The 72,089-nt window shown below is 37.9% G+C and overlaps 1 protein-coding gene across 1 annotated transcript; it reads left to right on the top strand.

The window, feature by feature from the left end:
- Positions 1-26,604: 26,604 nt before the first annotated feature.
- On the top strand, positions 26,605-46,779 carry LOC148193676 (uncharacterized). The gene is made up of 5 exons (XM_088099485.1): positions 26,605-26,775; positions 26,833-27,594; positions 28,938-30,188; positions 40,705-40,792; positions 45,674-46,779. Exons 1-5 carry the CDS (start codon positions 26,605-26,607, stop codon positions 46,777-46,779), a joined length of 3,378 nt encoding a protein of 1,125 aa, XP_087955611.1.
- The last annotated feature ends 25,310 nt before the right edge of the window (positions 46,780-72,089 follow it).

Here is a 72,089-nt window from a genome sequence, read left to right as displayed (position 1 = left end):
TTACGAATGGTATTTAAGCTTTAGGGTTTCCTAGGGTTAGGTATCTTTGGCAGAAACGAAGCAAACACTCTCTCTTCCACCCCTTTGAAGGAGGATCTTGGATGCTGAGGCTTCCTCTTCACCTTTTTAGGGTTTATTCTTTCATTCTTTCATTGTAATTCATCTAGGTTCACCATGAATATGGTGAACTAAACTCTGTATGTTTGTTGGGGAATCAATGTAATCTTTTGAAGCTCTCATATATGGAATCTGTTTGTACATCTTTTAATTAAGACTTATGCTTTCTTTCATCATTAGTTAGGGTTTTTCCTCTTTGCTTAATGCTTGCATTGTTTAACTCATTCGATGCATGATTATTGGTTTTGTCGATACGGGCACGTACGGGGAAGTCTAGATCCGGGGAATTTCTCCCAATATGATATTGGTTGTCGTTAAGCTCCTGCACTTATGAACTGATCATTAGGAATGCTAGGAATTGTATGAACTCGTGATTAGGGAGAAGCCTTCTAGAAAGGTACTTTAGAGAGTGGCATTAACAATGATGATTTGAATGTTGAATTCCTAAAATATATGAGAGTGGATAAGATGAAATTGACCCCCAACAACATATTCATACATATATTTCATTGAAAGTGTTTATCTTTTGCTTTTTGCCATTGATCAAAAACTTCATGCATACATATTTAATTTTCGTCTTTTGCATATATAAAAATCCAAATATTTTGTCTTTAAGTCTTAACTAATCAGTAACCCACACAACTAAACTAGGCCGTGAGTCCTTTGGGAAGAACGATACTTGGTCTTACCAAGCTTATTACTTGAACGATTCGGTCATACTTGCCGATTGAAAAACAAGTTTGTGACATCATAATTTGGTGTTCATAAATTTGTCCATCAACATGCACCACACACACACAAAACATCACATCACATCACAACACAAGACAAAACACAACACACACTAACATAACAAAAAGACCTAAGACTGAACCGGTTGTCCCCGGCAACGGCGCCATTTTGATTAGAGGGTCGCACCTCCCACAAAAGTTGTGCATTAAAGAATGCAGTATAAACTAGGAAGTGACTCCTAGGTCGTCTCTCAAGGACCAAATGTGGTTCGGGTCTCAGATCAAACACGTAGTGGGGGGGGGGGGGGTTGTGAAAGATTTGGTGAATGCAAATCGCGAAATTAAAAATAAGAATTAAACACAACTGAATACAATTGGAAACATTAAAGTGAATGAAAACATTAAACTTAAAACTAAAACAAATAAGTGTCCAAACAGAGTTCAAGCTATAAAAAAAACAACGCTTAAGCTAAAACATTAAAAGACTTGCGAGAATTTAAAAGAAAATATACCAAAAAAAATGCTTGAACCAAATTAAAGTAGCGAGAACTAACTTCAAGAAAACTCATTAGGTTTCAACTTTTGAGCTGGAAGTAAAATGTCATTTTGCAGCAATCCACAATGTCACATTCGGCAACTATGCAAAGACAAGAAACATAAGAAAGTTGTGAACAGTAAAGGAACCAGAACGTGGCAGCAAATAAAAAAAAATAACTAAGCACCTAAGCTACTCTAAGCTGGAATAAAAAAATTAAAGCATCCAAAGCAAAATGAAAGTGTGCTTCTCTTCCAAGCCATGACCAAGCTGCCTGCTCTATCAAAATCATCCGTAACCTTCCATATCTCAATCTCCGTTACTTCCTTTATTTCCAAACCAAAATCCTACTTCTTAGGTGGCATTCATTCTCCTCATACGCGTGTTTTTAAAATGAAAGATCTTCCTCACACTTCTCGGTGGCAGCCCTCTTACCATGCTTCCAAAATGAAATATACTTCTATTACTCTAAGCAAACATTAAGCAAATATTCAATGCAACAGTGAACTTCTGTGATGATGAGCTTTGAAAGACGAAAATGAAGAATCAACAAAGATAAAAAAAATGCTTCTAAGTGGGTGGCAGCTGTGAACGTTCTTCAGATTAAAAAGTGCATGAACCAAAGAAATAAAAAAAAAAAACATGTGTAATCAGCAAAATAGAAAGTGAAGCTTTTTATCCATCTCAGTAACAACGTTCCACCAAACAAAAACGTTCCTAGCTAAGAGAAAAGAAAACTGAATGAGTGTGGTGGCTGGTTCCAGGCCGTGTGTCTCCCGCGTGCTCTTCAGCTCTAGGCCGAGACACCTCCTTCCAGCACACTCTTCCTCTAGCCGTAACCCTCCATGTGCGTGGCTTTTTCTAAGTGAAAGATGATGATGCTTTCAAGGGTGGCGGCTGCTCTTTTTAATTAAGAACGATTGCCCTGCTGGATGCCTTATTCACATGGTTGAATGTGCTGGAAGCCAAACCCAATTCAAATTGCTGGAGCTGCTGGATGCACCCCCCAAACTGCTTCCCATTTCTCCATCCCGTGACAACTGGACCGTGAATGCCATCCGTGTACACCCATCTTTGCTGGATTAGGTGTGGGTCGTGTCTCTCTTCTCAAGGTGCTGCTGCTCACGTGTGAAGGTGCGGAATGTGCTGGAGTGTTGCCCTTGTTGGAGCTGGGACGTGACGTTCCTGGACGCTACTGGACCGTTTCCGTGTGCACCTCCCGTGACTCCACGTTTCCAAGCTGGAATGCTGGATGCACCCCCCTGCTTCCCATGTGGCTGCTTTCTTGTGGGCCGCCTGCACACTACTGGACGTGGATGTTGTTTGCTGGATGCCGTGTGCCAAGCTGCTTTTGCTTCTTTTCAGAATGTATTGCTTTGCAATATATTTAGGCAAAAGGAATAAAAGAGTGGTCACGTATGTGCGGTATTCCAGCTATGGTAAGCACAATGCCGTAGATACTTTGCATTCAAAAACAACAAACTGAAACTTCCTCCATGAGCCAAACATCTTCATTTTTTTTCACTTCTAACACACGGAAATAAATCAATGGAACTAGCTTCTCCCAGTTAAATAGCACCGTGTACAAAAGAATGCTCTTTCAAAATGTCCCAAATTGTATTTCCAACATTTTCCCTGCAATTAATAATGCAAATAATTTGCTCAAATAATCCAAATTAATTAGAATAAAAATTTTCGATCAAATTGAGCACAATTGGTGAAAACGGGAAAATACCAGACATTTAAGCACAATTCCCTGATTAATTCTAGCACACTAAACTAAGTGAAGTGAATAAAATATCGACTCATCAGTCGTCTCTCAAGGACCAAATTTTGTTCAAGTCTCAGGTCAAACACGCAGTGGGGGGGGGGGGTTTGTGAATGCGGATGAACTAAATTAAAACTTGAAAATCGAACACAACCGAATATAATTGAAAACACTAAAATAATCGAACAAAGCATGAAGAACAAACGATCCTACAAATGACCGAACGGTTTTACATTGAGACCGAAAGGTTTCTAAACTTGGAAATGCAAGAAGATAAAGAAGTCGAACAAAACAGAATAGACAGTATAGTGAGTGGAAGCAATAAACCGAACATGATATTCAACATTAAAGTGAAAAGTGCTTGAACCAAATTAAAATGCAACATTGAGTTTAAAAGTGAAAAGCAAAAAAGGCAAATCCATCACATATAATATAAAAATAACTTTTGTTCAAGTGTGAAGACAATAAAAATAAAACCTATTGGACTTTATCTTGACCGTGTGCCAGCTTCCAACAAAATGAATCAGCCCTCCTTTTGAATCACCGTGCAACACTTCATCCAAACCGTGACACCAATTCCATTTTTCCAATTAAAAATGAAAACCGAGAGTTGCTGGACGGGACACCACTTAAAAGAAATGCAACTAATAAGCTAATAAATGAAAGAAACATGAATCAATTGAGCGGGAATAAAGCTTGGAAGAAAATTGCATTTCACTTTTTTTAATGCAATGAGTCAGCAAATTTAAGCACCGTGCAACTGGAATAAATTAGAAAAATGCTTGAGCTAAACAATTAATATAATAGAGAAATGATGCAGAAATTGCAAAGCTGAATACGGCAACTACAAAACAAAGTTGACTGCAAAGCATAAAATGTTGGACGTGGCCTCTCCCTAGGCTGGACATCACTCCACACATCTCCAAATAAAATCAGCGCTGGCTAAAATAAGAAATCACCTTCATTTCTAATAAAATAAAATGCATTCCAGGACTTAAACCTTGCTGAAATAAATTGTGTGCATCACCCAAAATCCATCACCGTGTGAGCCTTTTCTCCAAGCAAAAATAAGACAATAAACCAAAAGGGTGTAGCAGCGTTCAAAGCAAAAACAAGAAAAATGAGTGTCGGCTGTATTCCCCTAAACCAAAAAAAATATAAGCTTCCCCAAGATGTCACCGTACAGCCTTCCAAGTGCAGATCAAGTAGCGTGCGTGGTGCTCCCTTGTTGTGACAGCACCTTCTTCCAGCACCATTCTTTTCTTCAACCGTAGCCCTCCATCTCTGTGGCTGTCTCCTCTGCTCGTTGCCCTCCAAAAACACACAAGCCTCCAAACCAAAAGCCTGGACCGAGAGTTTTTGAGAGAGTGGCGGCTGTCCTTCTTCTAAGGCCGTGTGTCCCTTTTTTAGGGTAGGGTCCACACAATAAAACCCTAGGGTGCCAAGTCATTAACTTCTAATTTTTGGGTCTAATCTAATTTACCAAAAATTGACCCAAAATATAAGAGTTATTCAAAAATTCTAAACTACTGAATTACAATTTAATTAATTCAAAAATGTCTGTGTGGAGAGTCTTGAATTTATTTGGCATTCTTCCTGATGTCCCAAAATGTATTTCCGAAATTTTCCTGCACTTCAAAAAAAATGCACTTAATCAGCTCAGAAAACCCAAATTAGCACAATTACAAATTTCCGACCAAATTAAGCAGAATTCGGAAAACGGGGAAATAACAAACAATTAAACACAATTCCCTGGTTTATTTAAGTGCATTAAACTAAATATAATTCAAGAAATAACGACTCATCAAAATAGACCACACTTAGTCTTTTGCACTCCTGGGCAAAACCAAGACGCAAACCAGGGAACTACTCAAACATCAGGGAGCTGACACAGACTCGACAGACAGACAACAAAGACTCAACAAGGATAGAAACAGAATTACACAGTTCTCCAGGAATCTGGACCAAGAAAAGAAGTAGACAATATCCAACACAGAATCAATCAGAGAAAGCAGATACTCATGAAATTATCCAAGCAATTCAAGACATGGCAAAATGATCAATCAGTTCAAGAGGTGAATCAAAAGTAACAAAACCTCACAGATGCACTATTAGTGTTTCTCTCAAGTGTCTAAGGTAAAGAATATCAACTCAATGCACTCAAGAAAGCAAACAACAAGAGACTTGACAAACCTCTAATATCATCACTCAAAACATATGCATGTTCAAATCAAAAGGTCTTTTATGGATGTAATGGGGCCAAGGACAAGGGGGAATATATCTGGATAAGAAGCTACAAACCATAAGGAACAGAGGAGCAATGGGGAACAAGTGTAAACACATTCAAACACACCCACAACCTCTAATTCAATCCTCTTCTTGACTCCATTATTCACAAATTTTTTTTATTTTTCTCATTTTTTTGCACTTTTTTTTTTCATCCTATCTCTTTTCTTTTCTCTCTTTAGCACACAACTATAAGAGACAAGATATAAATCATATTTCTAAAAACAAAACAAGAAGAGGAACCAACTAGCCAATTTATCAGAATCCCCAAGGAGACCACACTTGTTCCCAAGACACTTCCAAAGCTCCAAAATTCCCTAAGGTTAAGGTAATCATGGTTTTTCACTTAGGGCTAGTGTATGAGCTTCAAAACAGAGAAATGAGGAAAGTATAGGCTCAAAAGGGGTTATCAAAGGATTAGAACAAGGTAAGCTTATTTGGCTAGAGAGGCTCAAGAACAAAACTGCCTTTATCACTTCCAAACATGCATATCAATCAAGAATTATCAACAAGAGTCAAGCCAAGGCATATGTGCAAGCAATCAAGAGACATATCACACACAAGAAAGAACATAAAGTGGCTCAAATTCTCACACAGGGCATTTGTGTCACAATCAATTCAACTCTCAAACATCATGATCATCTTCCAAGCAAAGAAAAGCAAGGAATCCAACATCTCAGAGTATCAATGAAGTGAAGGAAAACTGACAACCTAACCACAATCTAGAATTCACGAAAAGCATGCAAAACTGTACACAAGACACAACAAAACTACCTAGAAAAGAAAAAAAAAATTTAACACGGAAAACAAAAATTAACAAAGAAAAATCAGAATCTCCCCCAATAAACCACACTTAAACTACACAGTGTCCTTAATGTGTCATAAGCATAAGATCAGAAATCAAAACAGTCAACAGATCATGGACAAGTGCAATAAAAGTAGGGAAAGGGGGAGAAGAGAGAAAGAAAACTCCCCTGATCATGGTGGCAGTTGCCAATTTTGGACTTTCAGGGAGATGTCTTCCACCACCGGATCCAGCAAGGAAGTTTTGAGGAAGAATTGCTTCATCCTCCATATTTGATCTAGCAGGGAGATATCATCCACAGCTGGATCTAAGAAGCAAAGATTGTTGATGAGCAGGTTCAGCTGGTGCCTATTGATCTTGAAGCTTTTGTCAGTGTTAGCACCTTTATTTACCACTGTGGGTGCATGTTGGTCAAATTCATGTGTACCTCCTACAACATGGTGATAACAGTTGAAAAACTGTTATTTTTATGATTAAAATTGACACTAAAAGCAACCTTTACACTTAGAAACTAGCTTGAAATCATGCTTTTCTTTATATTTTTGGAAATAAGAGAGCTGGACAGGTTTATGCTTGATTTCAGTGTTTTTGTGCAGGTTTTAAGGTGAATTTGGTGAAAGAAGTGAAGAAGGAGAGAATTGAAATCAGAAAAGACAACAAAAAGGGCAAAAAGGAGAAGCCGAAGTCACCGCTCAGTGATAACAGTTGAAAAACTGTTATTTTCATGCTTAAAGTTGATACTAAAAGCAACCTTTAGACTTAGAAACTAGCTTGAAATCATGCCTTTTGTGTATATTTTCAGAAATAAGAGAGCTGGACAGGTTTATGCTTGATTTAAGTGTTTTTGTGCAGGTTTTGAGGTGAATTTGGTGAAAGAAGTGAAGAATAAGAGAGAGGACATTAGAAAAGACAAGAAAGAGTGCAAAAAGGAGAAGTCGAAGGCACCGCTCAGCGGCAAACTACCGCTGAGCGGCACTCAAGAGGTGGCGTTGGAACCGCTGAGGGGCAAATGGCCGCTGAGGGGAAGAAAGAAGACGCGTAACCACCGCTGAGCGGTAAATGGCGCTGAGCGGCACTTTTTGGGCTTGGGCTTTTGTAATCTTTTGTAACTCTAGATTAGTATATAAGGGCTTGCACGTCCTTTAGTTAGAGATCTTTGGCAGAAACGAGGCAAACACTCTCTCTTTCACCCCTTTGAAGGAGGATCTTGGATGCTCAGGCTACCTCTTCACCTTTATTGGGTTTATTCTTTCATACTTTCATTGTTATTCATCTAGGTTCACCATGAATATGGTGAACTAAACCTTGTATGTTTGTTGGGGAATCAAAGTAATCTCTTGAAGCTCTCATATATGGATTTGTTGAGTACATCTTTGAATTAAGACATATGCTTTCTTTCATCATTAGTTAGGGTTTTTCCTCTTTGCTCAATGCTTGCATTGTTTAACTCATTCTAATGCATGATTATTGGTTTTGTTGATACGGACACGTACGGGGAAATCTAGATCCGGGGAATTTCTCCCAATATTATACTGACAATATTATATTGGTTGCCTTTAAGCTCCTGCACTCATGAACTAATCATTAGGAATGATAGGAATTGTATGAACTATTTGATTAGGGAGAAGCCATCTAGAATGGTACATTAGAGAGTGGCATTAACAATGATGATTTGAATGTTGAATTCCTAAAATATATGAGAGTGGATGAGATGAAATTGACCCCCAACAACATATTCATTCATATATTCCATTGAAAGTGTTTATCTTTTGTCTTTGCCATTGATCAAAATTCATGCATACATGTTTATTTTCTGTCTTGCATTTTAAACTCAAATATTTCGTTTGTAAGTCTTAGTTAATCAAGAAACCACATAACTAAACTAGGCCGTGAGTCCTTTGGGAAGAACGATACTTGGTCTTACCAAGTTTTATTACTTGAACGATTCGGTCATACTTGCCGATTGTGAAACAAGTTTGTGACATCATATTTTGGTGCTTACAAATTTGTCCATCAAGTTTTTGGCGCCGTTGCCGGGGATTCGTGGTTTAACTGGTTAATTTGTGTGATTATTGATTATCTTTGACTTTAATTTTGAATTTCTGTTTTTATTTTTTCTGTTTTTATTATTTTATCTTTTTAGATTTTATTTTTATCCTTTAGGTTAGATTTTATTTTTATCTTTTTAGATTAGATTTTATTTTAATTTCGAATTTTTATTTTATTTTATTTTTCTGTTTATATTTTTCAGTTTGTATTTTATTTGATTTTATTTTATTTTTTCTGTTTTCTGTTTTTCTGTTTTCTGTTTTTATTTGCTGTTTTTTATTTTTCGGTTTTTATTTGATTTTATTTTATTTGATTAGATTATATTTTATTTTATTTTATTTTATTTTCTGTTTGTATTTTATTTTATTTTATTTTATTTTATGTTTTTATTTTTCTGTTTTTATTTCCTATCTTCTTATCTTTTCAATTATATCCTTTGATTTTTTTTCTTTTCTCTATCATTTTGTGCTAACAATTGTTTTTAGGGTTTTGTGCCTAATGTCTGCAGAATGCAATTTGGTCAAGAGTTTAACTATAGGGGCACTCAATTCTACCAAAGTAATCTCAACCAATGGTGGGAACCTCACTCAAGCATGGATCAAAGCCAATTTTGGCAAGCTGCTGGACAATTTGAGAACCAACCACAACAACAATGGCAGCAACAACCCTTTCTATCAGGAAGTTTGGATAGGTTGGAGGACACCCTTCAACGATTTTTGAAAAATTCCGACTCTACTCAGAAAAGCATTGAAGAATCATGTAAAAGAATGGAGATGCAACTTTGTCACATTAGTCAGATATTAAATGATGATGTTAATACTGAAGTTAACCTTAAGGAGGAAGGGCAAGTCATTATCACTGAAAGTGACAAGATTCTTGATGAGGAAAAATTAGAGGGAGATGAGGAAAGGGTAGAGAGAAAAGAGAAAGAAGAGTTGAGTGAGAAAGATAAAGATGAAGAAAAAGAAAAAGAATTGGTTGAGAGAAAAGAGAGAAAGAAAATTTGTGTGAAGATAAAGAAGTTGAGGAGAAAAAGAGAAAGGAAGAAAAAAATAAAAGAAGAGAAAAAGAGAAAATTTAGGGAGAGAAAAAGGAAGAAAAAGAAGATGAGAGGAAAGAAGAAGAAATCACATGAAAAATCACATCCTCATCTAAAGAAGAATCATAGGAAGGAAAAGAAATTTAAGTGCTTCATGGAAATCTTCAAGAAATTGGAGATTAAAGTTCCTAAGATTGAGACACTGCAACAGGTTCCTGGTTTGATCAAATTTCTGAAGAAGTTCAGTAGGAAGAAGAAGAAAAAGAAGAAGGAACTTGAGCTTTACTGGGTCAAGCTAATGACATTAAAAGAGCGCTTGCTGGGAGGCAACCCAGTGAATTTAAAAACTTTTGATTTGGTTTTGTAATTTTTAATTTGTGAACATTAGTTTTGTAAATATTTTTGTTGGATCCAGCATCTACTGAAGGATGTTAGGTTTGTAACACCTACTGATGGGTGTTGGTGAGAAGATTTTGCACCTACTGAAGTTTGAAACACCTACTGATGGGTGTTGGTGGATTTTGGGTCAGGCTCGTGACGTTAAACAAGCGCTACCTGGGAGGCAACCCAGTTGATTGATTGTTTTCTGTTTGTTTATTTTTAGGATTTGCATAAGCATTTTTAACATTGAATTGCAGGGAACCTATGAGGGGTATGCTAGGAAGGCACGTAGGTCAAGAAAAGAAGGAGAAGGGCACATCACGAAAGTGCCGCTGAGCGGCATTTACCGTTGAGCGGTACTAACGCAGATGGGCTTAAGTTCCCCTTAGCGGAACCCGAGCCCATTGGGGTATTTTTAAACCCTAAGCTGCGCGTTTTTACACTCTTTCAAGTTCTTCTCTGCATAAACACTTCCACACCTCTTCTCCTAGGTTTTCCACATCTTTCTACTCTTCCCTCTTTAGAAGATTTCTCTTCCACTCACTTTTATACTAGTGTGCCATCAAAGTTTGGGGTTGGAAGAGAGCATTCTAGTTTGGAAGCATTCTCATATCATCTAGCATCTCCACCCAAGAATGGCATCCTCTTCAGGAAAGAGATTGAAAACCATGGCAACCAAGAGGAAGGAAAAGGAACCAGAGCAGCCCCATAATGGCAGGTTCCTCTCTAGGAAACATGAGAAGCACTTTAGGGTGGTTCAGGACAGGAGACTTCTAATGGAGAGAAAGGTTGGAATGATACCTAACTTTGCTCCTCAATTTGGAGAGCAAGTGTTAGGGAATGATTGGGGAAAGCTAGCCACTTATCCATCACCTGCCAACATAGCTGTGGTGAAAGAATTCTACACCAATGCAAAGAAGATTGGTGATCATCCAGCTGAGAATTATTTGGGCTATGTTAGAGGCCATGCTATCAGGTATGATCCTGACTCCATCAATAACTTCCTGGATACTGTGTGGGCTGGTGAGCAATGCCAGTTTGCTCTTAGCATGGAGGAAGGTGCTGACTTTGAGGATGTTGAGAGAGTATTGTGCATACCTGGAGGACACTTTCAAAGGAATAGATCTGGAGCAGTGGTTAACATTAGGAGGACAGACTTGACTCCTCTTGCAAAGTATTGGATGGCATTTTCTCATGCCAACATTCAGCCATGCTCACATGTGTCAGATATCACTCTCAGCAGGGCACTATTCATCTATTGTGCTATCAGAAACTTGAATGTTAATATTGGGTAGGTGATAGCTGATGAGATTAGTGTGTGTGCTAACACCTCAAACAACAAAGCACCACTGGGACATCCTTCTTTGATCACTCACCTTTGCAAGCTAGCTGGGGTGGATACTTCTGTTCCACCATTTGAGAGGCCAAGAAAAGCTATAGATGAGGCCTATTACAGACAGTACTGTGGAGGTGAGGAGGCAGCCCAGCCAGTTCCACCACGCCAGGCTCGTAGAGAGAGAAGGCCAGCACAGGGCAGGACTTCTGCTGATACTCATGAGGCAGAACCATTCCAGATGAGGGACATGTATATGTCTCTTATAGGTGCTCAGTTGCAGTCCATCCACAGAGGGCAGGTGGCCACGGCTGAGATGATAGTGGGGATGTATGATACCCCTCCAGCACACAGGTGGACTATGGATGAATTCCATAATGTGGTAGCTTGGCCAGAAGAACCAGTATATGGAGGAGCTGGAGCAGCTGAAGCTTCAGCCAGAGATATGGAGGAAGATGAAGCAGAGGAGGAGGATGCATTTGATGAAGATGATGATGAAGAGGAAGAGGAAGATACAGAGAGCTCGGACTGATGAGGAGCTGAGATAGCATTTACTGATGAATGCTATCATATGATTATGCTTTTATGGTTTAAGTTTTCTGAACTTATTTGTTTTTGTTTTTAGATTAGGGTTTGATGTACTCTATTGAACACCTGGTTTGTTATGATGGTTTGCTATTAACTGTGATTGTGTGATAAGTAATGCTTGATGATGCTTATTGATTGATTGATGTTGAGATGATGTGCACATTAAAATGCTTATACAGGTGATTCACAAGCTTTGTGAACAAATGCATAATATCATGATTGTGATTGTGAAGTTAAGCAGGATGTGCATGTCAAATGTGAATGAGCTTATATGTGAGGTTTTGAGCTCCAGAGTTATTATTGTTGAATGCTATTACTTTGAAAGCATGAATGATTTTGCCCAGGTTTTCTATGATTGAATCAATTGCTTGTTTTGCATCATATGATCAAGGCCGTGTTGTTGAAACCCATTTTATTGGCCAAATTCATAAAGTTAGCCTACTAAAAGAGAACACGTTGTGTTCTATCCTTTGAACCCTTAGCCTTAAACATACACTGAACACCCTTGATTGAAAATCTTTACCTTGAGTTAAGTAGAAGATCTTGTGTGGTATTGTTAAATGTTCAAGTTTGGGGTTATTGGGGAAACATGAAAAAGGAAAAGCATTGAGCTAAGAGCTAAAAGTAAAAATATGCAAAGAAAAAGCAAAGAAAAGAAAAAGAAGCAAAGCTCAATGCAAATGCAAAAAAAAAAAAAAAAAGGCAAAAGAAAGTTGGGAATGAATAAGAATAATTGTGTTGTTATGATTCTCTTAACTCAAGGATTTTGTGATCCAGAAAAACCAATTTTCTTGTTAGCCCAGCCACATTATAAGCCATTGAAAAGTCCTTGTGATGATGCATGCTTGTGAATGTTTTTGATTGTGGTAAAATGAAAGGCAAAGTTGATTCATGTGACATTGTGATAGTGGAGTGAATGAGTGAAACACTTTACCTCTTATACACTTGTGTGTTGAGTGAAACACTTTACCTAGTGAGGAAAGATTCCATAAGCACATGAACATCCATGATTAATTGATTGATCATTCATGAAAAATAGCATTTGTTGGAACTTAAATGACTTTGTGAACACTAAAGCATGTGCACATCTTGAATTAACTCTTGGTCATAAGTTTGAGTGAAGTTATTACTTATCTTGAAAAGAGGATTTTGAATGAGTAAACCATCATATGAATTGGTTGGAGATGGAGTTACATTTTATTTGCTTGAGGACAAGCAAAGTTCTAAGTTTGGGGTTGTGATAACAGTTGAAAAACTGTTATTTTCATGCTTAAAGTTGATACTAAAAGCAACCTTTAGACTTAGAAACTAGCTTGAAATCATGCCTTTTGTGTATATTTTCAGAAATAAGAGAGCTGGACAGGTTTATGCTTGATTTAAGTGTTTTTGTGCAGGTTTTGAGGTGAATTTGGTGAAAGAAGTGAAGAATAAGAGAGAGGACATTAGAAAAGACAAGAAAGAGTGCAAAAAGGAGAAGTCGAAGGCACCGCTCAGCGGCAAACTACCGCTGAGCGGCACTCAAGAGGTGGCGTTGGAACCGCTGAGGGGCAAATGGCCGCTGAGGGGAAGAAAGAAGACGCGTAACCACCGCTGAGCGGTAAATGGCGCTGAGCGGCACTTTTTGGGCTTGGGCTTTTGTAATCTTTTGTAACTCTAGATTAGTATATAAGGGCTTGCACGTCCTTTAGTTAGAGATCTTTGGCAGAAACGAGGCAAACACTCTCTCTTTCACCCCTTTGAAGGAGGATCTTGGATGCTCAGGCTACCTCTTCACCTTTATTGGGTTTATTCTTTCATACTTTCATTGTTATTCATCTAGGTTCACCATGAATATGGTGAACTAAACCTTGTATGTTTGTTGGGGAATCAAAGTAATCTCTTGAAGCTCTCATATATGGATTTGTTGAGTACATCTTTGAATTAAGACATATGCTTTCTTTCATCATTAGTTAGGGTTTTTCCTCTTTGCTCAATGCTTGCATTGTTTAACTCATTCTAATGCATGATTATTGGTTTTGTTGATACGGACACGTACGGGGAAATCTAGATCCGGGGAATTTCTCCCAATATTATACTGACAATATTATATTGGTTGCCTTTAAGCTCCTGCACTCATGAACTAATCATTAGGAATGCTAGGAATTGTATGAACTATTTGATTAGGGAGAAGCCATCTAGAATGGTACATTAGAGAGTGGCATTAACAATGATGATTTGAATGTTGAATTCCTAAAATATATGAGAGTGGATGAGATGAAATTGACCCCCAACAACATATTCATTCATATATTCCATTGAAAGTGTTTATCTTTTGTCTTTGCCATTGATAAAAATTCATGCATACATGTTTATTTTCTGTCTTGCATTTTAAACTCAAATATTTCGTTTGTAAGTCTTAGTTAATCAAGAAACCACATAACTAAACTAGGCCGTGAGTCCTTTGGGAAGAACGATACTTGGTCTTACCAAGTTTTATTACTTGAACGATTCGGTCATACTTGCCGATTGTGAAACAAGTTTGTGACATCATATTTTGGTGCCTACAAATTTGTCCATCACTCAGCGGCAGTTTACCGCTGAGCGGCACTGAAGAGCTTGCGGGAGGTCCGCTGAGGGGCAAAATGGCCGCTGAGGGGAGAAAACAAGTCACGCACTAACCGCTGAGCGGCACTTTAATGGGCTTGGATTTGACTTTTTGTAATTTACGAATGATATATAAGCTTTAGGGTTTCCTAGGGTTAGGCATCTCTGGCTGGAACGAAGCAAACACTCTCTCTTCCACCCCTTTGAAGGAGGATCTTGGATGCTGAGGCTTCCTCTTCACCTTTTTAGGGTTTATTCTTTCATTCTTTCATTGTAATTCATCTAGGTTCACCATGAATATGGTGAACTAAACTCTGTATGTTTGTTGGGGAATCAATGTAATCTTGTGAAACTCTCATATATGGAATCTGTTTTTACATCTTTTAATTAAGACTTATGCTTTCTTTTCATCATTAGTTAGGGTTTTTCCTCTTTGCTTAATGCTTGCATTGTTTAACTCATTCGATGCATGATTATTGGTTTTGTCGATACGGGCACGTACGGGGAAGTCTAGATCCGGGGAATTTCTCCCAATTTTATATTGGTTGTCGTTAAGCTCCTGCACTTATGAACTGATCATTAGGAATGCTAGGAATTGTATGAACTCGTGATTAGGGAGAAGCCTTCTGGAAAGGTACATTAGAGAGTGGCATTAACAATGATGATTTGACTGTTGAATTCCTAAAATATATGAGAGTGGATAAGATGAAATTGACCCCCAACAACATATTCATATCTATATTTCATTGAAAGTGTTTATCTTTTGCTTTTTGCCATTGATCAAAATTCATGCATACATGTTTATTTTCTGTCTTGCATTTTAAACCCCAAATATTTCGTTTGTAAGTCTTAGTTAATCAAGAAACCACATAACTAAACTAGGTCGTGAGTCCTTTGGGAAGAACGATACTTGGTCTAACCAAGTTTATTACTTGAACGATTCGGTCATACTTGCCGATTGAAAACAAGTTTGTGACATCATAATTTGGTGTTCATATATTTGTCCATCACATGGTTAGTGCAATGTGGCTCCAAAGAAATGACATGCAGAGGTACAACACCCAATCCTAATTTATCAATCTGAACTTCAAATATACTCTTAGAACATGAATCACTTTCAAATTTAGAAACAATATCAACAACATGCTCAGATTCATGTTCAATGCATAGATAAGAGGTATTCAGATAGGATGACAAAAGTTGTTTCTCATCATGCAAAGAGTGGAAATGAAAAACATGCTCATCAACAATATAATCATCAACATAATCCTCAACAACATAATCATCAACATAATCAAATTGAGGTATGTTTACCTCCACTTCCCTGAAGATTGGAAGAGTGGTGGAAGATGATGATGGTCTACCTTTCTCAAAAATGTTGCTCATATCTGCCTGGTCCTCAAAATCTTTCTCGGTCTCCTCAGGTGCAAGAGTGGGACCATCGGAAGGTGGAAAAGTATGTGGCGCAGTAGTAAGCTCATAACTCTGCTCCCCATCTTCTATGTGGATGACACTAACATCATCAGGAATCAGCACAGTCTGAAATGGTAACTCTGAATCTTGAGACTGTTCCTAATTTAATTGAGTAGCCATCTGTCCTATCTGGTCATTCAAGCTCTGAATGGACGCTCTGGTCTCTTGCTGAAACTACAGGTTCTGCATGGTCAATTGCTCCAACAACTCCTGCAATGTAGGCTCAAAAATAGAAGGCTGAGGAGCTGTTTCGGCAGAAGCATCATATTGCTGACTTTGACATTGCTGGACTAGTGGAGGCATGAAAGTACTCTGGAATGGTGGTTCTTGATATTGATGTTGTGGAGCATTGTACCATCCCAAGGTAGGGTCATTCCATCCAAGACCGTTGTCGTATCCATCTTGCACATGGGAGAATTTGCTCAGAAATTTATGCTCAAGATCTTCCCATCTGGTAATGGATCCTGGAGGAAGAGAGTCTTTCCAATCTTTTGCTGTTCTTTCTAATGAGTGCGGGAATGCCCTTAAGAAAACTAGATCGTCCGGGACATTTGGAAGTTTCATTAAAGAGCAAATTCGATAAAACCTATCCAAATGTTCATGTGGGCATTCATCTGCAAGACCATAAAACTTGGGCAACAAATTCATCAGTCCAGTGGTGAAAACTAAATGATCACCATCCTCATTAGGTGGAACCGGCTCCCAAAGAGAGTTCTCAGAAGTTGGAGGATGGGTCATATTGTTCTCAGCATAAAAATCAGCAGAATTAAAATCAGAGTAACATGCAGAAGGAGAATCGTAATTAGAGGCACAAGCAAAAGAAGCAGTATTCACATAATCAAAATAGGTAGACATGGAAAAAGAAAAATACTAAAAATTACGAAACAAATAAAACACAACACATTTATACATGCAACACGCACACACAAAAGAGAACATCACATCACATCACATCACAACACAAGACAAAACACAACACACACAAACACACAAAAACCTAAGACTGAACCGTTGGTCCCCGGCAACGGCGCCATTTTGATGAGAGGGTCGCACCTTCCACAAAAGTTGTGCATAAAAGAATGCAGTATAGTACTAGGAAGTGACTCCTAGGTCGTCTCTCAAGGACCAAATTTGGTTCAAGTCTCAGGTCAAACACGCAGTGGGGGGGGGGGGGGGGTTTGTGAAAAGTTTGTGAATGCGGATGAACTAAATTAAAACTTGAAAATCGACCACAACCGAATATAATTGAAAACACTAAAATAATCGAACAAAGCATGAAGAACGAACGATCCTACAAATGACCGAACGGTTTTACATTGAGACCGAAAGGTTTCTAAACTTGGAAATGCAAGAAGATAAAGAAGTCGAACAAAACAGAATAGACAGCATAGTGAGTGGAAGCAATAAACCGAACATGATATTCAACATTAAAGTGAAAAGTGCTTGAACCAAATTAAAATGCAACATTGAGTTTAAAAGTGAAAAGCAAAAAAGGCAAATCCATCACATATAATATAAAAATAACTTTTGTTCAAGTGTGAAGACAATAAAAATAAAACCTATTGGACTTTATCTTGACCGTGTGCCAGCTTCCAGCAAAATGAATCAGCCCTCCTTTTGAATCACCGTGCAACACTTCATCCAAACCGTGACACCAATTCCATTTTTCCAATTAAAAATGAAAACCGAGAGTTGCTGGACGGGACACCACTTAAAAGAAATGCAACTAATAAGCTAATAAATGAAAGAAACGTGAATCAATTGAAGCGGGAATAAAGCTTGGAAGAAAATTGCATTTCACTTTTTTTAATGCAATGAGTCAGCAAATTTAAGCACCGTGCAACTGGAATAAATTAGAAAAATGCTTGAGCTAAACAATTAATATAATAGAGAAATGATGCAGAAATTGCAAAGCTGAATACGGCAACTACAAAACAAAGTTGACTGCAAAGCATAAAATGTTGGACGTGGCCTCTCCCTAAGCTGGACATCACTCCACACATCTCCAAATAAAATCAGCGCTGGCTAAAATAAGAAATCACCTTCATTTCTAATAAAATAAAATGCATTCCAGGACTTAAACCTTGCTGAAATAAATTGTGTGCATCACCCAAAATCCATCACCGTGTGAGCCTTTTCTCCAAGCAAAAATAAGACAATAAACCAAAAGGGTGTAGCAGCGTTCAAAGCAAAAACAAGAAAAATGAGTGTCGACTGTATTCCCCTAAACCAAAAAAAATATAAGCTCCCCCAAGATGTCACCGTACAGCCTTCCAAGTGCAGATCAAGAAGCGTGCGTGGTGCTCCCTTGTTGTGACAGCACCTTCTTCCAGCACCATTCTTTTCTTCTTCTGTAGCCCTCCATCTCTGTGGCTGTCTCCTCTGCTCGTTGCCCTCCAAAAACACACAAGCCTCCAAACCAAAAGCCTGGACCGAGAGTTTTTGAGAGAGTGGCAGCTGTCCTTCTTCTAAGGCCGTGTGTCCCTTTTTTAGGGTAGGGTCCACACAATAAAACCCTAGGGTGCCAAGTCATTAACTTCTAATTTTTGGGTCTAATCTAATTTACCAAAAATTGACCCAAAATATAAGAGTTGATTCAAAAATTCTAAACTACTGAATTACAATTTAATTAATTCAAAAATGTCTGTGTGGAGAGTCTTGAATTTATTTGGCATTCTTCCTGATGTACCAAAATGTATTTCCGAAATTTTCCTGCACTTCAAAAAAAAATGCACTTAATCAGCTCAGAAAACCCAAATTAGCACAATTACAAATTTCCGACCAAATTAAGTAGAATTCGGAAAACGGGGAAATAACAAACAATTAAACACAATTCCCTGGTTTATTTAAGTGCATTAAACTAAATATAATTCAAGAAATAACGACTCATCATAAAGGCAAATGGAGTTCTTAAGATTGAGGCTCCTTACTCTAGAAGAGTCAAGTTGGTGACAAGAAAGATGCTGAAATTATGTTGGTGTCATGAAAGGAAGAAGCACATCAACATTGAAAATCAAACTTGAGCTTTATTGGGTCAAGCTAGTGACGTGAAAGAAGCGCTTACTAGGAGGCAACCCAGCTTTCTAAACCTATCTTTTTAATTTATGTTTGTTTTTCTATTTTTAGTATAGGATTTGATGTACTTGGCTTCAAATTTTATCTATGTGCAATGGTTTGTTGATGCTATGATGTTTGTGATGAGTATTGCTCTATGATGCTGATTATATTGATTGATGTTGAGATGATGCATGATGCTGATATACAGGTGGTTGCTCATAATATTGTGAGACAGATCCATGATGATTTTTGATTGTGTTACTGAGCATGATGTTTATCTAAATGCTGGAATTTGAATTATCCTTTTTGAGGTTTTGAATCCCAGAGTTTTTTTGAATGATTGCTATTACTTTGAAAGCATGAATGACTTTGCCCAAGTTTCTGTGATTGAATCAATTGCTTGCATGTGTCATATGATCAAGGCCATCTGTTGTTATCCCTTTTTAGTCAATGCATGATTTTAGCCCAATAAAAGATAGCATAATGTGTTCTATCCTTTGAACCTTTCACCTTGAACATGATTTGAAAACCCATTTTGAAAATCCTTACCTTGAGTTAAGTTGAGAATATTTGTGGTATTGATAAAGGTTCAAGTTTGGGGTTGTTGGGACATTTGAAAAGGGAAAATAAATAAGCATTGAGCTAAGTGTTGAGCAAATGAAAAGCAAAATAAAAAGGAAAGAAACGAAAGAAAAAGAAAAGGTCAATGTAAGGGAAAATTGGGAATAAGTAAGAATGATTGTGTTTAAATTATGAAAGTATGAATGACTCTCTTAGCTCAAGGATTTTGTGATCCAGAAAAACCAATTTTCTTCTTAGCCTAGCCACATTCTAAGCCATAGAAAAGTCCTTGTGATGATGCTCTCTTGTGAGTGTGTTTGATTGTGGTTAAATGAAAGGCAAAGTTGATTCATGTGACATTGTGATAATATAGTTAATGAGTCACCATTATATACACTTGTGTCTTTGAGAGAATCACTTTTCTTTGTGAGGAATAGTTCCATGTATGCATGATTTCATCTTTGCTTGGTTGATCATTCATGAGCACAGCATCTGTTGAATGTTTTATGATTATCTGAGCACCATAATGAGCTTAACTTAATCAAGGCATGTATTCATCTTGACTGATATTCCTTATGATAAGTTGATTTGAGCAATTACTTGTCTTGAAAGAAAAGCAATTGAAATGTGTTCAATCATTGCATTGATTGGTTGAAAGCTAAGTTACATCTTGTTTGCTTGAGGACAAGCAAAGTTCTAAGTTTGGGGTTGTGATAACGATTGAAATACCATTATTTTTATACTTAATTTTGATAATAAATCAACCCTTTTTGACTTAGAAACTTGCTTTAACTCATGTTTTTGTTTTAGTTTTGTGAATAAGAGAGTTGAAGGTGAATTTAATGATTTTGTGCTAGATTCCCTTGATTTTGTAGGCTATTTGAATTATTTGAAAGAAGAGTTAAAGTACCGAATGGTTGGAATGTAGAAAAGTCAACCAGAGTGCAGAAAAAGTTGCGTTGAGCGCCAATTTTGAGTGTCGCAGCTACTACTGAGCGCCGTTTTGGTGCTAATCGTTGATGGCGTGGGCTTGGGCCAATTTTATGTATTTTTAATAAACTATATAAGGGTTTAGTCGACCTGGGATTGAAATATTTGGATAGAAAGAGGCAAAATTACACTCATTTCACCTCTTGCAGGTAGATTTTGGATGCGGAAGCTCCGATCTTCAACTTTCAAGGTTCTATATTTCATTCTTTTCATTATTTTCATCTAGTTTCACCATGTATATGGTGAACTAAACCTCCATTGTTCTTGGGGAAATGATGTAATTGATAACAGTTGAAAAACTGTTATTTTATACTTAAAATTGACCTCAATTACAACCTTTATAACTTAGAAATTAGCTTGAACTCATGATTTTGTTGAATTATTGGAAATAACAGTTTGATAGGTTTTATGCTTGATTTCCTTGTTTTTGCAGGTTTAAAGATGAATTTGATGAAAGAAGTAAAGTAGGAAAGAGATGGAGACAGAAAAGGACACAAAATTTGCAAATGAAGAGAATTCGCAAGTACCGCTCAGCGCCAATTACCGTTGAGCTGCACTTTTCAGTACCTATTGGTAATGCTGAGGGGAGAACTGGCACTGAGGGGAAGAAGTGAAACATGCTAGTACTGCTGAGCGGTATTTTCCGCTGAGCGGTATTTTCCACTAAGTGGTATTTTCCGTCGAGCGGCACTTTTCTGGCTTGGGCCTGTTTTTCTGTATTTTTTAGAATCGTATATAAGCTTTAGGACGTTCTAGGGTTTGTATCTTTGGCTGGAACGAAGCAAAAACACACTTTTCACCCCTTAGGGGTAGAATTAGAGATGGTGATGGCTCTCCTCTTCTCTTTCTCGGGTTTTTCTATCTCTTCCATTCTTTCATTCCATTGTTCATCTAGTTCTTCCATGAATATGGTGAACTAAACTTATTTTGTTCTCGGGGAATCAATGTAAATTGTTAGAAACTCTCTTGTATGGAATTTTTTCTTCAAGATCATTTTTATGATACATGCTTTCTTTCACTAATAGTTAGGGTTTTTCCTCTTTGTTCAAAGCATGCATTGTTTACCTCATTCGATGTCATGATTATTGGTTTTGTCGATATGGACACATACGGGGAAATCTAGGTCTGGGGAATCTCTACCAAAAGTATATTACCAACCTAGACAGACATAGTAGTGTGATAGTTGGTTGCCTTTAAGCTTCTGTGCTCCAAAATTAATTATTAGGGATGCTAGGAATTGTATGAACTCAAAATTAAGGATAAGCTTTCTTCGCCGAGATATCGGGTTTAAAGTAATTTAGAAAGTTGCATTAACATTAATGAAAAGAATGATGAATTCCTAAATACAAGAGAATGGATAGGATGAATACGATAAACCCCAACAACATATTCATTCATATACTTCAAATCACGTGTTTTGTTTCTTTTTACCCATTGATCATCACATGCAAACATATTTACTTTTCAGTCTTTTGCAATTGAAACTTACAACAATTTGTTCACAAGTCTTAATTCATCAATAAATCACATAACTGTCTAGTTCGTGAGTCCTTTGGGAGAATGATACTTGGTCTTACCAGGTTTATTACTTGATACGATTCGGTTATACTTGCCGAGGGTTAACAAGTCTTTAACTCCGTTTTTGGGGCTTTAAGAATTGTTCATCAGTAATCCTTTGAAATTTTCATGTATTGAATTGATTCTTGATTATATATGTTTTACTTCATTAATTGTTAGGGTTTTTCCTCTATACTCTACGCATGCTCTGTTTAACTCATTCAATTGCATGATTATTGATATTTTAACTATGGACATATATGAGGAAATCTAGAACTAGGGAAATTCTCCCGGAAGCAATATTGCATAGACATTATAATAGGAGGATCGGTTGCCTTTAAGCTTCTGTGCGAATGTAATGCATGCTTAATTGCTAGGGAGACAAGACATTGTGAATTAGTGATTAGGATTATGCTTTCTTTACTGAGACATCGGGTTTAAGGTAAATTAGAAAGTGACATTAACATTAATGAAGAAAGATGAATTAATAAATACATGAGAGTGGATAGGATAAGTGATAACAGTTGAAACACTGTTACTTTTATACTTAAAATTCACCTCAATTACAACCTTTATGACTTAGAAATTAGCTTGAACTCATGATTTTGTTGAATTATTGGAAATAATAGAGTGGACAGGTTCTATGCTTGGTTTCCTTATTTTTGCAGGTTTAAAGATGAATTTGATGAAAGAAGTGAAGTAGGAAAGAGATGGAGATAGAAAAGGACACAAAAACTGCAAAAGATGAGAATAAGCAAGTACCGCTCAGTTGAGGGGAGAACTAACGCTGAGGGGAAGAAGTCAAACACGCTAGTACCGCTGAGGGACACTATTCTAGGCTTGGGCCTACTTTTTTGTATTTTTTAGAATAGTATATAAGCTTTAGGACGTTCTAGGGTTTGTATCTTTGGCTGTAACGAAGCAAAAACACACTTTTCACCCCTTGGGGGTAGAATTGGAGATGGTGACGGCTCTCCTCTTCTCTTTCTCGGGTTTTTCTATCTCTTCCATTCTTTCATTCCATTGTTCATCTAGTTTTTCCATGAATATGGTGAACTAAACTTATTTTGTTGTTGGGGAATCAATGTAAATTGTTAGAAACTCTCTTGTATGGAATTTGTTCTTCAACATCATTTTTATGATACATGCTTTCTTTCATTAATAGTTAGGGTTTTTCCTCTTTCCACAAAGCATGCATTGTTTAACTCATTTGATGTCATGATTATGGGTTTTGTCGATATGGACACATACGGGGAAATCTAGATCTGGGGAATCTCTACCAAAAGTATATTACCAACCTAGACAGACATAGGAGTATGATAGTTGGTTGCCTTTAAGCTTATGTGCTTGAAAATTAATTATTACTGATGCTAGGAATTGTATGAACTCATAATTAAGGATAGGCTTTCTTCGCCGAGATATCGGGTTTAAAGTAATTTAGAAAGTTGCATTAACATTAATGAAAAGAATGATGAATTCCTAAATACAAGAGAATGGATAGGATGAATACGATAAACCCCAACAACATATTCATTCATATACTTCAAATCACGTGTTTTGTTTCTTTTTACCCATTGATCATCACATGCAAACATATTTACTTTTCAGTCTTTTGCAATTGAAACTTACAACAATTTGTTCACAAGTCTTAATTCATCAATAAATCACATAACTGTCTAGTTCGTGAGTCCTTTGGGAGAATGATACTTGGTCTTACCAGGTTTATTACTTGATACGATTCGGTTATACTTGCCGAGGGTTAACAAGTCTTTAACTCCGTTTTTGGGGCTTTAAGAATTGTTCATCAGTAATCCTTTGAAATTTTCATGTATTGAATTGATTCTTGATTATATATGTTTTACTTCATTAATTGTTAGGGTTTTTCCTCTATACTCTACGCATGCTTTGTTTAACTCATTCAATTGCATGATTATTGATTTTTTCACTATGGACATATATGAGGAAATCTAGAACTAGGGAAATTCTCCTGGAAGCAATATTGCCTAGACATTGGAATAGGAGGATCGGTTGCCTTTAAGCTTCTGTGCGAATGTAATGCATGCTTAATTGCTAGGGAGACAAGACATTGTGAACTAGTGATTAGGATTATGCTTTCTTTACTGAGACATCGGGTTTAAGGTAAATTAGAAAGTGACATTAACATTAATTAGAAAGATGAATTAATAAATACATGAGAGTGGATAGGATAAGTGATAACAGTTGAAACACTGTTACTTTTATACTTAAAATTCACCTCAATTACAACCTTTATGACTTAGAAATTAGCTTGAACTCATGATTTTGTTGAATTATTGGAAATAACAGAGTTGGACAGGTTCTATGCTTGTGATGACAAATTTATGAACACCGAAAAACGGCGCCACAAACTTGTTTAACAATCGGCAAGTGTGACCGAATCGTTTCAAGTAATAAAACTCGGTAAGACCAAGTATCGTTCTCCCAAAGGACTCACGGCCTAGCTTAATTATGTGATTTGTTGATTATTTAAGACTTAAGAACAAATTGATTGAAGTTTTATATGCAAAAGTGATGAGTCGTTATTTCTTGAATTATATTTAGTTTATTGCACTTAAATAAACCAGGGAATTGTGTTTAATTGTTTGTTATTTCCCCGTTTTCCGAATTTTGCTTAATTTGGTCGGAAATTTGTAATTGTGCTAATTTGGATTTTCTGAGCTGATTAAGTGCATTTTTGAAGTGCAGGAAAATTTCGGAAATACATTTTGGGACATCAGGAAGAATGCCAAATAAATTCAAGACTCTCCACACAGACTTTTTAGAATTAATTAAATTGTAATTCAGTAGTTTAGAATTTCTGTATCAACTTTTACATTTTGGGACAACTTTTGGTAAAGTAGACTAGACCCAAAATGTGAAGGAAAATGACTTGGCACCTTAGGGTTTCACCCTTATTAAAAGGTGACCCACGACCTTAGAGTAGAGGAGTCGCCACTTGACATTTTACCACTGACTCTCTCGGTTCTTGTTTTGGGAGGCTCTTAGTTTTTAGAATTCTTTGGCTTGAAAACGCTGTTTTGATAATGAATGAAGAACACAATTCTCTTTTTCTTGGAGTATGAAACGGTGATTCATTGTGTGTGTGATGGGTGATTTCATCTTCAAGCTGGACGGGGAAGAAGGAGCTGGCACGGCTTGGAAGGTGCTGCGCGGAGAGAAGAAGAGGACGGTGATTTTATTTTTTTTAAGAAAAAGCAATTCATTCCAGGAGCTGGAACGGTGCACATACGGTCACGACTGACGCTGATTTCATTTTGGAATGTTCTCACGCTTTGACGTTTGGAAGAAGTGCTCACACGGTGACGTGCTGGGAGAGCATCCAAAGCCTTTAACTTAAAGCATTGATTCAGGACACGGTGATTTATTTTTAGTAGTGCACGGTGATTAATTTTTGAAGAGAATATGAAATTCAATCATGCAATGTCTCGTCCAGAGGAAGCACATTCTCAATTCTTTACTTTATAAGCAAACACGGTGCATTTAATTTGGCCTTAATGGAATGAGGAGTTGATTAGGTTAGAGTATAGGATGATGGGACGTTGATGGCTGATGTGGAGTGGGAGAATAGAAGCACTTTACAGCTGGTTTGCTTTGATTCATGAAGAAGTTGATTCACGTGAAGGAAGAGGTAGCCCACGGCCATTGATACATTTCTTTTACCTTTTAAGAATGAATGGATAACTTAGATAGGAGTAGCAAGGGTACGGTGATAGATTTCCTTTCTCGAGAAATGAAGAAGTGATTATAAGAAGGAGCATGTTGATTGCAGAAGTGGGTGCAGGGGTGTTACGGCTGGAAAGCAATTTGATTTAATGGGGAGCTCACGGACCTAATAAGCGCACGGAGATTTAGAAAGCTGGAGGTGTCGCGGCTGGAATGAAGAAGGGCATGATGCTTTCATTTAGCTTTGGAAGAAGTGGCACACACGGACACATCATGGGAATTTATTCCCCTTGTCACGGCTGCTGAATGAGAAATGAGAAAGGCTACCCCACTTTTATTTTTGGAATTAACACTTTGCAGGTTTATTTTCTTTGAGAAATGAAGAAGTGATTTAATATGAGAAGCAATTCAATTAAGAGGTAGTGTGTGTTGTCACGGCAGGGGAGGAAATTAGTTTGGCTGACTTGGTTTTCTTAGAGAATGAAGCACATGAGTCACGGTTAATGGTAGAGAAAAATTTAATTTCTTTTATTCCTTTGCCTAAGAATGGTTTACATTATAGGGTGAATTGATTTTCTTCTTTTTGGTGGTGAATTGTGTTTGAATATTTATCTATTGTATTGTTTTCTTTAAAAGTTTTCATGCACTTTAATGCTTTCAATTATATTCGGTCGTGTTTTATTTAATTTCCAGTTTAATTTAATTTTACCACAACCAAAAAATCACAAAACCCCCCCTTTTTCCGTGTGTGATCTGAGACTGAACCGCAATATTGGTCCTTGTGAGACGACCTAGGAGTCACTTCCTAGCATTATACTGCATTCTTTTATGCACAACTTTTGTGAGAGGTGCGACCCTCTCATCAAAATGGCGCTGCTGCCGGGGACCAACGGTTCGGTTTTAGGTCTTTTGTGTTGATAATGTGTTGTTTGTGTGTTGTGTTTTGTCTTGTATGTTTGAGTGTGTGTGATTTGTTTGCTTAGGTTGTTTTGTGTGTTCAAAATTTTTGTGCTATCGTTTCATGATTTTAGGGTGTTGTGACTTAGTGCATGACTAGGGGAAATCCTGGGCCTATACGACCTTTTGATCCTGAGATTGATAGAACTTTTCATAGGTTAGCTAGGCATTCTAGAAATTTATCTTTAGAGTCTGTTTTTGAGTCTGTTCCATTGGATACTGTGCATCCCACTGCTGAGTACTTTGTGCATACTGCATCTACTGCATCTGTTGCATCTGCACGTGATTCTGATTCTGATTATGTTGTTTTTCACACTGAGAACAATATGGCACAACCTCCACCTCGTGAGAGGATTTTTAGGGAGATGGCTGCACCTGATTTCGATATCGAAAGCTTGTGCATCCAATATCCTGATGAGGACGTTCCATTTGTTCTCAAGACTGGACTGATCCATTTGTTGCCCAAGTTTCATGGTCTTGCAGGTGAGAGTCCTCACAAGCATTTGAAGGAATTCCACATTGTCTGTTCTAGTATGAACCCACATGATGTTCCTGAAGAGCACATCTTCTTGAAAGCATTCCCTCATTCATTGGAAAATGTTGCTAAAGATTGGTTGTATGGTTTGGCGCCTAGATCTGTCACTAGCTGGGATGATCTGAAGAGGTTGTTCTTGGATAAATTTTTCCCAGCATCCCGGACCACAACTATCAGAAAAGACATAACTGGGATTAGGCAGCTTGGTGGAGAGAACTTATATGAGTATTGGGAGAGATTCAAGACACTTTGTGCTAGCTGTCCCCACCATCAGATACCTGAACAACTCCTTATCCAGTATTTCTATGAGGGTTTGAACAACATGGACCGTGGTATGATTGATGCTGCCAGTGGTGGAGCTCTTGGAGACACCACACCTGCTGAGGCCAGGCAATTGATTGAGAAGATGGCCTCCAACTCCCAGCAGTTTAGCACCAGGAATGATGCCGTTGTGGTGAGGGGCGTACATGATGTTGTTGCCCAGTCTTTATCAGCTGTTGAAAGCAAGTTGGAAGGAAAGATTGACTCTCTTACGAAGTTGGTGACACAGTTGACTACCAACCATAGATCTGCAGCTCCATCTGCATCTCTTGCACGCGTATTTTTCGAAGAGTATAGCGCAGCGGAATTAACACTCAGAGAGTGGAAAGCGTATTCGATCACAATTAAACTTAATTTGGTCCTTTTAGTAAAAATAATTTTCTTTCAGAAAATTAATCAAACAGTTGATATACGTAAAATAAAATGAGTGTAGGGAATAAGAAGATCAACACAGAATTTTTATCCTGGTTCGAATCAAAAGATTCTACGTCCAGTCGTTAATCACTATAAATAGTGATTAACCTTTTTCACTAAAAAATTGTTTAACAGATTACAAGATAATAAACAAGAATAAAATGAATAGAACCACTCTACCAACTTCAAGAGAACCGCTTCAGCAATCGACCAACGATTCACAAGCTTCTCCTTTCACAAGACCAGGCAGAGCACCTTGCTAACTTGAAGAGAGTCTGCTCCGACTATCGACACACGATATGCGAGCCTCTCCTTTCACAAGACCAAGCAAGGGAACAATGAACAAAAAGCTTTCTGAGAACGTTCCTCTGACACACAGTGTTCTAAGCTTTCTTAGTTCAAAAAAAACGTTACTTTCTAATTTCTCCAAAACAAAATATATAGCCAAGTACACTGAGTGCCAAAGGTCAGCTCCCAACTGCCATGAATAATCGATTATTGTAAGTGATAATCGATTATTCAAGTCCGTTATAGGTTTTCAAAAAAGTGATAATCGATTATATGAAGTGATAATCGATTATTCAAGTATGACTTGTGATAATCGATTATTGCTTAATCATAATCGATTATTGTAGTTAAAAACGCAAGTTTACAAGGTTTACAAGAATTTCCTACTACATTTAATTTCTACAAATTGCTTTTAACTAATTCTAATATCTTCTGCAACTAAAACTTCTTGTAGCATCATCAAAACAAATTTCTTCAAGATTTACCAATACTCCTTATTGGTAACAACTATGTGCTATTTGTCCTTCCAGTGACCACTATACAGATGCTTGTCCTTCTTTGCAGCACCCTGCTGCCTCTGATGCGCCTCAGGCTTATGCCACGAACATCTACAACAACAGGCAGCCACAATAGCAAAATCATGACTTATCCAGCAACAGGTACAACCCAGGGTGGAGGAATCACCCCAATCTGAGATGGAACAATGCGCCACAGCATCAACAACAGGCACCACCTTTCCAGAATGCTGGAGCACCTAACAGATATGTGCCTCCACCTATGCAACAACACCAGAGGCAACAACAACAGCAGCAACAAGAGGCACCTGCCCAACCAGTTGCCCAACCTTCCACTTCGTCTGAACCTGCATTGGAAGAGTTAGTGAGACAGATGACTATGCAAAACCTGCAGTTTCAGCCGGAGACTAGAGCTTCCATACAGAGTCTCACTAACCAGATGGGTCAGATGGCTACTCAAATAAACCAGGCACAGTCTCAGAATTCTGATAAGTTACCATCCCAAACTGTGCAGAATCCAAGGAATGTTAGTGCCATCACCCTCAGATCTGGGAAGCAAATTGTTGTGCCCACCATGCCATCTCCGGCACCCGAGCCTCCTAAACTTTCACCTGCTACTTCCCATAGAAAAGAGGACCAGGCTGGTGCAAGCAAGACATTTGAGGCAGGTGAACCTTCTTCTTCTTCCGGTGGTTCTTCTTCTTCTACCACCACTAGCGCATCTCCTATCTTGCCTCACCAGATTCCTCTTCCATTCCCTCCAAAGGCGATGCCTAGCAAAAAGATGGAAGAGGTGGACAAAGAAATATTAGAGACCTTCAGGAAGGTAGAGGTGAACATACCTCTACTTGATGCCATAAAGCAGATTCCTAGATATGCAAAATTCCTGAAGGACCTGTGCACGCATAAGAGGAAAATGAAAGGAGATGAAAGAATCAGCATGGGCAGGAATGTATCTGCACTTATTGGTAAGTCGGTCCCGCACATTCCTGAAAAGTGCAAGGACCCAGGTACGTTTTGCATTCCTTGTATGATTGGAAATAGTAAATTTGAAAATGCCATGCTTGATTTGGGTGCTTCCATTAATGTCATGCCTCATTCAATTTTTAAATCCTTGTCTCTTGGCCCTTTACAACCTACGGGTCTGGTCATTCAGTTGGCCAACAGGAGTGTTACCCACCCAACAGGTTACATAGAGGATGTCTTGGTTAAGGTTGGTGAGCTGATTTTTCCTGCCGACTTTTATGTTTTGGAAATGGAGGAGGGATTCTCTCATGGATCTACTCCCATAATCTTAGGCAGACCCTTTTTGAAAACCGCCCGAACCAAGATTGATGTGTATGCTGGAACTTTATCCATGGAATTTGCTGATATTATGGTTCACTTTAATATTCTTAATGCAATGAAGTTCCCAGCTGAGGACCATTCTGTTTTTAAGATTGACATGTTGGATGACATTATTGATACATATGTTGATGATGATTTTGATTCTTTACATAAGAAAGAGCATTCTTTTCTATCTTCTCTACATACATGCATTGAATCTGAATTTGGGAATGATGTTGATTTTGAAGAGAATTTTGATATCCATGATGTTGATGATGTTTTTGATATGAATGATTTGATAATGTAATTGTCATGGATATGGATTTGGAGCTTGATGAGATAGGTGTTCCACCTTTACCTGTGAATTCTTTGGAGTCAGAATGCACTAACCACTTTGTAGGAAGTACAAATGAATCTGACTTGTTGATGGAAAAATTTATGAACACCAAAATATGATGTCACAAACTTGTTTTTCAATCGGCAAGTATGACCGAATCGTTCAAGTAATAAACTTGGTAAGACCAAGTATCGTTCTTCCCAAAGGACTCACGACCTAGTTTAGTTGTGTGGATTATTGATTAACTAAGACTTAAAGACAAAATATTTGGATTTTTATATGCAAAAGACGAAAATTAAATATGTATGCATGAAGTTTTGATCAATGGCAAAAGCAAAAGATAAACACTTTCAATGAAATATATGTATGAATATGTTGTTGGGGGTCAATTTCATCTTATCCACTCTCATATATTTTAGGAATTCAACATTCAAATCATCATTGTTAATGCCACTCTCTAAAGTACCTTTCAAGAAGGCTTCTCCCTAATTACGAGTTCATACAATTCCTAGCATTCCTAATAATTAGTTCATAAGTGCAGAAGCTTAACGACAACCAATATAATATTGGGAGAAATTCCCCGGATCTAGACTTCCCCGTACGTGCCCGTATCGACAAAACCAATAATCATGCATCGAATGAGTTAAACAATGCAAGCATTAAGCAAAGAGGAAAAACCCTAACTAATGATGAAAGAAAGCATAGGTCTTAATAAAAGATGTAAAAACAAATTCCATATATGAGAGCTTCAAAAGATTACATTGATTCCCCAACAAACATACAAAGTTTAGTTCACCATATTCATGGTGAACCTAGATGAATAACAATGAAAGAATGAAAGATAAAACCCTAAAAAGGTGAAGAGGAAGCCTGAGCATCCAAGATCCTCCTTCAAAGGGGTGGAAGAGAGAGTGTTTGCTTCGTTCCAGGCAAAGATACCTAACCCTAGGAAACCCTAAAGCTTATATATTATTCGTAAATTACAGAAAATTAGGTCCAAGCCCATAAAAGTGCCGCTCAGCGGTAAAGTACCGCTCAGCGGTAAAGTACCGCTCAGCGGTAAGTGCGTGAGTCGTTTCTTCCCCTTAGCGGCCATTTTGCCCCTCAGCGGACCTCCCATAACTTCCTGAGTGCCGCTCAGCGGTAAACTGCCGCTGAGCGGTGACTTCGGCTTCTCCTTTTGCACTTTTTGATGTCTTTTCTGATTTCATCTCTCTCCTTCTTCACTTCTTTCACCAAATTCACCTTAAAACCTGCACAAAAACACTGAAATCAAGCATAAACCTGTCCAGCTCTCTTATTTCTGAAAATATGACGAAAAGCATGATTTCAAGCTAGTTTCTAAGTGTAAAAAAGGTTCCTTTTTGTGTCAATTTTAAGCATGAAAATAACAGTTTTTCAACTGTTATCACAACCCCAAACTTAGAATTTTGCTTGTCCTCAAGCAAACAAGATATAACTCAATCTTCAACCAATTCATATGATGGTTCACTCATTCAAAAATCCTCTTTTTAGATAAGTAAAAACTTCAATCAAACTTATGACCAAGAGTTCAATCAAGATGTGCACATGCTTTAGTGTTTCACAAAGTCAGTTAATACCCAACAAATGCTCTTTTTCATGAATGACCAATCAATTAAGCATGGATGTTCATGTGCTAATGGAATATTTCCTCACTAGGTAAAGTGTTTCACTCAACACACAAGTGTATAAGAGGTAACCACTCATTCACTCTACTATCGCAATGTCACATGAATCAACTTTGCCTTTCATTTTACCACAATCAAAAACATTCACAAGCATGCATCATCACAAGGACTTTTCAATGGCTAATAATGTGGCTGGGCTAACAAGAATATTGGTTTTTCTGGATCGCAAAATCCTTGAGTTAAGAGAATCATAACACACAATTATTCTTATTTTTCCCAACTTGCCTTTGCATTTGCATTGAGCTTTACTTCTTTTTCTTTTCTTTTCTTTTTCTTTGCCTATACTTCCTTTTTGACTCTTAGCTCAATGCTTTTCCTTTTTCATGTTTTCCCAACAACCCCAAACTTGAACATTTAACAATACCACACAAGATCTTCTACTTAACTCAAGGTAAAGATTTTCAATCAAGGGTTTCAGTGTATGTTCAAGGCTAAGGGTTCAAAGGATAGAACAATAAGTGTTCTCTTTTAGTGGGCTAACTTTATGAATTTGGCCAATAAAAAGGGTTCCAACAAACGGCCTTGATCATATGATGCAAAACAAGCAATTGATTCAATCATAGAAAACCTGGGCAAAGTCATTCATGCTTTCAAAGTAATAGCATTTAACAATAACAACTCTGGAGCTCAAAACCTCACATATAAACTCATTCACATTTGACATACACATCCTGCTTAATTTCACAATCACAATCATAATATCATGCATTTGTTCACAAAGCTTGTGAATCACCTGTATAAGCATTTTAATGTGCACATCATCTCAACATCAATCAATCAATAAGTATCATCAAGCATTACTTATCACATAATCACAGTTAATAGCAAACCATCATAACGAACCAGATGTTCAATAGAGTACATCAAATTCTAATCTAAAAACATAAAATACTTACAGAATATTGGGTTGCCTCCCAGTAAGCGCTTGTTTAACGTCACGAGCCTGACCCAAACTTTCAAGGATCAACCAACAACATCATTGTGGAAAATTGTTGCACCTCTCCCCCTAGATAGAGTTTGAGACGTTGACCATTCACCACCCAACTTCTCTGTGGATCATCAGCAGCTGGATTAAATATTTCAATTGCTCCATGCGGATGCACTTCTTTTATCACAAATGGTCCTGACCATTTTGACTTCAGCTTCCCAGGAAATATCTTCAATCTTGAATTGAACAATAGTACTTGTTGTCCTGGATTGAAAACTCTATTCACCAACTTCCTGTCATGATAAAATTTAATTTTGTCTTTGTAAGCCTTGGATGAATCATATGCATGTAATCGCATTTCTTCAAGCTCCAAAATTTGCCGTCTGCGTGTGCATTGAGTTTCATAAGGATCAAAATTCAAGAATTTCAAAGCCCATAATGCTCTATGCTCCAATTCTATTGGCAAATGGCATGCTTTCCCATAGACTAATTGAAATGGTGATAATCCCATAGACGTCTTCATTGCTGTCCTATAAGCCCAAAGAACATCATCCAATTTGAGAGACTAATCCTTTCTTGATGAAGTCACTGTTTTTTCCAGGATCCTTTTTATCTCCCTGTTAGACACCTCAGCTTGTCCATTGGTTTGTGGATGATAAGGTGCAGCTACCTTATGTTTTACTCCATAGTGTTTGAGTACTTTCTCTAGCTGATAATTGCAAAAATGAGATCCTCCATCACTGATCAACACTCTTGGAGTGCCGAAACGTGAGAATATCTGCCTCTTCAAGAATTTAATTACCGTGCTAGCATCATTTTTAGGACAAGCTAATGCTTCCACCCATTTACTCACATAATCTACTGCTACCAGAATATATTCATTGTTGAAAGATGGAGGGAAGGGTCCAACAAAATCAATACCCCAACAATCAAAAACCTCAACCTCTAAAATACCTTGTAAAGGCATCTCATGACGTTTAGTGATTGTCCCTACTCTTTGACATTTATCACAATTTCTAGCATGATTATGGGCATCCTTAAACAAAGTTGGCCAATAAAATCCTGATTGAAGGACTTTTGCTGCTGTTCTTTCTCCATTAAAATGTCCTCCGTAAGGTGAATCATGACAATGCCAGAGAATTCCTTCTGCTTCTTCGTTTGTAACACATCTCCTCAAAAGATTATCTGCTCCAATTTTGAACAAATCAGGATCATCCCAAACAAACTGCTTGGCATCATGCAAAAATTTCTTTCTTTGTTGCCAAGTTAAGTCTTCCGGCATGACCCTTGCAGCTTTGAAATTAGCCATATCAACAAACCAGGGTCTCTGCTGAATATACATGAGTGATTCATCTGAAAAAGATTCCCAAATTTCAGACTCCTTGCTAGTGACTTCATTGTTGACTAACCGTGACAAATGATCAGCAATTAAGTTCTCACTTCCTTTCTTATCACGGATTTCTACATCAAATTCTTGTAATAGTAATACCCATCTAATCAGACGTGGCTTAGAATCTGATTTGGTCAACAAATATTTGATAGCTGCATGATCTGTATAGACAGTCACCTTAGACCCAATAAGATAAGGTCTAAATTTCTCTAGAGCATACACAATAGCAAGAAATTCTTTCTCTGTGGTAGCATAATTCAGTTGAGCATCATTCAGAACCTTGCTAGCATAATAATTGGATGAAACTTTTGTTCTTTCCGCTGGCCAAGGACAACTCCTATTGCATAATCACTTGCATCACACATTAATTCAAAATTTTGATTCCAATCTGGCGCTACAATTACTGGAGCTGACACTAACTTCTTCTTCAATATGTCAAAAGCTTTCAGACAGTCTTCATTCATCACAAAAGGCGCATCCTTCATCAAAAGATTACTCAATGGTTTAGCAATTTTTGAGAAATCTTTGATGAATCTTCTATAAAACCCAGCATGACCAAGAAAACTTCTAATCCCCTTTACATTTGTTGGTGGAGGTAGTTTCTCAATGACTTCTACTTTAGCTTTGTCTACCTCAATTCCTTTAGCAGAAATTTTATGCCCCAATACAATTCCTTCAGTTACCATGAAATGACATTTCTCCCAATTAAGAACAAGATTTGTCTGAACACATCTTTTGAGGACAGTGTTCAAATTAGCCAAACATCTCTGGAAAGAATTTCCAAAAACTGAGAAATCATCCATGAATACTTCAATGCATTTTTCTAAGAGATCTGCAAAAATTGCCTGCATACACCTCTGAAACGTAGCTGGAGCATTACATAATCCAAAAGGCATCTTTCTATATGCAAAGATACCAAAAGGACAAGTAAAAGCCGTCTTCTCCTGGTCTTTTGGATCTACCACAATTTGATTGTATCCCGAATATCCATCTAGAAAACAATAGAAAGCCTACCCTGATAACCTTTCTAACATCTGATCCATGAAAGGAAGCGGAAAATGATCTTTCCTAGTAGCTTTATTTAGCTTCCTGTAATCAATGCACATACGCCAGCCAGTAACTGTCCGAGTAGGAATAAGTTAATTCTTATCATTATAAATTACTGTCATCCCACCTTTCTTTGGAACCACCTGTACTGGACTCACCCATTCACTATCAGAGATTGGATAGATGATACCCGCTTCTAGCAGTTTCAACACTTCTTTTCTGACCACCTCCTTCATAACAGGATTTAACCTTCTCTGTGGTTGAGCACTTGGTTTATAATCTTCTTCCATAAAAATCTTGTGCATGCAATAAGTTGGGCTAATACCTTTGAGATCTGATATTGACCACCCAATTGCTTCTTTGTTGGCTTTCAAAATTTCTATCAACTGCTCTTCTTCTTGTAGAGATAAAGAGTTATTGATGATGACTGGCTTTGTTCCATCTTCTTCTAGAAAAACATATTTCAGATGTGATGGCAATCTTTTTAATTCTGGTGTCTGTGCTTTAACTGCTTCTTCCTTATCAATTATTTCGAATATTGGATCTTCCTCCAGACTCTTTTTCAATGTTTCCAAGTCCATCAGACATTCATCAATCAATTTCTCTTCTTCTTCATCTAAATCTTCACATGCATTAATGAGAGTTTTTTCCAATGGAGAAATATTTTGCACCATCCTTTCTTGCACCATACAAACTTCATCAAGTTCATCAAATTGAAAACATGCTTTGTCATCATTTGGATATGTCATGGCCTTGGATACGTCAAAAGTGACTTCTTCATCATCAACTCTCATTTTAAGCTTACCATTCTCTACATCAATCAAAACTCTAGCAGTCTTCATAAAAGGTCTCCCAAGAATAAGAGGAACATCATTATTCCCTTCCATCTCCATCACAATAAAATCCACTGGGAATACAAATTTGTCAACCTTTACTAGAACATCTTCAACCACTCCAGATGGATATTTAAGAGACCTGTCCGCCAATTGAAGAGCCATTCTGGTTGGTTTAATTTCCAACCCCTGAATTGTTCTGCACATGGATAGCGGCATTAGATTAATGCTAGCTCCCAAATCAATCAATGCTCTTCCAACTTTCACATCTCCTATGGTGCATGGAATAGTAAAGCTTCTTGGGTCTTTAAGTTTAGGAGGTAGTTTCTGTATGATTGCACTGCAGTTACCCTGTACATTGATAGTTTCCTTTTCAATATACTTGTTTTTCTTTGTGAGGAGTTCCTTCAAAAACTTTGCATATGCTGGCATCTGTTACAATGCTTCAGAGAATGGTATAGTGATTTCAAGCTTCTTAAACAACTCCATGAATCTTTCCAATTGCTTTTCTTTCTCCTTCCTCGAATAACTCTTTGGATAAGGAAGTGGTTTTTCATACTCTTTTTCTTTTTGTCTCTCCTCTCTCTCTTCTTCTTTTTTCTTTTTCTCTCTCTCAACTCTTTCCTTCCACTCACATGTTTCTTTTTCACTCTCACTCTCATTTTCTTTCTCTTCTCTTTCTTGTTTTCTCTCTTCTAACACTCTACCACTTCTGGTCACAACAGTTTTACACTCCTTTCTGAGATTATCATGTTTAATCTTGTCAACTATTCTCTTAACATAAACCTCCATATTTTTAAATGCAGCATCCATATTCTGACAATAAGACGCATTTGTCTTCAAGAATCTTTGGAAAGTCTCTTCAAGTTTTGTTGTTTTCTCAATTGGAGTAGATTGCATTTGCCATTTTTGTTGTTGCACTTGAACCATTGAGACCTGTTGTATTTCCTGTGTTATTTGAGAAAGCTTCATAATTACCTCTTCAAGCTGTTGAGATATAATTCTATTTTGAATAAGCAAAGCATCATTTGATTGTAACAACTCCTTCTGACTATGATATCCTTTTTCAATGTTGAGTTCGTTGTCACTAGTAGCCATATTTTCAATAATTTCAGTTGCTTCCTCTGGAGTTTTCCATTTAATGTTTCCTCCTGCTGAGGCATGAAGCATCATCTTAGTTTGTGAGTCAAGACCTCCAAGGAAAGTTAGGACTACTTCTTCTTCTTTGAAACCATGCATGGGCGTTTTTTGTAATAGGCTTTTATATCTGTCCCATGCATGCCCCAGTGATTCTTCCATACCCTGCTTAAATGAAGAAATTTCTTGCTTGCCTTTTATCCTCTTAGATTGTGGGAAGTACTTGTTTAAAAATTTTGTGACCACTACTTCCCATTCTGTGAAACTTTCTTCTGGGAAAGAATTCAACCACAGTTTAGCATTGCCTCCCAATGAGAAAGGAAACAAGCTAAGTTTGATAGCTTCGTCTGGCACCCCATTAATTTTTACTGTGTTGCAAATCTCATTGAAGGTAGTGAGGTGCTCATATGGGCTTTCATGAGATAACCCATTAAATTGGTTGCTTTTTGATGAGTCTATATTTTACTGACTTCACTTAGTTTATTGTGCTAGAATTAATCAGGGAATTGTGATTAAATGTCCGATATTTTCCCGTTTTCACCAATTGTGCTTAATTTGATCGGAAATTCAAATTTTAATTAATTTGAATTATTTGAGCTAATTATTTGCATTATTAATTATAGGGAAATTATTGGATAATAATTTGGGACATTTGGAAAAACATTCACACAGTTTGCTTAGAAGAACTTGCACTGCATTTATTTGTTCTGTGTGTTGATAAATATTTTTCTTGAATTTGTAATAGCTAAGGTCCATTGGAAAATTAATTTTGGAAGAGGGGCCCACATTGCAGCACTCACGGTCCAGCTGCTAGCTCCAGGCTGCACACACACACACGGCCCACAAGAAAGCAGCCACGGTGGCAACTTGGAGAGGGGTGCGTCCAGCAAAGAAGGAGCCCACGGCTGGAAGCACAGGAAGCCCGCAAGGAAGTGTCCAACACCTTGAATCCAGTGGCATCCGGAAGCAGCTTGGGGTGTGCACGGGAGAGAAAGAAGAGAAGCACTCGGCCCTTGGAAAGAAAGCGTTCACAGAACCAGCAAGGGGGGTGTCAAGAGAAGCCATCCGGCAATTAGAAGTCCAGCTGGCAGGAGAAGAAAGGAGATCATGCGTCCAAGTTCAACTCGCTCCAGCATTTTCCAGCAGCTCACGGTCTTGCATGGGAGAAGAGAGCCCAATGATGATTAGAAGTGAAGGTGTTGAACGTCCATGTGCACAAGAAGCATCCAGCAATGGAAGGGAGGTGCAGAACACAGCAAGTCTGCGGCCCAGCCATAGTCCAGCAGATTGGAAGTGGTGTGTGCATGGAGAGAAGGGTGCTACGCCCAGCAATCCGATGAAGTGCATCCAGCACTGATCCAGCAACGTGAGCCCACACGCGGAAGCACGGAGACAGTAAAAAAGGGTTGAACTGATGGAGAAAAGCGGGCACACCTGGAAGCTCCAACCGCCACTTTTGCCACGCACTCTCCCTGTCTCTCGGTTTTTTTGGTTTTATTTTGGTTTTTGCTTTTGAGCGTTTTTGGGGGGTATGTGAGAACGGCAGAGTATATTCATTCACGGACACTGGAAGGAACTCACGGCAACACACACTCTGGATCTTTGGTTTTGAAACTTTTGGCTGTGAACGTTTTCATCTAATGCCATTTCACTTTGAATTGCATTTAATGTTTCGTTTGTTACTTGTATCTGTGTTTTATTCCATGAGCTTTGTCACTGCATGTCACGGTCACAATCAATTATTTGCTTGAGTGGAGTATAATATTTGTTCAATTACTTCAAGGGAAGATTAAGTCTTTGGTTTTGCTAGAATAAAGTATAATATGTGTAGGAATTAAAAATCAGAAAAGCATTGTCTAGAAGCATGGCATATGAGGTGATGAATAAAAAAATTGAAGGTGGAAACTAGATGGTATTAGGTGTCACGGTTTTGAAAGGAAGAAGGAAGAGGGGTCTTTTAGCTTTTGAATTCTGCACGGTCACGGCTGGAATTGTGTGCAAGGTGGGGTAGGAAGAAGAAGATTAATTAATTGCTTGGAGTGAGTGCAGGGATGTTACGGGTTAGAGAAAAAAAATAGCTTGCTTCTAATTATTTTTTTTTCGGAATGAAGAAGAAGTGCACATGGCTGCAACGTCCTGAGGGGTTTTTGGTTTTTTTTATATTATATATATTAGAATGTTGCTTTGCCATGATGATGTGCATTGAAACTGCTGCAATGTGAAATTCAAGTTTTATTAGCCCTTTGTTTTTCTTTTTTTTTTTTTTTTTCTTTTTCTTTCCAATTACCGTGCATTTCAAGTTTCATCTCAGTTAGAATGTGTATTTAATGGGTTAGCTTAAGTGTTGCATTTGAATAGCACATCATGTGTTTCTTTATTATTTTCTACATTTTAATTAGTTTGCACATCTTGTTTTAGGACAATTTAATGTTTTCATTCACTTTAATGCTTTCAATTATGTTCAATTGTGTTTAATTTCAATTTTAATTTAGTTAATTTCTAATCACAAAAACACTTTCAAACCCCCCTCACTAAGTGTTGATCTGAGACTGAACCCAATTTGGTCCTTGAGAGACGACCTAGGAGTCACTTCCTAGTCTATACTGCATTATTTTATGCACAATTTTTGTGGGAGGTGCGACCCTCTCATCAAAATGGCGCCGTTGCTGGGGACCAACGGTTCAGTCTTAGGTCTTTTTGTTGTGTTTGTGTGTGTTGTGTTTTGTCTTGTGTTGTGATGTGATGTGATGTGATGTTCTGTTTTGTGTGTGCGTGTTGCATGTATAAATGTGTTGTGTTTTATTTGTTTCGTAATTTTTAGTATTTTTCTTTTTCCATGTCTACTTATTCTGATTTCGTGAATACTGCTTATTTTGCTAGTGCCTCTGATTATGATTCTCATTCTGCATGTTACTCTGATTGTAATTCATATTCTGCTGATTTCTATGTTGAGAACAATATGACTCATCCTCAAATTTCTAAGAGTGCTCTTTGTGAGCCGGTTTCACTTAAGAAGGATGATCTTCATTGCGATCTCACCTCTGGACTGATACATTTGCTGCCTAAGTTTCATGGTTTTGTAGGAGAATGCCCACACAGACATTTTGAGGAGCTCCACATCATGTGCTCTTCAATGAAGCCTCCAGATGTCCCTCTTGATTACATTTTCTTGAGCGCATTTCCGCATTCATTACAAGGAGCAGCTAAGGATTGGCAAGACTCTCTTCCTCTGAGATCCGTTACCGATTGGGGATATCTTGAGCACCAATTTCTGAGCAAATTTTCCCCTGTGCAATATGCTTACAGCAACGGTCTTGGATGGAATGACCCTACCTTGGGATGGTATGATGCTCCACAGCATCAATATCAAGAACCACCATTCCAGAGTACTTTCATGCCTCCACCAGTCCAGCAATACGAGAGTCAGCAGTATAGTGCTCCTGCCGAAATAGCTCCTCAGCTTTCTACTTCTGAGCCTACATTGAAGGAGTTGTTGGAGCAGTTGACCATGCAGAACCTGCAGTTTCAGCAAGAGACCAGAGCGTCCATTCAGAGCTTGAATGACCAGATAGGGCAGATGGCTACTCAATTAAATCAGGAACAGTCTCAAGATTCAGAGTTACCATTTCAGACTGTTCAGATTCAAGATGATGTTAGTGTCATCCACGTAGGAGATGGGGAGCAGAGTAATGCGCTCATTGTGCCACCTACTTTCCCATCGTCCTATGTCCCTCCTCTTGCACATAAGGAGACTGATGAAGATTTTGAGGACCAGACAGGTATAAGCAGTAATTTTGAGACAGGTAGACCATTTTCATCCTCCACCACTGTTCCAATCTTTAGGAAAGTGGAGGTAAACATACCTCAAATTGATTATTCTGTTGATGATTGTGTTATGCATGATTATGATGTTGATAGGTATGTTGATGATTATATTGTTGTTGAGTCTGATTTTAATTTTCCCTCTATGCATGATGAAAACCAATTTTTGATGTCGCATCCGAATGTTTATTCTCCATGCATTGAACATGAATCTGAGTCTGTCGTTGATATTGCTTGTGATTTTGAAATTGATTCATGTTCTGAGGATGTATCTGAGGTTCAGTCTGTTACACTTGGATTGGGTGTTATACCCCTGCATGTAATTTCTGTAGAGCCACATTGCACTAACCCTATTGCAGGAGGTACACAAGAATTTGACCAACATGCACCCACAGTGGAAAACAAAGGTGCTTACACTCACAAAAGCTTCAACATCAGTAGGCACCTGCTGAACCTGCTCATCAACAATCTTTGCTTCTTAGATCCAGCTGTGGAAGACATTTCCCTGCTCGATCAGATTTGGAGGATGAAGCAATTTTTCCTCAAAACTTCCTGGCTGGATACTGTGGTGGAAGACATCTCCCTGCAAGTCCAAAATTGGCAACTGCCACCATGATCAGGGGAGTTTTCTTTCTCTCTTCTCCCCCTTTCCCTACTTTTATTGCATTTGTCCATGATCTGTTCACTGTTTTGATTTTCGATCTTATGCTTATGACACATTGAGGACGCTGTGTAGTTTAAGTGTGGTCTATTTTGATGAGTCAATATTTTATTCACTTCACTTAGTTTATTGTACCGAATTTAATCGGGGAATTGTGCTTAATTGTCCGGTATTTTCCCGTTTTTGATAATTGTGTTTAATTTGACCAAAAATTCTTATTTTAATTAATTTGAATTATTTGAGCTAATTATTTGCATTATTAATTATAGGGAAATTGTTGGATAATATTTGGGACATTTAGAGGCTAAATCTGAGGAGGTGTGGATTTAAATTATGGGAGTGCACCTGGAGATGGGCTTGGTTGGAGAAGCTAAGAAGTGGTGCTTGAAGAAAAAGAGGCTCACGGCCTGCACCCAACAGGAGCACGAGCGTCCAGCAGATGGCACGCACGTCCTGATTTGGCTTCTCGCTGAGGACGTGCGTCCGCACACATCCAGGACGTGCGTCCGCACACATCCAGGACGTGCGTCCGCACACATCCAGGACGAGCGTCTGCACACATCCAGGACGAGCGTCCGCACAAATCCAGGACGAGCGTCCGCACAAATCCAGGACGAGCGTCCAACAAAGATGAAGCGCACGTCCGCACACATCCAGCACGCACGTCCAGCACGTCCAGACACTTCCAGAACGAACGTCCAGCAGAGTGGAAGACAACGCACGTCCAGCACACTCCACACGCGTCCAACAATGTAGGGGGTGCACTGTCCAGTGAGGCCCACCACGGCCCAAGGCCTGAGAAGCAGTTTTGGGGGTGCATCCAGCACTGATCCAGAAACGTGAGCGTCCATGGCAGCTTTCTTAGGTGGTGCGTGAAGAAAAATGAAAGCACAGCAGCGTCCATGCTTCCACGCACACGGTCCAGAAATTCAAGCGGACTCATCATCCATCAGCAACATCCACGGCCTGGTGACAGCAAGCAAATATGGGGGTGCATCCAGCAGCTGACGTGTCCAAAGTGAATAGGGCATGCTATATTAAATGAAAAAATGAGAGGGCTGAGGGGGGAGCGTCAGCCGCCACCCTTTTCTTTTCTGCATTTTCACCTTTGAACATTGGGGGGATCTTTTCACTTAGAAAAATTACAGCAACAGAGATGGAGGGTTACGGCTAGAGGATTCTTGAAGCTGACCCAGCCGCCACCCACGTTTTGACTCATGCCCTTTTTATTTCTTTGGTTCATGCACTTTTGAAGGGGAAGAACGTTCACGGCTACCATCTTCACTTGGTTTTCTTTCGTTGGCTTTTCAACATTTTTTTTTGTAATAGAAGCTGCTGCCACCTAAGTGAAATTCATTTTCTTTTGGTTTGGGGTTTCTTTTCCATTTCCAGTGATCAATATTATGTGATGTTAGTATAATTTCTTGTTTTCTGTAATGAACTTCAGTGTAATTTCCAGTCTCATTTCAAATTATGTTTCTGAGCTTCCAGGTTTGTTTACTGTTTTATTTCTGTCGCAGTTTAAATTCCGCTAGTCTCATGCTTTCTGCGATTTTAAATTTCTGCTGATATGATGTTTTACGCTGTTGTTTGAACATTTCATTTTCTCTGATGCACTTTAAATTTTCGTTTTTATTATTCTGCTGCAAATTTCTCCTTCTGTTTTACTGTTTTGAAATCTGAATTTACATTTTCTGCAAGCTGTTTGTTTTTCTGAACCAAAGTTTTCGGAACGTTTACCATTCAGTCATGTTTTCCAGTTTCATTTGCATTGCACTGTGTTGATTTTCGTTTTTACCATTTGGTGATTTTACTGTTTGCACGTTTTTTTTTACTGTTTCGGTTTTCACTGTTTTAATTTATTTTTACTGCAATTTATTTCTTTTGTCCACAACAACAAACTCAAAACCGCCCACTACGTGTTAGAGCTAAGACTGAACCACATTTGGTCCTTGAGAGACGACCTAGGAGTCACTTCCTAGTTTATACTGCATTAATTTATGCACAACTTTTGTGGGGAGGTGCGACCCTCTCATCACTTTTCACCAGTTGGATCAGTGCTGGTTTGACCTCCATGTTAGCTGCATTGACTCTAGGTCTATCTATACTGTTAAAGTGCTGAGGTCCAGCTATATTGGTGTAATCAGCAAGAGCTCTTCTGATATTATTGTTCTCCATATTTTCTGTGCTATGAACAGAACCTTGTGGTGATGGTTGTAACAGAGTTTCCGGAGCAGGGAAAAGTTCTCTAGATGTTCGGATTCTTCTCCTCCGTCTACTCTCGTCTAGACCTTCAAGAAGAGGTTCTGTTGTTTTCTTGCTCCTAGTTCAAATTGCCTCCTGCATACACAAGAACACAAAACCCTAGAATATTTGGTTAGCACAAAAAGATATAGGAGAAGATAAAAACAGAAAACAGAAAAATACAAATAAAAACAGAAAATAAAATAAAATAAAATCTAATAAAAACCGAAAAAAATAAAAACAGAAAATAAAAACAGAAATTCAAAATTAAAGTCAAAGATAATCAATAATCACACAAATTAACCAGTTAAACCACGAGTCCCCGGCAACGACGCCAAAAACTTGATGGACAAATTTATGAACACCAAAATATGATGTCACAAACTTGTTTTTCAATCGGCAAGTATGACCGAATCGTTCAGGTAATAAACTTGGTAAGACCAAGTATCGTTCTTCCCAAAGGACTCACGGCCTAGTTTAGTTGTGTGGTTTATTGATTAGCTAAGACTTAAAGACAAAATATTTGGATTTTTATATGCAAAAGACGAAAATTAAATATGTATGCATGAAGTTTTGATCAATGGCAAAAGCAAAAGATAAACACTTTCAATGAAATATATGTATGAATATGTTGTTGGGGGTCAATTTCATCTTATCCACTCTCATATATTTTAGGAATTCAACATTCAAATCATCATTGTTAATGCCACTCTCTAAAGTACCTTTCAAGAAGGCTTCTCCCTAATTACGAGTTCATACAATTCCTAGCATTCCTAATAATTAGTTCATAAGTGCAGGAGCTTAACGACAACCAATATAATATTGGGAGAAATTCCCTGGATCTAGACTTCCCCGTACGTGCCCGTATCGACAAAACCAATAATCATGCATCGAATGAGTTAAACAATGCAAGCATTAAGCAAAGAGGAAAAACCCTAACTAATGATGAAAGAAAGCATAGGTCTTAATAAAAGATGTAAAAACAAATTCAATATATGAGAGCTTCAAAAGATTACATTGATTCCCCAACAAACATACAAAGTTTAGTTCACCATATTCATGGTGAACCTAGATGAATAACAATGAAAGAATGAAAGATAAAACCCTAAAAAGGTGAAGAGGAAGCCTGAGCATCCAAGATCCTCCTTCAAAGGGGTGGAAGAGAGAGTGTTTGCTTCGTTCCAGCCAAAGATACCTAACCCTAGGAAACCCTAAAGCTTATATATTATTCGTAAATTACAGAAAATTAGGTCCAAGCCCATAAAAGTGCCGCTCAGCGGTAAAGTACCGCTCAGCGGTAAGTGCGTGAGTCGTTTCTTCCCCTTAGCGGCCATTTTGCCCCTCAGCGGACCTCCCGTAACTTCCTGAGTGCCGCTCAGCGGTAAACTGCCGCTGAGCGGTGACTTCGGCTTCTCCTTTTGCACTTTTTGATGTCTTTTCTGATTTCATCTGTCTCCTTCTTCACTTCTTTCACCAAATTCACCTTAAAACCTGCACAAAAACACTGAAATCAAGCATAAACCTGTCCAGCTCTCTTATTTCTAAAAATATGAAGAAAAGCATGATTTCAAGCTAGTTTCTAAGTTTAAAGGTTGCTTTTTGTCTCAATTTTAAGCATGAAAATAACAGTTTTTCAACTGTTATCACTTGCAGGCACCTACTCTTGAGTTGAAACTGCTCCCAGACAACCTTAAGGACGTGTACTTGGAGGATGATGAGAAGAAACCGGTGATCATTTCTACCTCCCTTGATTCTGTTCAAGAGGAGAAGTTGCTTGGTGTGTTGAGGAAGCACAAGAAGGCCATTGGTTGGAGTTTGGCTGACATACCTGGTATTAGCCCATCCACATGCATGCATAGAATTCTTTTGGAAGATGGGGCAAGGCCAGTCAGACAGCCACAAAGAAGGCAAAACCCCGTGATCATGGACGTCATCAAGAAGGAGGTGACCAAGCTTTTGCAAGCTGGGATCATCTACCCTATTTCAGACAGTCAGTGGGTTTGCCTCATCCATGTTGTGCCCAAGAAAACTGGCCTCATTGTGGTGAAGAATGAGAGAGATGAGCTTATCCCAGCTAGAGTGCAGAACAGCTGGAGAGTCTGCATTGACTATAGGAGGCTCAACCAAGCAACCAGGAAAGATCATTTCCCCCTGCCATTCATTGATCAGATGCTGGAGCGCCTGGCAGGTAAATCTCATTATTGCTTTCTTGATGGGTTTTCTGGCTACTTTCAAATCAATATTGCTCCTGAGGACCAAGAGAAAACCACGTTCACCTGCCCCTTTGGCACTTTTGCCTATAGGAGGATGCCATTTGGCCTATGCAATGCCCCTGGTACCTTCCAGCGGTGCATGCTTAGCATTTTTAGCGATTTTCTTGAAAATTGCATAGAGGTGTTCATGGATGATTTTACTGTATACGGATCCTCATTTGATGCATGTTTAGACAGTTTGGAAAAGGTTTTGAAAAGATGCATTGATAACAACCTTGTTCTAAATTTTGAGAAGTGTCATTTCATGGTCGAACAAGGTCTAGTGTTAAGGCATATCATTTCAAGGAAGGGAATAGAGGTAGATCCTGCAAAAATATCTGTGATTTCGCAATTGCCTTACCCATCTTGCGTGCGAGAGGTTCGATCTTTTCTTGGGCATGCAGGTTTCTATAGGCGCTTCATCAAGGACTTCAGCAAGAAAGTGCTTCCCTTGTCCAAACTGTTACAGAAAGACATTGAGTTTAACTTTGATGACAGATGCAAATAGGCTTTTGACCACCTGACGGAAGCTTTGACCACCACTCCAATCATCAAGTCACCAGACTGGACTACCCAAGCGAATTACACCACCACTGAGAAAGAGCTCTTAGCCATTGTGTTCGCTCTTGACAAATTTAGATCTTATTTGCTTGGTTCTCCTGTCACTGTTTTCACTGACCATGCAGCTCTAAAGTTTCTGTTGAAAAAGGCTGAGTCAAAGCCTAGATTGAGCAGGTGGATGCTACTGCTCCAGGAGTTTGACTTGCACATTGAAGACCAGAGTGGAGCACAAAATTTGGTTGCAGACCACCTCAGCCGGATTGAAAAAGCTGGGAATGAAGCTGATGTGTTGCCCATCCAGGATGCCTTTCCTGACGAGAGTCTGTTGATGATTTCTTACTCTCACCCCACTCCTTGGTTTGCACACATTGTAAATTATTTGGTTGCTTCAGTTTTTCCTCCCTTAGCATCACGTGTTCAGATTGCTAAAATTAAGAGTGATGCTAAGTATTATGTTTGGGATGACCCATATCTGTGGAAGTTGTGTAATGACCAGGGTACTAGGAGATGCATTCCAGACCATGAGATTGACTCGGTCCTGCAGTTTTGTCATGCCTCCTCACCTGGTGGTCATCTGGGGATACAGAGAACAGCTCGCAGGGTGCTTGACTGTGGTTTCTATTGGCCTTCCATCTTCAAAGATGCGGAGAAGATTTGCAGCACTTGTGAGCCTTGTCAGAGAGCAGGAAGATCAATTTCACAGAGACAAGAGATGCCTCAACAACCTATGTTGTTCTGTGAGGTGTTTGATGTATGGGGTATAGATTTCATGGGTCCTTTTCCTGTTTCTTTTGGTTTCTCTTATATTCTCCTTGCTGTGGATTATGTTTCAAAATGGGTGGAAGCTAGAGCAACCAGGACTAATGATGCTCGGGTTGTTGTAGATTTTGTTAGATCTTACCTCTTTTGCAGGTTTGGAGTGCCTAGAGCAATTGTTAGTGATCAAGGAACCCATTTTTGCAACAGATCAATGCAAGCTTTGCTCAAGAAATATGGGGTGACGCACAGAGTTTCTACACCTTACCACCCCCAAACAAATTGGCAGGCTGAGATCTCCAACAGGGAGATTAAGAGGATTTTGGAGAAGATTGTCCAGCCCAACAGGAAAGATTGGAGCAATAGGTTGGACGATGCTCTTTGGGCCCACAGGACAGCCTACAAAGCACCGATAGGGATGTCTCCCTACCAGGTTGTCTTCGGAAAGGCATGTCACCTACCGGTCGAGATTGAGCATCGGGCATATTGGGCTGTGAAGATTTGCAACTTCTCCATGGACCAAGCTGGAGAGGAAAGAAAGTTGCAATTAAATGAATTGGATGAGATCCGATTGGAGGCATATGAGAACTCAAAGTTCTACAAGGAAAGGACAAAGAAGTTCCATGATAGTTCTATTGTTAGAAAGGACTTCGAGGTTGGCCAACAGGTTTTGTTGTATAACTCTAGACTCGGCCTCATGGGTGGTAAGTTGAGATCAAAATGGACTGGACCTTTTGTTGTGACTAATGTTTATCCTTATGGTGCAGTAGAGATCCAAGGTCCATCTACAGCTAAAAGCTTCAAGGTGAACAGGCATAGACTGAAGCCTTTCCTCAGCAACCCTTCTTTATTGGATGTAGTGGTGGAGGAGACGTCTTTGGTCCACCCCACCTATCCTCCCATCTGACTCAGGGAGTTTCTTTTCTCCTTCCCTCCTCACTTTTATTGCACTTTGTCGATATCTGATGACTGTTCTGATTGTTTGATCTGCTGATTGTGACACATTGAGGACATTGTGTCGTTTAAGTGTGGTCTATTAGGGGAGGTTGTTTCTTTGTTAATGTTTCGGTTTTTATGTAGTTTGTTGTGTCTTGTGTACAGTTTTGCATGCTTTTCGTGAATTCTGGACTGTGGTTAGGTTGTCAGTTTTCCTTCATTTCATTGATACTCTGAGATGTTGGATTCCTTGCTTTTCTTTGCTTGGAAGATGATCATGATGTTTGAGAGTTGAATTGATTATGACACAAATGCCCTGTGTGAGAATTTGAGCCACTTTATGTTCTTTCTTGTGTGTGATATGTCTCTTGATTGCTTGCACATATGCCTTGGCTTGACTCTTGGTGATAATTCTTGATTGATATGCATGTTTGGAAATGATAAAGGCAGTTTTGTTCTTGAGCCTCTCTAGCCAAATAAGCTTACCTTGTTCTAATCCTTTGATAACCCCTTTTGAGCCTATACTTTCCTCATTTCTTTGTTTTGAAGCTCATACACTAGCCCTAAGTGAAAAACCATGATTACCTTAACCTTAGGGAATTTTGGAGCTTTGGAAGTGTCTTGGGAACAAGTGTGGTCTCCCTGGGATTCTGATGAATTGGCTAGTTGGTTCCTCTTCTTGTTTTGTTTTTAGAAATATGATTTATATCTTATCTCTTATAGTTGTGTGCTAAAGAGAGAAAAGAAAAGAGATAGGATGAAAAAAAAAAGTGCAAAAAAATGAGAAAAATAAAAAATTTGTGAATAATGGAGTCAAGAAGAGGATTGAATTAGAGGTTTTGGGTGTATTTGATTGTGTTTTCACTTGTTCCCCATTGCTCCTCTATTCTTTTTGGTCTGTAGCTTCTCATCCATATTTATCCTCCCTTGTCCTTGGCCCCATTACAACCATGAAAAGACCTTTTGATTTGAACATGCGGATATGCTTGAGTGTTGATATTAGAGGCTTGCCAAGTCTATTTGTGATTGCTTTCTTGAGTGCATTGAGTGACTGATGGACAAATTTATGAACACCAAAATATGATGTCACAAACTTGTTTTTCAATCGGCAAGTATGACCGAATCGTTCAAGTAATAAACTTGGTAAGACCAAGTATCGTTCTTCCGAAAGGACTCACGGCCTAGTTTAGTTGTGTGGGTTACTGATTAGCTAAGACTTAAAGAAGAAATATTTGGAGTTTAATATGCAAGACAGAAAATAAACATGTATACATGAAGTTTTGATCAATGGCAAAAAGCAAAAGATAAACACTTTCAATGATATTAATGTATGAATATGTTGTTGGGGGTCAATTTCATCTTATCCACTCTCATATATTTTAGGAATTCAACATTCAAATCATCATTGTTAATGCCACTCTCTAAAGTACCTTTCTAGAAGGCTTCTCCCTAATCACGAGTTCATACAATTCCTAGCATTCCTAATGATCAGTTCATAAGTGCAGGAGCTTAACGACAACCAATATCATATTGGGAAAAATTCCCCGGATCTAGACTTCCCCGTACGTGCCCGTATCGACAAAACCAATAATCATGCATCGAATGAGTTAAACAATGCAAGCATTAAGCAAAGAGGAAAAACCCTAACTAATGATGAAAAGAAAGCATAAGTCTTAATTAAAAGATGTAAAAACAGATTCCATATATGAGAGTTTCACAAGATTACATTGATTCCCCAACATACATACAGAGTTTAGTTCACCATATTCATGGTGAACCTAGATGAATTACAATGAAAGAATGAAAGAATAAACCCTAAAAAGGTGAAGAGGAAGCCTCAGCATCCAAGATCCTCCTTCAAAGGGGTGGAAGAGAGAGTGTTTGCTTCGTTCCAGCCAAAGATACCTAACCCTAGGAAACCCTAAAGCTTAAATACCATTCGTAAATTACAAAAACTTAGGTCCAAGCCCATTAAAGTGCCGCTCAGCGGTAAACTGCCGCTCAGCGGTGACTTCGGCTTCTCCTTTTGCACTTTTTGATGTCTTTTCTGATTTCATCTCTCTCCTTCTTCACTTCTTTCACCAAATTCACCTTAAACCCTGCACAAAAACACTGAAGTCAAGCATAAACCTTTCCAGCTCTCTTATTTCCAAAAATATAAAGAAAAGCATGATTTCAAGCTAGTTTCTAAATGTAAAGGTTGCTTTTAGTGTCAATTTTAATCATAAAAATAACAGTTTTTCAACTGTTATCACAACCCCAAACTTAAAACTTTGCTTGTCGTCAAGCAAATAAGATGTAACTCAATCTTCAACCAATTCATATGATGGTTCACTTATTAAAAAATCCTCTTTTTCAAGATAAGTAACAACTTCACTCAAACTTATGACCAAGAGTTTAATCAAGATGTGCACATGCTTTAGTGTTCACAAAGTCATTTAAATTCCAACAAATGCTATTTTCATGAATGATCAATCAATTAAGCATGGATGTTCATGTGTTCATGTAATATTTCCTCACTAAGTCAAGTGTTTCACTCACACTCAAGTGTATAAGAGATGATCACTCATTCACTCTACTATCACAATGTCACATGAATCAACTTTGCCTTTCATTTAACCATAATCAAAAACACTTACAAGCAAGCATCATCACAAGGACTTTTCTATGGCTTATAATGTGGCTGGGCTAACAAGAAAATTGGTTTTTCTAGATCACAAAACCCTTGAGTTAAGAGAATCATACAACACAATCATCTTATTCTTTCCCAACTTTCTTTTGCCTTTGCATTGAGCTTTGCTTCTTTTTCTTTTCTTTTCTTTGCATATTCTTACTTTTTAGCTCTTAGCTCAATGCTTTTCATGTTTTCCCAACAACCCCAAACTTGAACATTTAACAATACTACACAAGATCTTCTACTTAACTCAAGGTAAAGATTTTCAATCAAGGGTTTCAGTGTATGTTCAAGGCTAAGGGTTCAAAAGGATTGAACACAAAGTGTTCTCTTTTAGTGGGCTAATTTTTACAAATTTGGCTAATAAAAAGGTTTCCAACAAACGGCCTTGATCATATGATGCAAAACAAGCAATTGATTCAATCATAGAAAACCTGGGCAAAACCATTCATGCTTTCAAAGTAATAGCATTCAACAATAACAACTCTGGAGCTCAAAATCTCACATATAAGCTCATTCACATTTGACATACACATCCTGCTTAATTTCACAATCACAATCATGATATCATGCATTTGTTCACAAAGTTTGTGAATCACCTGTATAAGCATTTTAATGTGCACATCATCTCAGCATCAATTAATCATAAGCATCATTCAGTATTACTTATCACACAATCACAGTTAATAGCAAACCATCACAAGAAACCAGGTTTCAAATAGAGTACATCAAACCCTAATCTAAAAACATAAACAAATAAGTTCAGAAAACTTAAACCACAAAAGCATAATCATATGATAGCATTTATCAGTAAATGCTATCTCAGCTCCTCATCAGTCTGAGCTGTCCTCTGTATCTTCTTCTTCTTCCTCATCTTCAGCATCTTCTAATGCATCATCATCATCAGCTTCATCTTCTTCCATCTCTCTAGCCGAAGCTTCAGCTGCTCCAGCTCCTCCTCCATGCACTGGCTCCTCTGGCCAAGCTACCACATTATGGAATTCATCCATAGTCCACCTCTGGGCTGGAGGTGTATCATACATCCCCACAATCATCTCAGCAGTGGCCACCTGCCCTCTGTGAATGGACTGCAACTGAGCACCTATAAGAGACATATACATGTCCCTCATCTGGAATGGTTCTGCTTCATGTGTATCAGCAGATGTCTGGCTCTGTGCTGGCCCTCTCTCTCTACGAGCCCGGCGTGGTGGAACTGGCTGAGCTGCATCATCACCTCCACAGTACTGTCTATAATAGGCCTCATCAATAGCTTTTCTTGGCCTCTCAAATGGTGGAGTAGAAGTGTCCACCCCAGCTATCTTGCAAAGGTGCGTGATCAAAGAAGGATGTCCTAGTGGTGCTTTGTTGTTTGAAGTATTGGCGCACATACTAATCTCATCAACTATCACCTGCCCAATATTAACATTCAAGTTTCTGATAGCACAGTAGATGAAGAATGCCCTGCTGAGAGTAATATCTGACACATGTGAACAGGGCTGAATGTTGGCATGAGAAAACGCCATCCAATACTTTGCAAGAGGAGTCAAATCCGTCCTCCTAATGTTAACCACTGAGCCAGATCTATTCCTTTGGAAGTGTCCTCCAGGTATACACAATACTCTCTCCATATCCTCATAATCAGCACCTTCCTCCATGCAAAGAGCAAACTGGCACTGCTCACCAGCCCACACAGTATCCAGGAAGTTATTGATAGAATCAGGATCATACCTGATAGCATGGCCTCTGACATAACCCACATAATTCTCAGCTGGATAATCACCAATCTTCTTTGCATTGGTGTAAAATTCCTTTACCACAGCTATGTTGGCAGGTGCAGGATAAGTGGCTAGCTTTCCCCAATCATTCCCTAACACTTGCTCTCCAAATTGAGGAGCAAAGTTAGGTATCATTCCAACCTTTCTCTCCATCAGAAGTCTCCTGTCCTGAACCACTTTAAAGTGCTTCTCATGTTTCCTAGAGAGGAACCTGCTAGAGTGGGGTTGCTCTGGTTCCTTTTCCTTTCTCTTGGTTGCCATGGTTTTCAATCTTTTTACTGAAGAGGATGCCATTCCTACATTCAAAACACAAATACAAAACCACAGAACATGATGTTAATCATTAGTAAAACCCAGAACACAACTCCTTTCGAAGCTAAACCACCGCTGAGGGCCAGAATTCCCCCTCAGCGCCACCAGTACCACATTCCATATCACAAAAAACCAGAAAAATAAAATCTGGCAGAGTGCCGCTCAGCGGCAGTTTACCCCTCAGCGGTAACTCTGCATATTTTTGAAAAACCTGTTTTAAAGCTTTCCTAACTCCACCCAAATGCAATTTTCAGTTTTCCAGTTCATAATCATGCAGTTTAATCGGTTCAAACATCAAATATATCATCAAATCATGCAAAGAAATCAAAACCCCTAAATCTTCATGCTTTGACAATCATATTCAAAATCAAAAACCCTAGAATGAACAAAATGCATGTTACTTACTTGGGTGGAGATACTAGATGCAATGAGAATGCTTCCAAACTAGAATGCTCTCTTCCAACCCCAAACTTTGATGGCACACTAGTGAAAAAGTGAGTGGAAGAGAAATTTTCTTAAGAGGGAAGAGTGAAAAGATGTGGAAAACCTTGGAGAAGGTATGTGGGAGTGTTTGTGCAGAGAAAAATCTGAAAGTGTCAAAGAATACGCAGCTTAGGGTTTAAAAATACCCTAATGGGCTCGGGTCCCGCTAAGGGGAACTAAAACCCAATCTGCGAGAGTACCGCTCAGCGGTAATTTGCCGCTCGGCGGCACTTTCGTGATGTGCTCTTCTCCTTCTTTTCTTAACCTACGTGCCTCCCATACATGCCTCTCACTGGTTCCCTGCAAGTCAATGTTTAAAATGCTTATGCAAATCCTAACTAAAATAAACAAACAGAAATATTCAATCCACTGGGTTGCCTCCCAGCAAGCGCTCTTTTAACGTCATTAGCTTGACCCAATAAAGCTCAAGTTCCTTCTTCTTTTTCTTCTTTCTACTGAACTTCTTCAGAAATTTGATCAAACCAGGAACCTGTTGCAGTGTCTCAATCATAGGAACTTTAATCTCCAATTTCTTGAAGATTTCCATAAAGCACTTAAATTTCTTTTCCTTCCTATGATTCTTCTTTAGATGAGGATGTGATTTTTCATATGATTTCTTCTTCTTTCCTCTCATCTTCTTTTTCTTCCTTTTTCTCTCCCTAAATTTTCTCTTTTTCTTTTCTTTTATTTTTTTCTTCCCTTTTCTTTTTCTCCTCAACTTCTTTATTTTCACACAAATTTTCTTTCTCTCTTCTCTCTCAACCACTTCTTTTTCTTTTTCTTCATCTTTATCTTTCTCACTCAACTCTTCTTTCTCTTTTCTCTCTACCCTTTCCTCATCTCCCTTTAATTTTTCCTCATCAAGAATCTTGTCACTTTCAGTGATAATGACTTGCCCTTCCTCCTTAAGGTTAACTTCAGTATTAACATCATCATTCAATCTCTGATTGATGTAACGAAGTTGCATCTCCATTCTTTTACATGATTCTTCAATGCTTTTCTGAGTAGAGTCGGAATTTTTCAAAAATCGTTGAAGGGTGTCCTCCAACCTATCCAAACTTCCTGATAGAAAGGGTTGTTGCTGCCATTGTTGTTGTGGTTGGTTCTCAAATTGTCCAACAGCTGTCCAAAATTGGCTTTGATCCATGCTTGAGTGAGGTTCCCACCAGTGGTTGAGATTACTTTGGTGGAATTGAGTGCCCATATAGTTAAATTCTTGACCAAATTGCATTCTGCAGACATTAGGCACAAAACCCTAAAAACAATTGTTAGCACAAAAAGATAAAGAAAAAAAAATCAAAGGATATAATTGAAAAGATAAGAAGATAGGAAATAAAAACAGAAAAATAAAATAAAATAAAATAAAATACAAACAGAAAATAAAATAAAATAAAATAAAATCTAATCTAATCAAATAAAATAAAATCAAATAAAAACCGAAAAATAAAAAACAGAAAATAAAAACAGAAAAACAGAAAACAAAAAAAATCAAATCAAATCAAATAAAATACAAACTGAAAAATATAAACAGAAAAATAAAATAAAATAAAAAATTCGAAATTTAAATTAAAAATAAAAAAAATAAGTCAAAGATAATCAATAATCACACAAATTAACCAGTTAAACCACGAGTCCCCGGCAACGGCGCCAAAAACTTGATGGACAGATTTATGAACACCAAAATATGATGTCACAAACTTGTTTTTCAATCGGCAAGTATGACCGAATCGTTCAAGTAATAAACTTGGTAAGACCAAGTATCGTTCTTCCCAAAGGACTCACGGCCTAGTTTAGTTGTGTGGGTTACTGATTAGCTAAGACTTAAAGAAGAAATATTTGGAGTTTAATATGCAAGACAGAAAATAAACATGTATGCATGAAGTTTTGATCAATGGCAAAAAGCAAAAGATAAACACTTTCAATGATATTAATGTATGAATATGTTTTTGGGGGTCAATTTCATCTTATCCACTCTCATATATTTTAGGAATTCAACATTCAAATCATCATTGTTAATGCCACTCTCTAAAGTACCTTTCTAGAAGGCTTCTCCCTAATCACGAGTTCATACAATTCCTAGCATTCCTAATGATCAGTTCATAAGTGCAGGAGCTTAACGACAACCAATATCATATTGGGAGAAATTCCCCGGATCTAGACTTCCCCGTACGTGCCCGTATCGACAAAACCAATAATCATGCATCGAATGAGTTAAATAATGCAAACATTAAGCAAAGAGGAAAAACCCTAACTAATGATGAAAAGAAAGCATAAGTCTTAATTAAAAGATGTAAAATCAGATTCCATATATGAGAGTTTCACAAGATTACATTGATTCCCCAACAAACATACAGAGTTTAGTTCACCATATTCCTGGTGAACCTAGATGAATTACAATGAAAGAATGAAAGAATAAACCCTAAAAAGGTGAAGAGGAAGCCTCAGCATCCAAGATCCTCCTTCAAAGGGGTGGAAGAGAGAGTGTTTGCTTCGTTCCAGCCAAAGATACCTAACCCTAGGAAACCCTAAAGCTTAAATACCATTCGTAAATTACAAAAACTTAGGTCCAAGCCCATTAAAGTGCCGCTCAGCGGTAAATTACCGCTCAGCGGTAAGTGTGTGTCTTGTTTTCTCCCCTCAGCGGCCATTTTGCCCCTCAGCGGATCTCCCGTGAGTGCCTGAGTGCTGCTCAGCGGTAAACTGCCGCTCAGCGGTGACTTCGGCTTCTCCTTTTGCACTTTTTGATGTCTTTTCTGATTTCATCTCTCTCCTTCTTCACTTCTTTCACCACATTCACCTTAAAACCTGCACAAAAACACTGAAATCAAGCATAAACCTGTCCAGCTCTCTTATTTCCAAAAATATAAAGAAAAGCATGATTTCAAGCTAGTTTCTAAGTGTAAAGGTTGCTTTTAGTGTCAATTTTAATCATAAAAATAACAGTTTTTCAACTGTTATCAGTGACATTGATTTACCTTAAACACTTGAGAGAAACACTGATTGTGTGCATCTGTGAGGCTCTGTTGCTTTTGATTCATCTCTTGAACTGATTGAATGTTTTCCTTGTACTGAACTGTTTGGATGATTCTTTGAGTATTTGCTTTCATTGACTCTGTGTGGGATTCTGCCTATACCTTTTACCGTCCAGATTTTGTGAGAATTGTGCAACTGTGTTTCTATTTTGGAGTCTTTGTTGTCTGTCTGTCGAGTCTGTGTCAGCTCCCTGATGTTTGAGTAGTTCCCTAGTTTTCGTTTTGGTTTTGCCCAGGAGTGCAAAAGACTAAGTGTGGTCTATTTTGATGAGTCGTTATTTCTTGAATTACATTTAGTTTATTGCACTTAAATAAACCAGGGAATTGTGTTTAATTGTTGGTTATTTCCCCGTTTTCCGAATTCTGCTTAATTTGGTCGGAAATTTGTAATTGTGCTAATTTGGATTTTCTGAGCTGATTAAGTGCATTTTTGAAGTGCAGGAAAATTTTGGAAATACATTTTGGGACATCAGGAAGAATGCCAAATAAATTCAAGACTCTCCACATAGACATTTTAGAATTAATTAAATTGTAATTCAGTAGTTTAGAATTTCTGTATCAACTTTTACATTTTGGGACAATTTTTGGTAAAGTAGACTAGACCCAAAATGTGAAGGAAAATGACTTGGCACCTTAGGGTTTTTGTGTGGACCCCACCCTTATTAAAAGGTGACCCACGACCTTAGAGTAGAGGAGCCGCCACTTGACATTTTACCACTGACTCTCTCGGTTCTTGTTTTGGGAGGCTCTTAGTTTTTAGAATTCTTTGGCTTGAAAACGCTGTTTTGATAATGAATGAAGAACACAATTCTCTTTTTCTTGGAGTATGAAACGGTGATTCATTGTGTGTGTGATGGGTGAGGAGTGGGAGAATAGAAGCACTTTACAGCTGGTTTGCTTTGATTCATGAAGCAGTTGATTCACGTGAAGGAGAGGTGGCCCACGGCCATTGATACATTTCTTTTATCTTTTAAGAATGAATGGATAACTTAGATAGGAGTATGATGGACAAATTTATGATCACCAAAATATGATGTCACAAACTTGTTTTACAATCGGCAAGTATGACCGAATCGTTCAAGTAATAAACTTGGTAAGACCAAGTATCGTTCTCCCAAAGGACTCACGGCCTAGTTTAGTTGTGTGGTTTGTTGATTAGCTAAGACTTAAGAACGAAATAATTGGATTGTATTATGCAAAAGACGAAAATAAACATGTATGCATCAGGTTTTGATCAATGGCAAAAGCAAAAGACAAATACTTTCAATGAAATATATATATGAATATATTGTTGGGGGTCAATTTCATCTCATCCACTCTAATATATTTTAGGAATTCAACATTCAAATCATCATTGTTAATGCCACTCTCTAAATTACCTTGTCAAGAAGGCCTGTCCCTAATTACGAGTTCATACGATTCCTAGCATTCCTAATAATTAGTTCTCTTAGCACAGGAGCTTAACGACAACCAATATAATATTGGGAGTAATTCCCCGGATCTAGACTTCCCCGTACGTTCCCGTATCGACAAAATCAATAATGATGCATTGAATGAGTTAAACAAAGCAAGCATTAAGCAAAGAGGAAAAACCCTAACTAATGATGAAAGAAAGCATAAATCTTAGATTAAGATGCAAGTACAAATTCCATATATGAGAGCTTCAAAAGATTACATTGATTCCCCAACAAACATACAAGGTTTAGTTCACCATATTCATGGTGAACCTAGATGAACAACAATGAAAGAATGAAGGATAAAACCCTAGAAAGGTGAAGAGGTAGCCTGAGCATCCAAGATTCTCCTTCAAAGGGGTGGAAGAGAGAGTGTTTGTTTCGTTTCTGCCAAAGATAACAACCCTAAGACATCTAGGTCTTTAAATAGGACATAAAAATAATAGAAAACGGGTCCAGGCCCAAACAGATCATAAAATCGCATAAAACTGGCCCAAAACTCTTCTGGTTGACTTTTTTCGTATTCTGGTTGACTGGTTGACTTTTTTGGTTGACTGATTGACTTTTCTGGTTGACTGGTTGACTTTTCTGGTTTCTGGTTTACTTTTCAGCACTCCAATCATACGCTACTTCAATTCTTCTTTCAAATCATTCAATTAGCCTACAAAATCAAGGGAATCTTGCACAAAACCATTAAATTCACTTTCAACTCTCTTATTTCTGAAAATATGAATAAAAGCATGATTTCAAGCTAGTTTCTAAGTGTAAAGGTTGCTTTTTGTGTCAATTTTAAGCATGAAAATAACAGTTTTTCAACTGTTATCACAACCCCAAACTTAGAACTTTGTTTGTCCTCAAGCAAACAAGATGTAACTCAATCTTCAACCAATTCATATGATGATTCACTCATTCAAAAATCCTCTTTTTCAAGATAAGAAACAACTTCACTCAAACTTATGACCAAGAGTTCAATCAAGATGCGCACATGCTTTAGTGTTCACAAAGTCATTTAAATTCCAACAAATGCTATTTTTCATGAATGATCAATCAATTAAGCATGGATGTTCATGTGCTCATGGAATCCTGCATTTGTTCACAAAGCTTGTGAATCACCTGTATAAGCATTTTATGTGCACATCTATCTCAACATCAATCAATCACTAATCATCATCATGCATTACTTATCACACAATCACAGTTAATAGCAAACCATCATAACAAACCATGTTTCCAATAGAGTACATCAAACCCTAATCTAAAACGAAAAATAAATAAGTTTAGAAAACTTAAACCAACAAAAGCATAAATCCTGCTCTAGTTATGATAGCATTCATAAGTAAATGCTATCTCAACTCCTCATCAATCTGAGCTGTCCTCTGTATCTTCCTCTTCTTGGATCTTATAGTCTTGATTCTTTTTGCCCGATGAGGAGGCCATCCCTGCTGATGGACAAATTTATGAACACCAAATTATGATGTCACAAACTTGTTTTCAATCGGCAAGTATGACCAAATCGTTCAAGTAATAAACTTGGTTAGACCAAGTATCGTTCTTCCCAAAGGACTCACGGCCTAGTTTAGTTATGTGGTTTCTTGATTAACTAAGACTTACAAACGAAATAATTGGGGTTTAAGATGCAAGACAGAAAATAAACATGTATGCATGAATTTTGATCAATGGCAAAAAGCAAAAGATAAACACTTTCAATGAAATATAGATATGAATATGTTGTTGGGGTCAATTTCATCTTATCCACTCTCATATATTTTTAGGAATTCAACAGTCAAATCATCATTGTTAATGCCACTCTCTAATGTACCTTTCCAGAAGGCTTCTCCCTAATCACGAGTTCATACAATTCCTAGCATTCCTAATGATCAGTTCATAAGTGCAGGAGCTTAATGACAACCAATATAAAATTGGGAGAAATTCCCCGGATCTAGACTTCCCCGTACGTGCCCGTATCGACAAAACCAATAATCATGCATCGAATGAGTTAAACAATGCAAGCATTAAGCAAAGAGGAAAAACCCTAACTAATGATGAAAAGAAAGCATAAGTCTTAATTAAAAGATGTAAAAACAGATTCCATATATGAGAGTTTCACAAGATTACATTGATTCCCCAACAAACATACAAGGTTTAGTTCACCATATTCATGGTGAACCTAGATGAACAATAATGAAAGAATGAAAGAGATAGAAAAACCCGTGAAAGAGAAGAGGAGAGCTGTCACCATCTCCCAATCTATCCCAAGGGGTGGAAGAGAGAGTGTTTGCTTCGTTTCTGCCAAAGATGCCTAACCCTAGGAAACCCTAAAGCTTATATATCATTCGTAAATTACAAAAAGTCAAGTCCAAGCCCATTAAAGTGCCGCTCAGCGGTAAAATACCGCTCAGCGGTGAGTGCGTGACTTGTTTGCTCCCCTCAGCGGCCATTTTGCCCCTCAGCGGACCTCCCGCAAGCTCCTGAGTGCCGCTCAGCGGTAAACTGCCGCTGAGCGGTGACTTCGGCTTCTCCTTTTGCACTTTTTGTTGTCTTTTCTGATTTCAACTCTCTCCTTCTTCACTTCTTTCACCAAATTCACCTTAAAACCTGCACAAAAACACTCAAATCAAGCATAAACCTGTCCAGCTCTCTTATTTCTAAAAATATGAAGAAAAACATGATTTCAAGCTAGTTTCTAAGTGTAAAGGTTGCTTTTAGTGTCAATTTTTATCATGAAAATAACAGTTTTTCAACTGTTATCACAACCCCAAACTTAGAACTTTGCATGTCCTCAAGCAAACAAGATGTAACTCTATCTTCAACCAATTCATATGCTGATTCACTTCATTCAAAATCTTCTTTTCAATGATAAGTAAAAACTTCAATCAAACTTATGACCAAAATTTCAATCAAGATATGCACATGCTTTAGTGTTCACAAAGTCATTTAAATTCCAACAAATGCTGTTTTTCATGAATGATCAATCAATTAAACATGAATGTTCATGTGTTCATGGAATATTTCCTCACTAGGTATAGTGTTTCACTCACACACAAGTGTATAAGAGGTAATCACTCATTCACTCTACTATCACAATGTCACATGAATCAACTTTGCCTTTCATTTTACTACAATCAAAAATATTCACAAGCATGCATCATCACAAGGACTTTTCAATGGCTTATAATGTGGCTGGGCTAATGATAACAGTTGAAAAACTGTTATTTTTATGATTAAAATTGACACTAAAAGCAACCTTTACACTTAGAAACTAGCTTGAAATCATGCTTTTCTTCATATTTTTAGAAATAAGAGAGCTGGACAGGTTTATGCTTGATTTCAGTGTTTTTGTGCAGGTTTTAAGGTGAATTTGGTGAAAGAAGTGAAGAAGGAGAGAGATGAAATCAGAAAAGACAACAAAAAGTGCAAAAAGGAGAAGCCGAAGTCACCGCTCAGTGGCAGTTTACCGCTGAGCGGCACTCAGGAGCTTGCGGGAGGTCCGCTGAGGGGCAAAATGGCCGCTGAGGGGAGAAAACAAGTCACGCAATCACCGCTGAGCGGCACTTAAATGGGCTTGGACTTGAATTTTTGTAATTTACGAATGATACATAAACTTTAGGGTTTCCTAGGGTTAGGCATCTCTGGCTGGAACGAGGCAAACACTCTCTCTACCACCCCTTTGAAGGAGGATCTTGGATGCTGAGGCTTCCGCTTCACCTTTTTAGGGTTTATTCTTTCATTCTTTCATTGTAATTCATCTAGGTTCACCATGAATATGGTGAACTAACCTCTTTATGTTTGTTGGGGAATCAATGTAGTCTTGTGAAACTCTCATATATGGAATCTGTTTTTACATCTTTTAATTAAGACTTATGTTTTCTTTCATCATTAGTTAGGGTTTTTCCTCTTTGTTTAATGCTTGCATGGTTTAACTCATTCGATGCATGATTATTGGTTTTGTTGATACGGGAACGTACGGGGAAGTCTAGATCCGGGGAATTTCTCCCAATTTTATATTGGTTGTCGTTAAGCTCCTGTACTTATGAACTGATCATTAGGAATGCTAGGAATTGTATGAACTCGTGATTAGGGAGAAGCCTTCTGGAAAGGTACATTAGAGAGTGGCATTAACAATGGTGATTTGATCGTTGAATTCCTAAAATATATGAGAGTGGATAAGATGAAATTGAACCCCAACAACATATCCATACATAAATTTCATTGAAAGTGTTTATCTTTTGCTTTTTGCCATTGATCACAATTCATGCATACATGTTTATTTTTTGTCTTGCATTTTAAACCCCAGTTAATTCGTTTGTAAGTCTTAGTTAATTAAGAAATCACATAACTAAACTAGGCCGTGAGTCTTTTGGGAAGAACGATACTTGGTCTTACCAAGTTTTATTACTTGAACGATTCGGTCATACTTGCCGATTGAAAACAAGTTTGTGACATCATAATTTGGTGTTCATAAATTTGTCCATCAAGTTTTTGGCGCCGTTGCCGGGGACTCTGGTTTAACTGGTTAATTTGTGTGATTATTGATTATCTTTGACTTATTTTTTTATTTTTAATTTAAATTTCGAATTTATTTTATTTTATTTTATTTTTCTGTTTATATTTTTCAGTTTCTATTTTATTTGATTCGATTTGATTTGATTTTATTTTATTTTATTTTATTTTATTTTATTTTTTTTTTGTTTTCTGTTTTTCTGTTTTCTGTTTTTATTTTCTGTTTTTTTTTTCGGTTTTTATTTGATTTTATTTTATTTGATTAGATTATATTTTATTTTATTTTATTTTATTTTATTTTATTTTCTGTTTGTATTTTATTTTATTTTATTTTATTTTTCTGTTTTTATTTTTCTGTTTTTATTTCCTATCTTCTTATATTTTCAATTATATCCTTTGATTTTTTTTTTCTCTATCTTTTTGTGCTAACAATTGTTTTTAGGGTTTTGTGCCTAATGTCTGCAGAATGCAATTTGGTCAAGAATTTAACTATATGGGCACTCAATTCTACCAAAGTAATCTCAACCACTGGTGGGAACATGACTCAAGCATGGATCAAAGCCAATTTTGGCAAGTTGCCGGACAATTTGAGAACCAACCACAACAACAATGGCAGCAACAAAGCTTTAAAATCAACAAAGGGAAGCAAGAGATCTCTTCATTTAGACAAGGCATGGAAGAATCACTGGGGCATGCATGGGACAGGTATAAAAGCCTATTACGAAAGACTCCCAAGCATGGATTTAACGAAGAAGAAGTAGTCCTAATCTTCCTTGGAGGTCTTGGTTCACAAACCAAGATGATGCTTGACGCCTCAGCTGGAGGCAATATCAAATGGAAGACTCCAGAGGAAGCCACAGAAATAATTGAAAACATGACTACTAATAAGTGGAACAGTGAAAGAGGAGCTCCTATTCAAATAAAAGGAGTTCTACAGTTGCAATCCAATGATGCCTTGATAGCTCAGAACAAGTTAATAACTCAACAATTGGAGAATCTCTCAAAGATACTTGAACAATTGCCACAAGAGTTAAAGACTGTTGCACAGGTAGAATCCCAGTTATGCGAATTGTGTGGAGGTGACCATATTAATGGTCAATGTGCCTTTCCAGTTGAAGCCGTAGAGGATGTAAACAACATGACCAATCAGTACCGTCAAGGGAGCTACAATCAAGGGTGGAAACCACACCCAAGTATTGGTCAGGAACAAAGTGGGCAAGCTGGACAAACTGGGCAATTTAACAAGCAACAGCAACAAACCTTTCTATCAGGAAGTTTGGATGACACCCTTCAACAATTTTTGAAAAATTCCGACTCTACTCAGAAAAGCATTGAAGAATCATGTAAAAGAATGGAGATGCAACTTCGTTACATCAATCAGAGATTGAATGATGATGTTAATACTGAAGTTAACCTTAAGGAGGAAGGGCAAGTCATTATCACTGAAAGTGACAATATTATTGATGAGGAAAAATTAGAGGGAGATGAGGAAAGGGTAGAGAGAAAAGAGAAAGAAGAGTTGAGTGAGAAAGATAAAGATGAAGAAAAAGAAAAAGAAGTGGTTGAGAGAGAAGAGAGAAAGAAAATTTGTGTGAAAATAAAGAAGTTGAGGAGAAAAAGAGAAGGGAAGAAAAAAATAAAAGAAAAGAAAAAGAGAAAATTTGGGGAGAGAAAGCGTAAGAAAAAGAAGATGAGAGGAAAGAAGAAGAAATCATATGAAAAATCACATCCTCATCTAAAGAAGAATCATAGGAAGGAAAAGAAATTCAAGTGCTTTATGGAAATCTTCAAGAAATTGGAGATTAAAGTTCCTATGATTGAGACACTGCAACAGGTTCCTGGTTTGATCAAATTTCTGAAGAAGTTCAGTAGAAAGAAGAAAAAGAAGAAGGAACTTGAGCTTTATTGGGTCAAGCTAATGACGTTAAAAGAGCGCTTGCTGGGAGGCAACCCAGTGGATTTAAAGACTTTTGATTTGGTTTTTGTAATTTTTAATTTGTGAACATTATTTTTGTAATTATTTTGTTGGAAATAGCATCTGCTGAAGGATGCTAGGTGGTTAAGTATCTACTGAAGGATACTATGTTTGTAACACCTACTGATGGGTGTTGGTGGATTTTGGGTCAGGCTCGTGACGTTAAACAAGCGCTACCTGGGAGGCAACCCAGTTGATTGAATATTTCTGTTTGTTTGTTTTAGTTAGGGTTTGCATAAGCATTTTGATCATTGAATTGCAGGGAGCCAGTGAGGGGCATGTTTAGGAGGCACGTAGGTTAAGAAAAGAAGGAGAAGAACACATCACGAAAGTGCCGCTGAGCGGTACTTTACCGCTGAGCGGTACTCTCGCAGATTGGGTTTTAGTTCCCCTTAGCGGGACCCAAGCCCATTAGGGCATTTTTAAACCCTAAGCTGCGTATTCTCTCACACTTTCAGATTTTTCTCTGCACAAAAAACTCCCACATACCTTCTCCAAGGTTTTCCACATCTTTTCACTCTTCCCTCTTAAGAAAATTTCTCTTCCACTCACTTTTTCACTAGTGTGCCATCAAAGTTTGGGGTTGGAAGAGAGCATTCTAGCTTGGAAGCATTCTCATTGCATCTAGTATCTCCACCCAAGTAAGTAAAATGCATTTTGTTCATTCTAGGGTTTTTGATTTTGAATATGATTGTCAAAGCATGAAGATTTAGGGGTTTTGATTTCTTGGCATGATTTGATGATATATTTGATGTTTGAACTGATTAAACTGTATGATTATGAACTGGAAAACTGAAAATTGCATTTGGGTGGAGTTAGGAAAGCTTTAAAATAGGTTTTTCAAAAATCTGCAGAGTTACCGCTGAGGGGCAAACTGCCGCTGAGCGGCACTCTGCCAGATTTGGTTTTTCTGGTTTTTTGTGATCTGGAATGTGGTACTGGTGGCGCTGAGGGGAAATTCTGGCCCTCAGCGGTGGTTTAGCTTCGAAAGGAGTTGTACTATGTGTTTTACTAATGATTAACATCATGTTCTGTGGTTTTGTTTGTGTTTTGAATGTAGGAATGGCATCCTCATCAGGAAAAAGATTGAAAACCATGGCAACCAAGAGAAAGGAAAAGGAACCAGTGCATGGAGGAGGAGCTGAAGCAGCTGAAGCTTCAACTAGAGATATGGAAGAAGATGAAGCTGATGAGGATGATGCATTTGAAGATGATGAAGATGAGGAGGAAGAGGAAGATACAGAGGATAGCTCAGATTGATGAGGAGCTGAGATAGCATTTACTGATGAATGCTATCATGTGCTTATGTTTTGGTGGTTTAAGTTTTCTGAACTTATTTGTTTCTGTTTTTAGATTAGGGTTTGATGTACTTTATTTGAAACCTGGTTTGTTATGATGGTTTGCTATTAACTGTGATTTTGTGATAAGTAATTCTGAATGATGCTTATGATTAATTGATGTTGAGATGATGTGCACATTAAAATGCTTATACAGGTGATTCACAAGCTTTGTGAACAAATGCATGATATCATGATTGTGATTGTGAAATTAAGCAGGATGTGTATGTCAAATGTGAATGAGCTTATATGTGAGATTTTGAGCTCCAGAGTTATTATTGTTGAATGCTATTACTTTGAAAGCATGAATGGTTTTGCCCAGGTTTTCTATGATTGAATCAATTGCTTGTTTTGCATCACATGATCAAGGCCATTTGTTGAAAATCTTTTTATTGGCCAAATTCATAAAATTAGCCCACTAAAAGAGAACACTGTGTGTTCTATCATTTGAACCCTTAGCCTTGAATATACACTGAAAACCCTTAGTTGAAAATCTTTACCTTGAGTTAAGTAGAAGATCTTGTGTGGTATTGTTAAATGTTCAAGTTTGGGGTTGTTGGGAAAACATGAAAAGCATTGAGCTAAGAGCTAAAAAGTAAGAATATGCAAAGAAAAAGAAAAGAAAAGAAAAAGAAGCAAAGCTCAATGCAAAGGCAAAAGAAAGTTGGGAAAGAATAAGATGATTGTGTTGTATGATTCTCTTAACTCAAGGGTTTTGTGATCCAGAAAAACCAATTTTCTTGTTAGCCCAGCCACATTATAAGCCATTGAAAAGTCCTTGTGATGATGCATGCTTGTGAATGTTTTTGATTGTCGTAAAATGAAAGGCAAAGTTAATTCATGTGACATTGTAATAGTAGAGTGAATGAGTGATTACCTCTTATACACTTGTGTGTGAGTGAAACACTTTACCTAGTGAGGAGATATTCCATTAACACATGAACATCCATGCTTAATTGATTGATCATTCATGAAGAATAGCATTTGTTGGAATTTAAATGACTTTGTGAACACTAAAGCATGTGCACATCTTGATTGAAATATTGGTCATAAGTTTAATTGAAGTTTTTACTTATCTTGAAAGAAGATTTTTTTTGAATGAGGTGAACCATCATGTGAATTGGTTGAAGATAGAGTTACATCTTATTTGCTTGAGGACAACCAAAGTTTTAAGTTTGGGGTTGTGATAACAGTTGAAAAACTGTTATTTTTATGATTAAAATTGACACTAAAAGCAACCTTTACACTTAGAAACTAGCTTGAAATCATGCTTTTCTTCATATTTTTAGAAATAAGAGAGCTGGACAGGTTTATGCTTGATTTCAGTGTTTTTGTGCAGGTTTTAAGGTGAATTTGGTGAACGAAGTGAAGAAGGAGAGAGATGAAATCAGAAAAGACAACAAAAAGTGCAAAAAGGAGAAGCCGAAGTCACCGCTCAGCGGCAGTTTACCGCTGAGCGGCACTCAGGAGCTTGCGGGAGGTCCGCTGAGGGGCAAAATGGCCGCTGAGGGGAGAAAACAAGTCACGCAATCACTGCTGAGCAGTAGTTTACCGCTGAGCGGCACTTAAATGGGCTTGGACTTGACTTTTTGTAATTTACGAATGATACATAAGCTTTAGCGTTTCCTAGGGTTAGGCATCTCTGGCTGGAACGAGGCAAACACTCTCTCTACCACCCCTTTGAAGGAGGATCTTGGATGCTGAGGCTTCCGCTTCACCTTTTTAGGGTTTATTCTTTCATTCTTTCATTGTAATTCATCTAGGTTCACCATGAATATGGTGAACTAACCTCTTTATGTTTGTTGGGGAATCAATGTAGTCTTGTGAAACTCATATATGGAATCTGTTTTTACATCTTTTAATTAAGACTTATGCTTTCTTTCATCATTAGTTAGGGTTTTTCCTCTTTGTTTAATGCTTGCATGGTTTAACTCATTCGATGCATGATTATTGGTTTTGTCGATACGGGAACGTACGGGGAAGTCTAGATCCGGGGAATTTCTCCCAATTTTATATTGGTTGTCGTTAAGCTCCTGTACTTATGAACTGATCATTAGGAATGCTAGGAATTGTATGAACTCGTGATTAGGGAGAAGCCTTCTGGAAAGGTACATTAGAGAGTGGCATTAACAATGGTGATTTGATCGTTGAATTCCTAAAATATATGAGAGTGGATAAGATGAAATTGAACCCCAACAACATATCCATACATAAATTTCATTGAAAGTGTTTATCTTTTGCTTTTTGCCATTGATCACAATTCATGCATACATGTCTATTTTCTGTCTTGCATTTTAAACCCCAATTAATTCGTTTGTAAGTCTTAGTTAATTAAGAAATCACATAACTAAACTAGGCCGTGAGTCCTTTGGGAAGAACGATACTTGGTCTTACCAAGTTTTATTACTTGAACGATTCGGTCATACTTGCCGATTGAAAACAAGTTTGTGACATCATAATTTGGTGTTCATAAATTTGTCCATCAGCTAACAAGAAAATTTGTTTTTCTGGATCACAAAATCCTTGAGCTAATAGAATCATAACAACACAATCATCTTATTCATACCCAACTCTCTTTTTGCCGTTGCATTGAGCTTTGCTTCTTTTTCTTTTCTTTTCTTTTTCTTTGCATATTCTTACTTTTTAACTCTTAGCTCAATGCTTTTCATGTTTTCCCAATAACCCCAAACTTGAACATTTAATAATACCACCCAAGATTCTTCTATTTAACTCAAGGTAAAGATTTTCAACTAAGGGTTTTCAGTGTATATTCAAGGCTAAGGGTTCAAAGGATAGAACACACAGTGTTCTCTTTTAGTGGGCTAATTTTATGAATTTGGCCAATAAAAAGGTTTTCAACAAATGGCCTTGATCATATGATGCAAAACAAGCAATTGATTCAATCATAGAAAACTTGGGCAAAACCATTCATGCTTTCAAAGTAATAGCATTCAACAATAACAACTCTGGAGCTTTAAACCTCACATATAAGCTCATTCACATTTGACATACACATCCTGCTTAATTTCACAATCACAATCATGATATCATGCATTTGTTTACAAAGCTTGTGAATCACCTGTATAAGCATTTTAATGTGCACATCATCTCAACATCAATCAATCATAAGCATCATTCAGCATTACTTATCACACAATCACAGTTAATAGCAAACCATCATAACAAACCAGGTGTTCAATAGAGTACATCAAACCCTAATCTAAAAACAAAAACAAATAAGTTCAGAAAACTTAAACCACAAAAGCATAATCATATGATAGCATTCATCAGTAAATGCTATCTCAGCTCCTCATCAATCTGAGCTGTCCTCTGTATCTTCCTCTTCCTCCTCATCTTCATTATCTTCAAATGCATCATCCTCATCAGCTTCATCTTCTTCCATCTCTCTAGCCGAAGCTTCAGCTGCTCCAGCTCCTCCTCCATGCACTGGCTCCTCTGGCCAAGCTACCACATTATGGAATGCATCCATAGTCCACCTGTGGGCTGGAGGTGTATCATACATCCCCACAATCATCTCAGCAGTGGCCACCTGCCCTCTGTGAATGGACTACAACTGAGCACCTATAAGAGACATATACATGTCCCTCATCTGGAATGGTTCTGCTTCATGTGTATCAGCAGATGTCTGGCTCTGTGCTGGCCCTCTCTCTCTACGAGCCCGGCGTGGTGGAACTGGCTGAGCTGCATCATCACCTCCACAGTACTGTCTATAATAGGCCTCATCAATAGCTTTTCTTGGCCTCTCAAATGGTGGAGCAGAAGTGTCCACCCCAGCTATCTTGCAAAGGTGCGTGATCAAAGAAGGATGTCCTAGTGGTGCTTTGTTGTTTGAAGTATTGGCGCACACACTAATCTCATCAGCTATCACCTGCCCAATATTAACATTCAAGTTTATGATAGCACAGTAGATGAAGAATGCCCTTCCTACATTCAAAACACAAATACAAAACCACAGAACATGATGTTAATCATTAGTAAAACAAAGAACACAACTCCTTTCGAAGCTAAACCATCGCTGAGGGCCAGAATTTCCCCTCAGCGCCACCAGTACCACATTCCAGATCACAAAAAAAACAGAAAAACCAAATCTGGCAGAGTGCCGCTCAGCGGCAGTTTACCCCTCAGCGGTAACTCTACAGATTTTTGAAAAACCTGTTTTAAAGCTTTCCTAACTCCACCCAAATGCAATTTTCAGTTTTCCAGTTCATAATCATGTAGTTTAATCGGTTCAAACATCAAATATATCATCAAATCATGCAAAGAAATCAAAACCCCTAAATCTTCATGCTTTGACAATCATATTCAAAATCAAAAACCCTAGAATGAACAAAATGCATTTTACTTACTTGGGTGGAGATACTAGATGCAATGAGAATGCTTCCAAGTTAGAATGCTCTCTTCCAACCCTAAACTTTGATGGCACACTAGTGAAAAAGTGAGTGGAAGAGAAATTTTCTTAAGGAAGAGTGAAAAGATGTGGAAAACCTTGGAGGAGGTATGTGGGAGTGTTTGTGCAAAGAAAAGTCTGAAAGTGTGAAAGAATGCGCAGCTTAGGGTTTAAAAATACCCTAATGGGCTCGGGTCCCGCTAAGGGGAACTAAAACCCTATTCTGCGAGATTACCGCTCAGCGGTAAAGTACCGCTCAGCGGCACTTTCGTGAAGTGCTCTTCTCCTTCTTTTCTTAACCTACGTGCCTCCCATATGTGCCCCTCACTGGTTCCCTGCAATTCAATGTTCAAAATGCTTATGCAAACCCTAACTACAATAAACAAACAGAAATATTCAATCAACTGGGTTGCCTCCCAGGTAGCGCTTGTTTAACGTCACGAGCCTGACCCAAAATCCACCAACACCCTTCAGTAGGTGTTAAATTTTCTTACCAACACCCATCAGTAGGTGTTACAGCCATAGTATCCTTCAGTAGATACTTAACCACCTAGCATCCTTCAGTAGATGCTATCTCCAACAAAATAATTACAAAAATAATGTTCACAAATTAAAAATTACAAAACCATATCAAAAGTTTTTAAATTCACTGGGTTGCCTCCCAGCAAGCGCTCTTTTAACGTCATTAGCTTGACCTAGTAAAGCTCAAGTTCCTTCTTCTTTTTCTTCTTTCTACTGAACTTCTTCAGAAATTTGATCAAACCAGGAACCTGTTGTAGTGTCTCAATCGTAGGAACTTTAATCTCCAATTTCTTTAAGATTTCCATAAAGCACTTAAATTTCTTTTCCTTCCTATGATTCTTCTTTAGATGAGGATGTGATTTTTCATATGATTTCTTCTTCTTTCCTCTCATCTTCTTTTTCTTCCTTTTTCTCTCCCTAAATTTTCTCTTTTTCTTTTCTTTTATTTTTTTCTTCCCTTTTCTTTTTCTCCTCAAGTTCTTTATTTTCACATAAATTTTCTTTCTCTCTTCTCTCTCAACCACTTCTTTTTCTTTTTCTTCAGCTTTATCTTTCTCACTCAACTCTTCTTTCTCTTTTCTCTCTACCCTTTCCTCATCTCCCTCTAATTTTTCCTCATCAAGAATCTTGTCACTTTCAATGATAATGACTTGCCCTTCCTCCTTAAGGTTAACTTCAGTATTAACATCATCATTCAATCTCTGATTGATGTAACGAAGTTGCATCTCCATTCTTTTACATGATTCTTCAATGCTTTTCTGAGTAGAGTCGGAATTTTTCAAAAATCGTTGAAGGGCGTCCTCCAACCTATCCAAGCTTCCTGATAGAAAGGGTTGTTGCTGCCATTGTTGTTGTGGTTGGTTCTCAAATTGTCCAGCAGCTTGCCAAAATTGGCTTTGATCCATGCTTGAGTGAGGTTCCCACCAGTGGTTGAGATTACTTTGGTGGAATTGAGTGCCCATATAGTTAAATTCTTGACCAAATTGCATTCTGCAGACATTAGGCACAAAACCCTAAAAACAATTGTTAGCACAAAAAGATAGAGAAAAAAAAATCAAAGGATATAATTGAAAAGATAAGAAGATAGGAAATA

This window comes from Vigna umbellata, chromosome 9 (assembly GCF_029865625.1).
Source record: "Vigna umbellata cultivar VRB3 chromosome 9, Vumbellata_1.0, whole genome shotgun sequence".
In the NCBI taxonomy this organism is placed as follows: domain Eukaryota; kingdom Viridiplantae; phylum Streptophyta; class Magnoliopsida; order Fabales; family Fabaceae; genus Vigna; species Vigna umbellata.
Note: the sequence above shows the minus strand (reverse complement) of the source record. Positions and strands in the feature narration are given on the sequence as shown.

Bases quoted from the DNA above. Each gene is read 5' to 3' on its own strand.
- LOC148193676 (XM_088099485.1), top strand. From the start codon at position 26,605: ATGACTAGGGGAAATCCTGGGCCTATACGACCTTTTGATCCTGAGATT. The intron at 26,776-26,832 runs GCATCTGTTGCA...TTTCACACTGAG, and splicing joins TTGTGCATACTGCATCTACT to AACAATATGGCACAACCTCC. The intron at 30,189-40,704 runs GTTTTTGATATG...CCACCAGTCCAG, and splicing joins ATATCCATGATGTTGATGAT to CAATACGAGAGTCAGCAGTA.